Genomic DNA, 71,708 nt, shown 5'->3' on the forward strand with positions numbered 1-71,708 from the left:
ATCAACATTAGTAGACAGAAAGATGGCCAGCTTTAGTGCACCACACCCATTTGTAGATTAGATGCTACAGAGGTTAAGTTTAAAGATCAATGTTTCTCACAGTTTCTTTAAGTGATATCCAACGCGAGTAAGTTACTAAGAATTAATGCTCCTTCTGAGCTGATAGAAAGGTGTCCTAATTTCATCACATTAACTAGATTATAACTCATCAGTCAGATGTTGAAAACACCACACTACGATATGGAGAACCACTAAAGGACACATAACGACGGACAAATGTGTCCATGTTCACCCTAACTTACCTGTTATTTTTCACGAGTTAACGTTAGCCAAACTGCCGTGGTGTCTTCAGTGTTGCCGCATTCAAAGTCTCGCGCAGTCGCGCACGTTTACGCCCATAAGTTCAAAAGGACGCTGTCGGTTAGTTCGCCTTTTAGTCTGAGTTTAGGAATCACATTTATCTAATTAGCGTTTGTCTAACGTGCACTTTTTAGGTGACCAACAGGTCAGTTGTACATAAAATAGCCGTTGTAGAACATGCTGCTTTTATGTGCTGTCGGAAATTGTAGGATTCGAAGTTAGGCGCATACTAACGCATTAATCAGCTATTAGCTAGTTGCTTAAAAACACGAATGGAAATCACATCTACTCTTTTTGAGTCAAGCACGGCAATACAGATTTTTACATTTTTGTTTATTTTTTCCAACTGAAAGCATTTGTTTGTGCGGCAATTTACAATATAGCAGCTAGGCAGACATTGAAATGCAGTTATATTTTATAAAACAAACATCAAAAACAAAAATCAACATTATTAGACAGAAAGATGGCCAGCTTTAGTGCACCACACCCATTTGTAGATTAGATGCTACAGAGGTTACGTTTAAAGATCAATGTTTCTCACAGTTTCTTTAAGTGATATCCAACGCGAGTAAGTTACTAAGAATTAATGCTCCTTCTGAGCTGATAGAAAGGTGTCCTAATTTCATCACATTAACTAGATTATAACTCATCAGTCAGATGTTGAAAACACACTGCGACATGGAGAACCACTAAAGGACACATAAACAAATGTGGATTCCAACATATATATTTATTTACTTTAACATGATTACAATCAATGGAAATGTTTCTTTAGTCTTCTGCTGGTGTGACTATGATCTCTGGTGGGGACTGTGACTCTGCTTGGCGGCTCTGTGTTTTGAATCTCATGACGCGAGCCTGCACCACTGTGTGTGGCTGGGGAGGTGATGGTGCATGTAATGATGAAGATGAAGATGAAGAGAGGTGGTGCTTCCTGAGCAGGATCAGGTGAGGGTTCCTCAGTAAGGTATAAAACAACATCCAACGCCTCCTAGCCCGGCTGTTCACAGGAGATTCTGTCCAAAAGTAAAAAGTTAATAAACCCCAAATAAAAAACAAAATTATAATTGGAAAAAATGCACCAATAATAATCACAATAAAAAGATCAATTATACTCTGATAAAACAGATACATCTGTGCAGGATCGAACACAACTGCATTGAAGAAATATAGTGCATTTTGAGAGCTAATTTAAAAAGAAGATATTAGTTTGTGAATCTTAGTCAGCGGACAGGTGGAAGCAATAGTTATTTAGTGGGTGGTTGTTCATGTAAGAACTACAAACACACACACACACACACACACACACACACACACACACTACTGACCAGAGGGCATGTCGCTGAATGTGGAGTAAGCAGACGCAGTGTGTTTCTCCAGCGAGTTGGAGACCAGCAGCTGGCAGAAACACATCATGACTGGATTGCTATGATAGTGGTCAGCAAAAATCATCCCAATCCAGGTACTGTAGCCTGGGACATGCAAGAAATACTGTTAGAGCCACACACACATATATGGGAAATAAGACTGACCTTACAGTATTTTAAACATGTGTTAGGATGCTTTGTGAAATGCTGCCACCTCCTGGAAGAAAATGATCTTTAAGGATGAATGAAAGTCTTAATCTATAATATGACTCGAATGAGCCACACCACCATCAAATAATAATAATAATGATACGATTGTGTCTCTTATCTTCCACCATAGTATGAAAAACAGGTTTGACTGTGACATTGTATGCAGGTAAATATGGAGACAACTTCTTTAACACTGCTTAAACCAATACTTCCCTTCTTGTCTCACACACGTCTCGGTTGAAGTTCATCTTACCGGCATCCATGTTTTCATATCCTCTCTGCATAATGCTCCGGTCTATGCGGGACACCAGCCACGTTCCCACCACAATGCTGCACAGCAACCGCAATATGCAGTTGCTGATCCCCATCACCACGTTGTAGAAAAAGAAGAAGTAGTTGAAGCAGTGGAACGCTTTCCTGAAGAGGAGGAAGAGAAACTGTGATGTCACATCGCTTTGAGTTGTATCTAAAGTTTGTATTAAGGGGATTTTCCACACTGTAAAACCATGGGCAGCTTATGAGACAATGGAAAAGGTCCCACCACCTCTCCTAGGAGCAAGACACACAGACGTGATAGTTGTTTAGCCTCTTTTTGTTGTTGTATTGTGTCTCTTTGTGGTTGTTTTCCCCCATTTTGGTAGTTATTTGGGATCTCTTTGTGTTCTTTGAGGTCATTTTGAGTCTCTTCCAAATTGGTACGTGTCTCCTCTAGTGACAGTTTGTAGCTGAAGGCCAGTGGGCTGACACTTTGTGCCCCTTGGGCCCGTTCAGTAATCCATCCATGTGTAAAACACCATATTCTGTATTTGCTAGTCAATGAAGCTACTTTACACTATTGAGTCAGTGAGAAATGATGTCCTCAAACTGTCCACAGCTAATAATGTAAACCTATCTCTGTGTCACCAGCACTGCTTGTTTTAACAGTCAGTGTTTGCTGGCAAATGGAGAACCTGGGTTTTAGTGAGGCTGATGGTTCCTCTGATGGTTTTATCGTCAACACTTCTGAGATATCCATATTGAAATATGTACCCACCTGTTGTTGACAGCCAGAGGTTTGTGTTTATCAGTAGGGGACATTTTGTCCTGAAGGAAGAAGATCTGAACCAGAGCGATCTGGAGAACCACCAGGGCGATGACCAGACTGATGGTCAGACTGAGGAGACGCAGGGAAAATCTAACTGTCAATCTAACCGTCCATTCATATGCCATCGTATATGCACAAACACAGGGAAAGACGCCTTACAGTATAATCCCCAGGTTGGTGAGCATAGTCAGAGTTCTTCCATGCTGTACAGGAAGAACCAGCACATAGACCAACAACAGAGCAAACAGGAAGTGGACAAAGTGGACAATCAGGTAGCCTGAAGAGAAAATACAGAGGAGCTATAGGTCACTGAAAAGTAAGTTACTTCCTAAATCTCCCTCTTACTTCCTCTCATTCTCTTCCTCCAAGCTTCTGAAAGCGTCTCGCTTTGGACAAATTCTGGGTTGGGTCCCATAACGTATGTATACTGTGCTGATCTGCTCAGTGTGTGTATTTCAGGAGATGAACTGCTTACCCCACAATGTAAAGGCTATTTGCCAACCAGAGTATCTTGCAATGGAAGCCTGTGAAAATTGAAAGAGAAAGCTTGTTTTTATTGCATTAAATGAACGGGCCAAAATAAAATGAGATGCAAACGTTCACACGTGCTCTGCATATTTGAAACCGCCAAAGGCACGCTCACACATTGAAATATGAAAAATATGCAGATCATCCACTGTGACACGCACATCATGACCTGGAAACAGTTAAACTGGGGCCAATGTCACACTTGTGAATGTTGCTTTCAAGCATTTGGTGCCAAGCTGAAATCTGATTTGCCCTAGAGTCGTCTGCCATCTGCTGTGTGTGTGTGTGTGTGTGTGTGTGTGTGTGTGTGTGTGTGTGTGTGTGTGTGTGTGTGTGTGTGCATCTTACTTACTACGCTGACAGCAGAGCGAGGGTTGTGAAACTTCTCAGGAAGAAAACCCTTCTGTCCTTTCCACAGCCTCTTCAAGTGTTTTCTATAACGGCAGTACATCTATGTTTTTTTTTGTAATAACATTTCATCTAACATCCCATTATTATATCAATTTTGTTTGTTTTTGGGGACATTTATCATACAATTTCAATACATTTTGTGTATGATATGTTTAGGTCTCTTACCTGTAACATGCCAAGACATGGAAGCAGTAGGCTACAGAGTTGAGACTAGCAAAGATGGTGGTAGTTATCCAAGACTCTGCAATAACACAAATAACAACAACTTGACTGATTGACCAGGGCTTGGTGTATCTGTGCGGAGCTCATTTTTGGCCTATTTCTTATCGGAAATGTCCAGAATCAAGGAAGCAGCAGAAAGTTTGGTGTAAACTATGAGGGCGGAGCAAGACCAACTCACTTCTAGCCACGTCGATGAATTCTTCCAGCTGTGGTATCATGGCTTCCAGAGGTTCAGTCTGGTTACAAGACGTAACCAGCTGTTTCAGTGTATCCTTCCACCTGTCTACTTTGTCAAAAGCCACATTACTGAGACTGTAGTCTGCCAGGGTCATCTGGACAAATGACAAAAAGACAAATGAATACCTCCAGTAGATGCAAAGGTGAGGTGTTTTGGGTATCACGTTTCCAAAGCAAAGTGTATCTACATTTGATTTTTGTCTGGCTTTACCGTGTATAGGCCTATTAGCGAGACAATGGCGGTGCCGATGATCCTGTTGGGGAACTTGAAGTAAGGGTCCCACTCATACACTTTGCTCCGGAACCAGCTGCGGGGTTGACTGCAAGAAAGGAGGGTCAAAACCACTGTGTGTGTGTGTGTGTGTGTGTGTGTGTGTGTGTGTGTGTGTGTGTGTGTGTGTCACTTTATGTTGATGTCTTCAAATGCTGAATTCTGGTTCAAGTAACCATTCATCTTGTTTCAGCTGGGATCGTTATTGTGTTGAATGACATTAATCAAGATATCAATGCAGTCGCGAAGCTGGTGCTGAAGTCTACCAGCAGCACCTGAACTCACCAGACTGGACTTGAAGTCAGTACATTGAACTGCATTAACACACAACCTTGGACACATACTGGCTTAAATAGTTTAAACAGACAATCGTTTTCATATTTTAGTTCCACGAATGATACATAGTGGGTGACTGAAATGTAGTAAAAATCTATGTCATGTTGTGCTTTTGAAAACACTTAAGTGCTCTCCTTTTAGGTAAACTGGTTAAAACATTCAGCCATAGTGGATCCCTTTACAAGCAGCAGAAGTGGACATACCCACGTGCACACTTGACACTTGAAAGCAGCATTGGTGCACATGTCTTACCTGTGGGCAGGTGTTTTCCTCAGCAGTCTCTTAACGTGCTGCACCTGATGTTGCTCTATCAGCTCTTCAGGATCCTGGCAGCAGATTCAGCATGTTAACAGTCACACACAGTTTATTGTTTAGAAAATTCAGATTCAGATTATATATATTCACTGCAGAACCCCACAGGGACGGAGAGAGAAATGCAACAGAACGGTTGACATGATTCTCTTAATAAATGTGACATAAAATCTCACGTGGTCTTTAAATCGTTGGATTTCACCCACAGGGAAAATACACAGCAAGAACCATTTCAATGAGTTCATACATGCTGACCTCCTGTTCCACTTGCAGATGTATTCGAACAGCTTTCACCAGTATGTAGACAAATCGTCCCAAGAGGAAGATGAGGGAGAGGATGCAGGGCAACTGGATAATCAACTTCTGGTATTTACCAAGAATCTTTAAAACCACACAAACAAAGTCATTCATTCATTTATGCTTTTCATGAAAAGACGGGCAGCTCTTCATAACTGGATGTTTTGTAGAGCCTAAATTATTTAGGCGTAGGACGTGGCTGGTTCCTTGGTGGAAACCACACAGCCTCGGGCACATTTCCACGAGCTTTCACGATAGTTTAAGTACTCACCTACCTTACCATCGGGACAGGTGAATGTATCCCAGACTGTAACGATGATCCTAAAAAACAAGCATCGAGACATGTGATGTATTTTCTCAGTCTACTAAAACGTGATCATCCACATATCATCTGTCCATACGGCCGGACCTCTTATACATTTTAGTTTGTGTGAAGTAACCATCATATATATATATATGTTTCCGTTCCATTTCAAGACATTTACCAGGACAGAGAGTAGAGTATTCCCAGCACTGCCCCGGCCGCTCTGAAGGGTGTGGACAGACAGGCAAAGAAAGGGAAATAGACCAGGCCCACCTCTAACGCTCCAACCAGATACACTATAGCTGAGGACAACAAGAACAAAACACGTTAGTCCACCTGCTAATTACTTGTGTCTGCAAGGTAGAACCTGTGGGAGTACCTCTGGCCCAGGGCGGGACGGCGAAGGGGATGTATTGTTCAGAGAAGAGCAGCAGGACGCTGGAGGACACGGCACCAAATGCGAACCCATAGGACCAACGATTACTGAGGCTGCCGATGGTGTCCAAAGGCCTGGGACACGGTGACATCAGAAACACAAACAAAGCTTTTAAAGTAACCTAATATATATTCAGACTGTTGCCTAGAACAACCGCAGTACTGAATTTGAAATACTTTAGCTGCGATATTGAAACAGATATTGCTGTTATTTTATCTCTCTTGACATTTGAAGTTGTTGATGCTGCTGTTGACTTACACCACAATAGCAAAACGTCCCCCCAGGAAGGGCAATCTGTGGTCGATGGCCAGTCTCCGGGCTCTCTTCTGGAGGAACGAGAGCACCCCCACAATCAACAACTGGAAGACAAGACGTCAATGCATGAAACAAAACTTACTGGAAAAATCCTTTGTTTGCATTGCCGCAACTGTGTGAAAGTGTGAAATATGTTCGAGGCAGCAGGATGATCCATTGAACTGTGGGGTCGTCACCTGCCTCAGCGTCTTATGAACGTAGTTTTAATCAAGCTGCTGACCACAAACAAGTGACCACAAACAAAGGAAGTCATGGAATATTCATCTTCCGGGTTAAATATATGGACAACTTACTGCTGGTATGAGTGAAAGATGAAGGAACAGCTCCATAGAGATTCCACTCTGACAGTCCTGAACCTTCGCAACACTGGAGAAACAGGTTGTGACATTTGATTTAAAACGTTGTGAACTGTAGGGGCAGAAAAAAACAAACTAAACAGAAAAACTAAATCAATCAAAAAAGGTTAGAAATCATTTAAAAAAAAAGGTTTAATGTTGCTCTGTCTTGATTCAAAACAGCTACGATTAGGTTGAATAATCCTAAAGTCTGCATAACATTACCACAATGACTAACAGCTGCTAGTAACAAAGTCAAGTGCAGTGTCGTAAATGAGTATATGAAGTCTGTACTTACACATGTTCCACCTGGTTTCTTATCATCTTTGATAAGTCAGTTCACCGAAGTCAAGAAAGCGTTGTTCCTGCTCTACTGTAAAGACGAAGGAAGCCTCTGGATTGACACCACTTCATTGTTTCCTGGTTACAACCATGTGACTCACACATTTGACCTTTGGCCCCATGATACGATACTTTATTTCTCCGTTTTTTTTATGTCCTCTCTCCCAGTGCGTTGCTCTGTGCTTCTTTCGCCGAATCATTTGCTCATACTTTCACTGTTTGTCTTCATCACGCGCACACACACACGCGCACGCACACGCACACACACACACACAACACCATGGACCACTGTGTTACTCAGTATAAGGAGTGTAAACACTACGCTCTCCCAAAGAGATAACCAGCCGACCATTCACCTCCTGCCTCCTGCTCCAAGGAATGTTTTCAGAATATGTTACCATTTCTGTTCTTTTCCCTTGACCTTGTATCATTTCCATTGCAAAAAGAAAAGAAAAAAATCTTCCTCTTCTTGGTCGACTTTTATGGGATATGGATGTTATTGATAAAAAAATAAGAAAATAATAATAACAGAAGGTTAAATACTGCTGCTTGACATTTATTACTGATTGCAATGACACACACTTTTAGGAAATGTAATATCGCAGTTCCATGTTGGGTCGACAATCAGGTCCCGATTGGTCACTTTAGCGATGACATCATCCCCCGGCTGCACAGGTCAGCAGCTCTCCTCTTTGGCAATCAAAATGTCCACCCTGGTTGTTCTGCAGAGAGGAACGTGACAAGACACGTGCATGGGATTTGTGCTGTTTTGCTAACCTGAGATTTAGTTTAGGTGTAGCAATGTTTTTTTCTGGGAAATCACAACTCATATGAACTCATTGTGCCTGACAGTCTGGATAAAGTGTCCAAAGCCATCAATGAGGCTTTTTGAATACAGGAAATTGTGTGTTATAGTTTCTTTTTGAAAGACAGACATAGAAACAGAGACGGAGAGCACTTTCTAAAAAGACAACTAATGTGTGATGTGGAGAGGTTTTGAGATGACATCGACAACAGCTGTCCCATAGACAAAATAAATATTCAACTGGCTCTCTTCAAGCCATGCATTTGTATTTAATCAAAAACATCTGCAAAATCGTTGTGCTGTATTTGTTTTTTCACTCTGGAAAGCCACAAAGCAGAACCGTCTCTTGGCATGTTGGTCATCATTATCCTGTAGCAATGACCACTAGCTCATTTCCTGTAAAGGCTTCCAGTCATTTGAGTCAGCTGCTGCTGTCAGCCAATCAGGGTTCAGCATTGTGACTCTGCTTTTTAAATGAATCCACCACCAGAGGGCGACTCCAAGCACTCAGTCCTCCACCCGGTGGACTTGGAGGTAGCTGTGCTTCTTGTGTGAATGCGGGGAGACTGGAGCAGCTGTGTGTGTGTGTGTGTGTGTGTGTGTGTGTGTGTACTCACTGTCTCTGGACACACAGGGTGCACTCGTTGGCGTAGGTGTTTCCATCGCTGCCGCACACAGGAGCGAGGTTCAGAGGGCACGCCAAGATCTCGGCCGTTCCCGGACAGGACGGCTGCCAGGAGGGACACACACAGGATCGGGTGTGACTTTACCTTCAATGTTTACCCTCAGAAGAAAGCTCACTCACCATAATACATGTTTGGAATGGATTGAGTGAAATAGTTTATACTTCTTTACTTTTTTAAAAGTCTCTCTCTCGCTCTCTCTCTCTCTCTCTCACACACACACACACACACACACACCCCCACACACACCCCCCCCCCCCCACACACACACACACACACACACACACACACACACACACACACACACACAAACCTTCCTCAAGAGTCCAGAGTTCTCCTCAGCTTCTGTAAAAGAAAGCACATGACTTCGAAAACCATACATGTTGGCATGCAAAAAAATATATAATTAGCATGCAAAGCTACATCCAGATACGTAAACTACATTCATGATTGTTTAAGGTCAGTATCTGTGATACATTTTAATATAGTCCCTGTTATTGATAATTCTGATATATTATTGATACTAATACTAGAGTATATACTATGTAACATTGATAAACATGATTTTACATAATGTGGTATCTCTGGCTGAGTATATAATATACTGTAAAATGTCTATGAAAAGCATTCATACATGTATTTAGTATTTTATATTTCTCTCAATGTCATTGTCTGTTTTCACTTTGACCTAAATTCTTTTTTTTTAATAGTTGATCAGTGTCAAATACGCGTTGACGCAATGTTGTAAGGCAAGGTAACATATTAACTTCCAAAGTGTTTTATTAGACAGTGTGTGTTTCATTCTATGGCATCTACAATGAAATCCATCAAAATAGTTGTTGAGACATAAACTCTATAGTCTTTAAAATCTCTCAAACTAGAATGCAAAACGAACTCAGACAAAGAGTGTTTTTCTTTCATACCTGAAGCCACACAGATGAGCAGGAGTCCCAGAAAAACAACTCTCCCAATCATGATGTTGGTGGATGAATAACTGACAGAAACCTCTGAGCGTGCACGTTTTTACTGGCAACATAATCGTGTGTGTGGGAACACAGCAGGTGAAAATAGACACACAAGCACACTCTAGAAATTTATAGTCATCAGCACACACACACACACACACACACACACACACACACACACACACACACACACACACACACACACACACACACACACACACACACACACACACACACACACACACACACACACACACACATCTTTTGTTCAGTCACTATACTAACTTCCCTTTGACAACAAGCTTTGTTGTATCTACCACCCGACTAGACAAACAAAATGCAAAATAATCAACTCAGATGTTCTTTTTTTTTCCAAAAGGTATGATTTTTTTTATTTATTCATGTAAAGAGTAACTATACACAATGCGTAACAGACTCAAACAGCTGTTTAATACTTAAAAATGTAAACAAATAATAACAATACAGAGCACGAGAAGAGAAAAATCACCACCGTAATTCTGTCCTGCACGTCTCTCTTTATCTCACTACTGTCTCCGCCATATGTCTCAATCACGTGGAAGCCTTCCATCTCGAGTTCAAGTTTCAAACAGATGTTTTAATGCAGTGGTGTAGCTTCATTTTGTCTGAATTATACCTGTGTTCCAGTGCAGAGCATTGTTAAAATGTACCAAATCCCTACGAATACGTCTTTGACACAACAGGCTATGAAGTCTATAAAGTGCTCACATTGAGGGTTTTGGTGCGTTCCAAGATCCGATTGTGACACAGAGAACCCATAGTGACAATCCGTCCTCAGTTTAAACCCTGGATGCGGTTTCCTGGACTATAAAGCTTTACAAGCACAACTAATTCACGTGGTCCCTGTTTATGTGTCGTCTGGCTTGTCGACTTGTCCGTGAAACATAATTTAGTCCGAAGCGTCTCAACCCCACGTCTAAAAATGTGGGTGCAGTTAACGTCAGAGTGGCAGCTTATCGATGTGGACAGACGGAAAGATTAGAATTTGGCAACATGACTAGAAGATAAAACCAAAAAAAAAAACCTGATGGTGACTGAATGAGGGAGCACACATTTTGACACAATGTGTGCTTTTTTTTGTTTCGAGCTGCTGACTGCGGATGAAGGCCTGAAATGAAAGCACAACTTTACAAAAACGGTTTGCCTCCTCGACATTATGCTGGTGGATCAAAGATATATATTCAGCTCCATTTGGCACAGATACGGTTTGTTCATTCCACTGGTAACATTTCTTTTTTTCTTTTGTACATAATATCCACATCTGGCTCAGGTCTTGAACGCTCCCGTCGTGTATAAAAACACGCGTCACTGGAAAAGTCACCATCTTTAGAGCTACAGTTTTATCTGCAGGAGCATTTCCATCTGACTCATCTCACCGCCAAAAATCCCATTTTGATACAGATTTCTTTTTTTTTTCTTTTTTCAACAACATAATTTTGGATTTTAGACTCCACATATACACGATGTGCCAGTAATCCCACAATATTGAAGCACAACTCGAGCCCTTTTACAAGCTGATCTTACGGCATGCTTCGGCGCACGCACACACAGAAGTGCTGATAGTACAGGTGTGTTGGCCCGGTGGAAAGCATGCAAGTATATATTTCCAAGGAACTTTCAAAAACCGGTCCGAATTCTTTGTGCGACATTCAGCCTTCTCGTGAAGTCCCGACTGCCAGTTTGCGATGGTCATCCTTCCGTCCACTCTGACAAGCCTTCCGTTTAGAGAGAGCAGGGCGAGTAAAAAAAACAAGCCAGGACAGCAGTCTTGTACAGACATCAAGCAACCACAAGATTTTTTTTTTGTCGTTGTTTTGTTTTTTGACAATGAAGAACACAATTTAAAAAAAAAAAACAGTCACGTTTCATTCATCCTCTTCACAAAAAGCCCCTTTTTTTGTGCTTTGATGGTATCCGTCTTATACATTCCTGGGCCGCCTACATACATTGGTGTTGTTTTTAATGGAGTGCTCAGATTTCGCTCTGCACTTTGATACAGTATAGGCACTGTGCTGGACAATGTCAAGGACACGAAGAACAAAAATAAAAAAAAAGACAACTTGGTTATCAATCTTAATTATTACCCAAACAAAGAAAAGAAAAACTCCGTAGAGGTTACGTTTGTCTATTAGAAATAAATTACCGTAGAAAACCAATTAGTACAAATTATTATGTTGCATGATTGTGACTGAAATCAATTGGATTGTAAATGCTTTTTACCATCATTTGCATGATAAAAACAACTGCGCTTGGTAACAAAGAGAGAGGTTTGACCCTGAATAAAAAAAGTAGTCAGTCCGTCTTTTAGCAGTTGGCAGTGAATGATCTGGATTTTTCTTTTGTTTCGGTTTACGCTGTGGTGATTTCACGATACGGAGCAGCCCACGTACACAGTCCCACCGACTACTGCGAACTACTTTCAGGAACGGGCGGGGGGGGGGGGGGGGGATATTTCCTCCCATCATCCCCGATGCCGTGTCCATTGAGAGCCGAGCAGGGCCACAAACACCTTCCAGTCGAGCGCAGCGTTATAACCCCGCTGTTGCTTCAGTCTTTTCTTTCTTTCCGGCCGTCTAGTGAAGGAGAAGCACCAGTCTCCAACCCTCACAGGAATATCTTCTCATCTTAAATATATTCTGGTATATTTCTTGCATTGATTTGCATTGAGTTTTCATTGCGTCAGTGTCACAATACCCGCAGTCTCTGCCTTTTCAAGAGGCTGTGCGCTGAAGTGCAGGTCCACTGAGAAATGATAACAATTAAAAAAGACTAAAAAATAGAAATAAAAAAATGAACATAGTTCGTCTCCCCTTCGCTGGTTCGTGGTCCATGTTTTCTGGGTTGGGGGAGGGTTGGGTGAGGCGAAGCGACTCCCATGATGCCATGCTGTGGAATCAGACGCAGCTCTCCCTGGTCTTGTTGTCCGTGAGGAAAGAGTTATGCTTGGAAATGTTCACTACCACAGCGTCCCGTTTATTCAGATGGGCCTCTTTCAAATGGTCCTCATCACTTTGGTCCTTGGCGAAATTTACAAACACCTGCGGGGAGGGAAAGGAAGAGGAAAGGGAAATTAAGACTCAGCCCATACTGAAGTCACAGTCCAGTTATAGTCAAGAGCTTCGGGGTGCAATTGCTTACTTGGTCTAAAGTTGTCTGTGAGACGGAGTAGTCCTCTATGCTGAGGGCCTCCTTGTTCTTAGAGAGCAGGGAGAAGATGCGGGCGAGGGAGGTGAGGGAGGAGGGCAGCTGGTATTGCAGCATGTTGCGGTGTTTCTCCTTCAGTGTGCTGCCAGGCAGCTCCCGCTCGATGAACTCCATCACCGGCCGAAGGTCCGGGTCCGGGCCAGCCACCCGCAGGATGATGGTGTAGCCATCACCGAACCTGGTGAGAATGCAGCGAAGCACATTGTCATTCAACGGAACTTTCTAAAGAGCACAAAATGAATGATGAAAAGTGCGATTCTTTCATTTCTCATATGCTTGAAGTGCTATTTTGGCAAGTGTCCCCACCTGTTTTTGAGATGCTGCACACTGCCCAGACAGCGGAACCTGCCGTTGACCATGATGGCCATTCTGGTGCAAAGTGCTTCACACTCCTCCATGCTGAAAAAAGACAAAACACACGGGAATATGAGCTCAGTCATGTTGCGGTAACCACGTCAATTAACAACAAAAAATATATAGGCCCATTAATTGAGAAGGTGTAGCTCAGATGGCGAGTCTAACCTGTGAGAGGTCAGGACTACGGATCGTCCCTCTTTGATGATGCTCAGGATTGCGTTCCACAGGGCACGACGGGCTTTAGGATCCATGCCTGTTGTCGGTTCATCCTGTGAACAGGAAGCAACAGACACTCAGCTGCTGCTACAATGTACTTTCACACTGCTGCCCTGCTTTACGCAAAATAAAAGAAGAAAGAAGTATGTTGCGTATGTTCTACTGACCAGAAAGACTACAGGTGGTCCTCCTATGAGAGCGATGGCAGTAGACAGTTTCCTCATGTTTCCTCCGCTGTAGCTGCCCGCTGACTTGTCCACATACTTGACCAAACCCAGCTTCCGGATGCCCCACTCTGCCACCTAGTGGACAGGAAAAAGTCTTCACGTCAACCATTTTCTTTTTCTTTTGTACATGCATATTGACTGACATACAATAGAGTCCGTTTGTTTATTTGTATAGACCTTTATATCTCACTCAACTTAAGAGAAACAAGACTCCAAAAGTCGAGTTATTATATTATATTACATATAAAAGACCAATACAATAAGTTCAATACATTATGTCATAGCAAATCAAGTAGGCCCATGCATGTGTGTTCATGTGTTTGTTACTGACCTCACAGACTTCCTTCTCAGGCACTCCTCTCAGGATGGCGTAAAACTCCAGGTGCTCTCTGCCGGTCAGCAGGTCGTTGATGGCATCAAACTGAGGACAGTAGCCCATGTTCTGATGCACCTCATCGATCTCTGTCGTTACACTGAAGTGAGATAAACATAGGAGTGGAATTAAGTTCCATAGAAAACAAAAGTATGCAGTTTTAAAGAATTTGCTTATTATTGCAATATGTATTTGAAGTGCCTTTAAATTGCATCATTGATCCTAAGAACATATCATTGTGCCAGACGCCCCCTCGTTGAATAAACTAGAATAATATATTCATTCTAATACAGATGATTGGATGTATTGTATATTTGGAGGAGGTGTGTGTGTGTGTCTTACCTCTTGCCAGCCAGGTAAGCCTCTCCGCCGGTGACATCAGAGTCTCCTGTCAGCATTTTAAAGGTGCTGGTTTTGCCTGCCCCGTTCACCCCCAGCAAACCGAAGCACTGCAGGAGAAGAGAAACACCGTACGTTTATTTTCACATATAATAATATACACTTTCTTTCCTACATTCATTGTATCTGCTGTATCATCCTCTTACAAGACACATTTTTAAAGAAAACACAAACTTTTTTTATCTGTACTAAAGAAAGCCCCGTGTTTTCCTGGTTTAGAATCCCGTCTGTTGCATGCTGTCTGTATCGTACCTCTCCAGGGGGGATGCCAACACACAGTCGGTCCACTGCCGGCTTCTGTTTCCTCTTGTAGATCTTGGTGAGCTGTCTGAGCTCCAGGATGTCGGTCTTTCCTCCTCCGTTCAGGATCCTCTGTCGCTCTCTGGCCACGTCCTCATCTTCTTCCCCAATAGGCTTCAGGTGACTGGTGGAAGACCTGGAAGGTCACAGGCAGCAAAGGAAAGAGAGGTCACATAAAAAGGCTTGGTTGAAGCCTTCACCCAGAGGCGATTCAAAGCCAGATCTACTTGTTTTGAGTTGTAATGTTTTAGTTACGGATACTGCGTTATAAGGAAAACTCTGGAGGAATGATTTTTTTTTTTGTGTATTGAAGGTTTCACCCACCTGGCCTTGAAGAAGAAGTGGTACTGAATGAGGACAGTGATGATGAAGAAGACCAGGCCCTCTACGGCCATTGCAAACAGGTTCTTTCCCACCATGTCCCAGGCCAGAGGGGAGCGGAACCGGTTTTCACCTACAGAGACACGACCACAACCAGAGAACATTTAGAAAATGTATATCACGTCCCTTTGTCAAAACAAAATCGGGATACATTTGGGGCAGCTGGTAAAAGAGGTCTGCTGTAATTACCGAATCGCTCCAAAGCGTCTGACATTGCCTGATTCTTCACCATGTCAATCAGTCCTCTGCCCAGACAGAAGTGAGGGAAGATGAGGAACACGTTCTTCAGGATGTCGTTGATGCCACCGACTTCCTTAAAAAGGAACAAAGTGAACATATTAGTTAATATTCGTCGTGACTTAGAAATCATTAATTTCCAAGTTTGCATTCAAAAGCCTCTCTCTCTCTCTCTCTCTCTCTCTCTCTCTCTCTCTCTCTCTCTCTCTCTAAACACTCTTGAATCAACAAACAATCTATTCAAATCTATCAAAATCACTTATTTACATTGCTTCCAAACAGCTCCAGCACAAAAGTGGAGACGCTGCCGTTGATCCCGATGAGGATGTTAACGCTGGTCAGAACCACGTAGGCCGTGCTGGGGATCTTGAAGAAGAACGAGGCCGGGTACATCAGAGGGGTGATCGACCATCTGGAGGGAGCAACAAAGATCATTGTTGATTAGCAGAGGTTAGAGAATTAGAGAAAGTAAGAGCCAAAACAAACCGAGCGCGTGTCAAATGTACCCATAGAGCAGCAGCAGCAGCGCCAGCACGGGCAGATTGGTGGAGGAGACGTAGGCGTCTTGTTGGAAACACATGAAGATAATGATGACCAGTGTGGCTGGGACGATGTAGTTACACTGCAAGGGAGGAAGAGAAAGTGAACAATAGTATTACGCTCTATCAAGACAATAATGTTATATTTAGACTTTCATCATTAATATTTAATCTCAACTGAGGAGGAGACAATGGGGCTCAGGGTCCAGCTGGACTGAAATGTCTTACCATATCCCAGACAAAGTTGGCCAGCCAATAGAGTAAGGGCTGCACTCCGCTGATGAACTGCAAGTGTTTGGCCTTGTTCACTCTCTCCTGGATGAGGAAGACCACAAAACTGGCCGGGACAAAGGACATGGCGAAGATCACGCAGATGGAAACCAGCACATCTACCGACGTCGTCATCCTGAGAACAGAGCGAAGGGAGACGTGAGAATGACAGGCGACGTCTCCTCGAGAAGGCCAAAGAAATGTTGTCACTTTACAAGCGCACTCCCTCGAATACTCACAATGCGACCTGTGACAGCTGCTCCTTGGTGAGGTTGAGCGGGTGATTGGAGGCGGTGATGCCAAACTTCGTGGGGTCTTGGTCGTCCTGCAGGCTCGCCCGCAGGATGCCGTTGTTCATCACATTGAGGAAAGAACCGATGCTGTGCCAGCCTTTGTTGTTGAACCAGATCTGGAAATAGAGAGGCGTGTAAGTTTCTGTAACCTCAGAGGAAATACAAAGCAGCCTGGGAGTACATTTCTGTGATCAGCTGTAAAGTACCTCATACTCAAACTCTCTTCCCCATATATATGTTTCCCCTCTACTCTTTCTTCAGGGCTTCTTCATATTCATTTTCTGAACTCACAAAAGCACTCGGTTTTGATCTTTCCATTGTGTTTTCTATTTTTGTGGTGGAATTGAAGCTCATTTGAGCTCTTCTGCATAAAATGCCTAAAATGTGAAAATGTAATGTGCAAAATTAAGGTTTGTCATCAACATTGTTCTTAACAAAGACAAGATGATACAAATAAAGAGAAATACACAGTATGTGTAACTCATGAATAGGACACCCCCCCCCCCCATTAAAAAAGCAAGAATGGTATCAACAGTGTGGAGTTAAAGCTGTGCATCTTTAAATCAACCACAGAGCAGATATCAATTATTCAGCACACAATATGAATAGAGTGAATGAAGTATATTGTATCATAATTTGGTAAGGGAGGCTTGAGGTTAACCTAAAGAGTCTTGTGTTGTTGTATAACCAGTGCGTGTGTGTGTGTTTATTAACCTTGACATTATTCTTGGTGTCCAACCCTTGTACAAAAGTGGAGAGACTGTGAAAGAAACGATCCGCTGCAGTTCCCTGGAGGGTGAGAGAGGGAGAAAGTCTTCTTTAGCACATGGGTAAACGTTCACTGTTCAAACCAGAACTATAAGTCTAACCCCACTACAGTAGTAGTGGTTAGTATAAAAATGTCCCACATTATTGTTTTGCTGGTGCTGATTAGTTTAGTGCAGTGTGTAAAATAGTAACGCTTACTCTCTCCAGACGGAAACGCCTCCTCAGTTGAGCGATCGCCTCATCAACGTCGTCTGTGTGGGACATGAGCTGAGAACTCCTGGCGCCCAGCGAGAATCCACCGTATCTGTGTAGATCACAATTATTTTAATATCGGAGAAGGACACAGCAGAGAGGCACTCAGTTCAATGTTATCGACCGATTAGCTCAAGGTGGATCGGGTCTGATAGTGTACCTGAACTCGTTGACCCAAAGCTTGTTCTTCAGGCTGAAAGAGAAGGAAAAGGAAAAGAGATTAAACATAATGCAATGAATCAAGAATTTGAACTAATTCAAGTGTGCCAAAACAAATGGAAGTTGAGTGTTACCTCTTGCCAATGATCTGAGCGTAGGTTTTAACCAGATAGTCAGAGATGTTGCGGCCAGTCAAATTCTGAAGAGTGTCTGTCTCGCTGATTTTCATCTGTATACACAAAAAGAAAAAGAAAAACAATTAACATTTGGGTTTTTTTGTGTGTATTTAGGCTTTGTCTTTGTCATTTTAAATGGATAAACACTTTTAAATTGTTTGGTGTCGCCAACCTGAGGTGGTGGAAGTCCCCCAGCGCCAGCAGGACACTCGGGAAGCATCCTCTTGCGTCCTCCACAGCTGCACTCACACATGGGAGAGGGATTCTCCATGGACCAGTTGCCTTTGTCGAACATGTCCCTCACACTTTGAGAGACTTGCGTGACCGACCACTCATCCTCTGCAGCTGTGCAGGGAGTGTCCCTGGTGCACAGAGATAGAAGTCAGATCCTCCATTTGAATGTATAAACTACCACATTTGTGTTTTTGCTAAAACTGCAATCAGATCAACTGCAGATCTTAGTGTTTTTATTTCCCTTAATGAACGTTTTCGGTTTGTCTTAAAACTCACGGTATGGGTTGTCCTTCCATGCAGCGTGTTCCAAATCCTGGGTTTTCTGTCAGAGCTCCCAGTAGTTTGTTGACGTGAGGGTCCTCAGGTAAGTCGTTACTACAAACACACAGAGAACACATTGCCTTTAACATCACAAATCATCACACACAAATGATGTTTAACAATCAGTTGTCCAGCCATTGTGTTAAGACTGAAGACAGGTGCAATATATTCATAATAGATTGACATTTATAATAGTTTTATTATTCATTTCTGGCACCATAACTCTCTACGTGTATTTTTATGTCCACAGTTAAATACATTTTTTTAGAAGCTATGTTCAGCGCAGTTCTCAGCAGTCGCTGAGCTTAAAACACATCAGGTAGGTCACATGCCCAAGCCGTAGTGCAGTTAGTGCACCTTTTACAATTTTAATGAGTTGTGCACTTTGTAGATGGAAATAACTTTTCTTTGGACTAAAAAAAGAGAATGCTCAGATTCAGGTGAGTTGAAGATTAAAAAGTGCTTAAATGTAAAGAATGAGCAGAAACCTTTTTCATTTTCTGGAGACACATTGATGAAAAGGAGGACAATGCAATTTCTCCAGACATACAGAATGGTATCTCACCTGATGAAGGTAAACTGTTCCCCATACATGCTGTGATCCAGAGCCAGACTTGGGTACTTTCCAAACGGAGGGACGATCAGGCTGAACACCAGGGCAATGCACACAAACACCGCCGGAAGAACAATCTGAAAAATCACATCATGACGATTAATTACAACTGACACACCTCAGGAGTACTGCTTCCCTCTTACATTGACAACCTGTTTATTAACAGTATGTGCAATGAAAATAGCATCAGTATACCTGAGCAAAGAAGCCTTTCCTGGAGCGCCGAGCATAGAGGAATCGTTTCCAGAGTAGTGCAACAAACTGCTGTCTCTTCAGACTCCAGCCTTTGACCTGGTACGAGCCTTTGCCATCCGTTCCACTGAGCCAGTCGGTCTCTCGGGATTCTGGACACAGGCGACACAATACACATGAGCAAACTCATCTCGTCTGTGTCCTGATTCTGTAATATTGCTAATAGGTTGTCTGCAATTGCAATTTCACTGGCACAAAGCAACTGATTTGTATGCTTTGCAACATAAGTCTAGCTTTCTTCAAAGACAAACTGCACTTTTTCTCCATTAAAAGCTGGGATGTGATGGATGTTTCCTACATATTTTTGGTGAAATACACCTTCAGGTGCAAACAAAAGGTAAAAGCGATGATAGCAACAATACGGTTGCTATTATTGCACTGCATGCTGGGTAGTGCAGTTCTACCTGGGTCACCTTCAGAGTCGTTGAATTCAAAGTCGTCCTCAGTGAAGGGCTTCAGGCAGCTCTGGTGGTCTCCAAATGCATGATGGCGACGAGTCCTGGTCGGCACGACTCCATCTGCAGCCACACGAGGGTCAACGTGTTACTATTGAGGTTCAAGTCGTGTGTTTTGTATGAAAATAACCCCCACAATATTCCAGTAACCTAAAAGCAAGTACTGATGCTCCTAACAGATGTGAAGTGTTTAAGTGCTGTGAATCTTTAAAATGCAACATAAATCTCACCTGAGAGCTCAACAGCGTCTACTCCACTGTCCTCAGCCACTTTCAAGAAAATCTGCACAGTTGGAAGACGCACGCTTTAAACATTGGCAGAAGCATATACACATCCACAAAAAGTTTATTTTTACATCTGATTTTTGTCCGTTTCATTCTACTTTCGACAGCGTTTAATATGAAAGGCCCACTTAAGACCAGCTGCTCCTTACCTCCTCCAGGGTGGTATCAGATATTCCATAGCTGGATATTCCCAGGTCGGTAAGTCGGTCATCCAGCTCGTGGAAGAGCTCTACAAAGGCTCCGTCTTTAGCTGACTGGTAGGGCAAGACATAGGTGATTTCATGGCCAAGGTCCTCAACCAGGCGAGCCTCGTGGACATGCTTGAATATCAGGTTGGAGATGAGGGACACATCTGTAGTGAAGCAAGCATGAGAGATTGGTGAGAGGGAATAATAAAACATCAACATCTTATATGCCTTTCTAAGTTCATCTGACAGGAATAAACATGAGTGCCTTTAAAGTAGCCAACTGAATGTCTGTTCTCACCAATAGTGGTGGTTTCACTCTCTGGTTCGCTGCCCAGACCAGCATCTGAACTGCTCTGTGATACGCTGTCCTCCTGAACCAAAGACAAAGACGGTAAAACAGTTACTTTTTTAAGTTAAAAGCACTATAAAAAAAAAAAAAAGACAACTTCTCTTGTGTATTTTAAAAACCTGTATTCTCTGTAACGTCTTTCTAACCTTCTCGGCCTTCTTGATGTAGGACACAGTGCTGGCAGAATTCCTGCAGGACTGAAGTGTCAAGTCATAGTCTCTCTTGACCAGGGTCAGGTAGTAGCCCGTGCCCAGCTGGGTCTTCAGGAAGAGCGAGGAGCCCACGCAGCACAGCTTTCCGTGGGAAATGATGGCGATGCGGTCACCCAGGATGTCGGCCTCGTCCATGTGATGAGTGGACAGGATGATGGTGCGGCCTGATGAGGAACAGAGGGACACATTCGAATTACAAAACTACAGAATTACACATAAAGTTATGAAAAGTAATTTGTAACTGTTACCGACTATCAGTTGTATTTACCTTGTCTGTATTTAAGCAGCAGGTCCCAGATGCCCCTGCGTGCGTAGGGATCGACCCCGGCAGTAGGTTCATCCAGGATCACAACTTTTGAGCCCCCAACAAAAGCCAAGGCCACTGACAGTTTCCTCTGCATCCCTCCTACAAAGACAACATGGAGTCAAGACCGTTTTTCAACATGAAAATCTCCCTGTATAACAGGACTTGTGAAACAACTAAAAAGGTAAAGAAATGTAAAACAATCAAACTAACCGGAGAGCGTGTTGGTGCGGGAATGTCGTTTGTCAGGCAGTCCGACATCGTTCACAATTTGCTCCATCTCAGCCTTCACCTTCTCCTCCGACAGCCCCTTCAGACGGGCGTAGAACCAGATGTGTTCCTCCACCGTCAGCCTGGATTACAGCAAAGCAACAAATCAAACAGTTACCAAATGCACAAGAATGCTACAAGTGTGCAAAGAATTCAGTCTTTGTTGCTGCTGTATACGTACATGCTGAAAAGTACGTTGTGCTGGGGGCAGACACCCAGATTCTGCCGGATGGTGCTGAGTTCACTGCGGATGTCCTTGCCGTGGATGTAGGCTGTGCCAGATGTGGGTGGGAACAACCCCGTCAGGATTGACCTATGAGAGAGCAGGGAGGCACACAACAATCACCATTAATAGCTGTCCCGACTGAGTAGATTTTAATCTTTCAACTAGTTTCTAGATTAACTGCAGACAATGTGTGCATAATCTTACATGGTTGTGGTCTTGCCAGCTCCATTGTGGCCGAGGAAGGAGGTTATCTGTCCCTCATAGAACCTCAGGGACAGTCCGTCTACAGCCAGCTTTTTTCCATGGCTGTAGACCTTCACCAGATTCTCGATGTAAACACCTGGCTCGATGTGGCTCGGCTCCTCCTCAATACAAACAGCTGTGGGAAAAAAACCCAGCATTTAATAAAAGGAAAAAAGCTGAGGTTTCACTGGACACACAAAGGGAAGGATCATCCATCTGCATTTGAAACTTGAGACAATTTTCGCTGATGGTTTAAATCTGAAAATTCCTTCCAAAACAGAAAGACAAATAAATATCAATGAGTTTTTTTTGTACCGTCAGCGTTGCCCTTCTTTGACAGAGGGGTGGAGATGTTTGTGTTTTCTTTCTCTCCACACCAGTACGTCTTAGTGAAAGGGAAGTACCAAGGCCGGGGGATCCCATACTGACCTGGAATAGAGTGACATTTTTCAGTACTGTCCATCAAAACAACCCTGACTATTTAACCGCACATCATCGATTTAAGCACTTTACGGAACAAATACCACAATCTTAAACCACATCCACGACTCACCAGGGAACACAGATTCGATGTACCAGGTCATCATTCCGTAGAGCACAGCGTCAAACAGCATGAGGGAGATAGAGGTGGTCAGGTTGTAGCTGTCCTCCTCCAAAGGGCTGGCCAGCAGGTTCGACCACTGGATACCCACCCCTTGCTCCTCAAACAGGGCAAAGTACTCACAGCCAAAACCAAACGCCACAGGAGACAGCAGACTCTGTGAGAAGAACAAAGAAGCCGGAGTTTAGCGGAGACAGAAAAGCAACTGGATGCAACGCTCAACACATGCTGTATGTGTTCAAATGTGCATTATTGAATTTCTTCCACACACACACCACAGTAAGTTTTGCTCCGAAGCCAATGTAGTCTTGCCAGGCGACACACAGCACGTAGGGCAGGTAGAGAGTGAAGTATATGATGCCACCGCAGGCAGCTGCCAAGTTGGCACGAGAGAACAGAGTGCTGATAAGGAAACACTGCATGATGGTTACAACGCCGAAGGATGCCAGGAAAAGAAACACCACGCCTGGGTCACTGTAAGGCAGCAGGTTTCCCATCTGAAGAGGAAAAAAAAAAGAGCAAAAATGAAATACTTTCCCGGTTATGATGTCACTTGTTTTCCACAATTTGTGACATTTCTAGACGATGAAGTCATTATCAAGTTAAAATGTGTAAACATCAGCCCGGATCAGTGTGAGTATGTTTACTTGTTTTTCTACAATTTTCTGACATTCCTGCAGGATGACAAAGAGTGTTCCCGTGTGTATGTTCTGTGGCAACACCAACCTTCAATAGTATCACCAACAAGCCGGCGCTGATCAGGAGCGGGATCAAGCTGCTGATGAACCAGCTGAGCCACAGGGTGCCGTTGTTCAGCCCCATGATCCTCATGGTCTCTTTGAGCCGCGCCTCCTTCTCGTACACCACGCCCTTGATGATGATGGCTACCGAGTACATCCACGCCAGGGTCATGAAGAGAGGCATGGACCGACTCATCACTCGCAGGAAACTGGAGAAAAAAAGAAGAAGTGAATATTGGTTATGCATGTTTTAAACTAACTTGACGGTGTACGTTGCAATTATACTTGCACATTGGTCACTTACACGTCGTCAACATAGCAGGGGTAGGGCATCTGCTGAATGTAGACGCCTGTCTTCTCCTTGGTGCCAGTGATGGCTCGGATGATTCCGTGCTCGATGACGTCCTGCAGGTAAGAAAATCCGCCCCAGATGTACCGAAGGTCCTCGAAGGGGTCTGCCCTGGGACCGGGGTCCCAATAGCTGCAAAGCAAAATGACCATCAGTTAGCTCATGAAAAGCAAAAGATTTGCAAAGGGTCTGTAATTCAACAATAGCTAGGGCGCAGCTTCTCACCCGTCTTTAATCTTGTTTGTCCTCTCCACGTTATCAATGTCCATGCGGATCTTATAGTTGACGTTGGGAGGCAAGTCGGTGCTGTTGCTATGGGTGATGTCAGGAAACACGATTCCAGCCCAGAACTTCTGGTTGTTCAGGAGACCCATGGACTTGTTGACCAGCCTCTCCTCATTAGCTACTGGCTCCAGCTTGTCCAGGTTTACACACTGAAAGGGAGAGAGAGAGAGGGGGGGGGGGTTACGACATGTTTTACTCTAATAGTCAGACTAGGAATGAAGTCATTGTGGGGTCTAAATGATGCATGAAGGTCTTTGTCACACAGTTAAAGAAGGGTGGAAAAAGAACACATGTAATGACTTCTTTCCCAAGAGAGAAAGAAGTAAATTAGTCTGAAGCTTTATCTCCACGACAGCTGAATGTCCTAATTGTGTTTTGTTTAAGTTGCTCTGAATAAGAGAATCTCTTGAGTAGCAAACCCCTTTGGGTGTCCGACTTTTAATAGGTCGCAACAAAAAAAAAAATCATTAAATCATCCTGCTCACACAATCAAATGCTCTCCTCGCAAATACTGCTCAGTAGCCGATAACAACAATGAGCTCTTAACCCGGTTACACAAACTCACCGAGTAACCACAACGGAGTTGTTTAGCTGATTTGTTGAGACCTCGTACAGATTAGCCTCTCACACAGCTGACATAAGCTGACTTACACGTCTTGGCCTCATACCGTGTGAGAAGCCAACGAGTTCAGAAAGCATGATGACAAATACAGCATGAGCACACTTTATCCTGCAGGTATGACAGACTGTTATGGTCTCCATAAGGGGTAAGAGCAGGTCAGTGGGGTGTCTGCAGTGTTGTTAAACAGAAATGACACAAGTTAAATAATTAGTGTGACACCTAATTGACCTCAAGTTATGGTTTAAAATTCCCTCTTTTTAATTAATTGTCTGTGTCGTCGGTCTTTGGACTGAAAACCATCACCACTGATTCAGCAAATCTGATCATTATAGATCACATCATTACATCTCAGAGGAACACCACACAGCTGTTAGTCCGCATTGACCACTGAACCGTGATGTTTATTTTATAGGACTCTCAATGAAGACATTAGATACATAGAAGTCAACAACTCACTGGGGGATAAACATTGATGAACATTTGGCAGGGGTTTAGGGGGTGGTTGTTGCTCGCTTAAGGCTTGGCTCTGGCATACTGACCCAGAAGGCATGACACAGGGAGCAGTGACAAACTCGGCATGACAATGATTTGATTTGGTGAGGGAAGGAAGGGGAAAGAACATTTGATTTCAAGGCTTTTAATAGTTGCGCCGAGTTCTAAATGTAGTTCAAAGTGAATAAAGAAAACAACGGAATAATGGAAGATTTTGTAATGCGACGACCTATTTGGGCAATTAGCGTTTAACCTATTTCCCCACTAGGTTTTGACCTAAATGGAAGATATTGGGCAACAGCTACTTTACAGACACAACTTAAGACCCATACAAGTATGGAAAACAAGGACGGCTACGCTGTAATATAGACTGAACTCGTCATGTGAAAACATCACAACACGCTCTACTATCCGTTTCTTCTGAAGTCAAGCTTTCCTGTAAAAACAGACTCGCCATCATTGCACACACACCGCTTTAGCAGAACATGTCAGTGGTGTGCGTTGGTGTGATGCATCCCGCACTAACACACTAACCTCCATGAAGCGGGAGATGGTCTGGATGGCCTGGTCGGTTTCGTTGAAGACGTCTCTCCAGGTGTAATTGGATCCTGCGGGTCTTTGGTCCTCTGAGAGCTTCATCAGGAAGGCCGACACATCTGACACACGCCACTCAGTCTCGCTGAGCTGGGCATTAAAGAACGCAGCACTGGCGTTATTCTGGAGCATCGTCTGCAAAGAGGAAGGTTTGTATTGTTTATTATAGAGAGTCAACGTACAATTACTTGTAAGCAACGATAAAGAAAAGCTAAAATATTCAAGAGGATGCAGATAAACATCTACAGGTGCGCCCTGTCATAAGACGTCCCTTATTAACCTACTTAAACAATAGTCACTTGCCTTAAGGCTTGTGGCCTTTATTACTGCTGTGTGTTTGTGTTTTACTGTCGTTAGATGTTCTGTGATCTGCGCTCCAGGCTTCTCTCAAATTCATTATATATATTACCAACAACCATTTTCCTGCTTCCCTGAAAGAGAAAACTATTTCATGACAGACACAGGCAGAGACAGCCGTCTAATCAAATAATCTAAAAAACCTGATTCCCTAAACAACAAAGCAGAACAAAATAGAACTCAGCTTTAATTGTATAAAACAAATGAATGGTGTTCTAATTGTTATTTAGAGGTCTGGGGCTCTTTATATACAGTTAATGGTCTCAGCAAAAATCTTATTTGTGAAGGTCTTTTACAGTATCACCTTTCGCCACTAGGTGGAGGTGGTACTTATGTAATTTATGTAGGACACATGGAGTTGTGGCAAAAAAAGCTGTGAAGAAAAAAACCAGACACATTTCCAGCCAGGAGCAGCCATGTTATGAACTCCATGCCATCTGATACAGACTTGTTAAATGGCTCATTCTATTAGAGCGACTGTAATTTTATACCCGTAGGTCTATTTGTAGATCAAGCAGTCCTGTGTACAAGAAATCAACACTTGTCCCTGCGTGATGTGACCGACAGATTGTTTAAATGAGGACAACCCGGGTTTGCTTTATAGTTTCACACCGGTGCCAGAGCCATATTTTAATATCACGCTGAAAAATCCCTCCATGCTTTGTTTTAAGTACTCAAGTTTCATGGTTGACCTGAACCTGTTGGCCCTTTCGGGTGAATTGTCTGTCTGCACTCTCTTGCTAGTCCCACTTTTACATTTACCCAAAAGACACCAGTTAGTATGAAAAGTAGATTACTCTTGGCCTCGGTCCTCTTTCTCCACAAAGTACTTTTATCAACCCGTGAAGAACCCACAAGAGGATAATATCTGACATAAAAGGTCAGATGTTTGTTAATATAGTCATAACATGGCCTCATACTCCAGCAGCCTGGTTGGTGCAATCTACAGAAGCTTCAGTAGGGTCCTTCTTATCAGACACATACTTATATTGAAGTCACAGAGGTGCACAGATTACCGTCTTAAACCCCCTCATGTAAACAGGAAGAGGACTGAGAACACAGCTCTGATATGCGTGTGTGTGTGTGTGTGTGTTGGCATTGCGTCCCACTCACCCTGAGCATGTCCATTTCCTCGCCATTCTCCATGAAGTTCCAGACTTTGGGCCTCATCTCCTCCCACATCCCTCCAAGGTCCCTCAGCACGCCGAACTCCTGGAAGGTCTTATTAACCTGCAAAAGACACAAACACGCACAGCCTTAGTCAATGGGGGGGGTTCACTCGTGATTCTGACGGGGGGGGGTTCACGGAGATGAGAGGGGCCTTTTTGTACCTCGTGGATGATTCTCTGTGTGGCCGGAGTATCTGGGGTGTACAGGATCTTCCCCATGAGCAGAGGCTTCAGAGCCCTCCAGATCATCCTGGAAATGGGGCTGGACTCCAGGCTCCGCATCATGTTGTTACAATAGGGAGCTGGAAAATAAACACACAAACATTTTGAGTCTTGGACATTGTCTGTTCTATGTAAACGATAAATTGGCAGGGACTCTGGGAAAGATACATCTGATGAACAAATACTTCTGATGAAAGCACGAAACGGGGTCATTTCTGTTTGGACGCTTACTGGAAGAGTTGTCGTAAGCTGCGAGGGGATCACTGTCGCTGGCGTTGCCATGGTTTCCGAACAGGGCCTTGTAGTTGTTGTCCTCGTACCAGTTGAGAGACTTGATTTTGAGGCCGCCTCCCTCGGGGTGTCCGCAGACGATACGTGACACGGCCTGGTACATCTGGTTTGGGGAGCCTGTGGCATTTTCAGTTAGATACTGGATCTCATTACGCATGTCCTTCCAACTCTTCATACCGACAAGCTGGAGGGAGAGACACAAACAGAAACGTTAGCATGATGAAGATCATTCCAAGTCCAAACTTTAATATAGGCTGGGGGAGACAAATACACACAGACGCATCTTCCAGACCCATGAAGCACATATTGCCTTTAATAAACATCATACAATATAATATAATATTCATTAATACTCTCATTCTGTAGGTGTCTTTTACTGTCACACTTTAAGGTGATTTTATAAGTACATGGATTATATAAAGTTGTATTTTTGAACAAAGGAGAACTTTGCAGATAATGATTTTGGTGAAATTAGTCCGAGACGACATCAGAACCAGGTCTCTCTGTACCGGTCATGAGGTCACTGAATATACTGCGTGCCTGTCATATCTGTGTACATGCTTCAGGGTATCTCATGTGTCTCATGTACTGTAGCTCAGCATGAGAAGTGTTAATAATATGACTATCACCTGTCATAACAGAGGCAGCTTATATGCACCCTGTGTGTGTGTGTGTGTGTGTGTGTGTGTGATGCTGTGTGTGTTTGAAGTCATTCAAGGTTATCACATGCACACTATGAGTGGTATTCATGAGAGTCAAGTGGAGAAACTTAGTCGTCTGCCTGACTAAGATAAATTTAACTGCAGTACCCAGTCCTATCTTTCTCCTCCTGTGTGTGTGCGTGTGTGTGTGTGTGTATATTTCTCTCTAGAGGAGATGTTATCACACCCTTTCTAATATGCAAAGTGACTGCTCATGTATGGTCATTAAATGTCTTAAAGTGTATTTATATTGTCCTGTACTCACTGGTGTCATTAGGTTTTACGTCTCCACTCTGCAGCTGTTTCTTTATCACACAATTTCTCAAAGCTGGAGGCCTGGGGGCCGGGCAGAACTCTGGCCTTGTTATCACAATGCAGCCACTAAAACAGTCCTGTTATACTCCAATAGATTTGGGTTTTTTCCCTTGTGGCAAACATTGTGGTTATGTTCCCAATAACTACAAAACATACTCCTCTGGCCTCAGGTGAAGCTGTCCTTGATAGACTATCAACATCAGCGTTACGTCAGGCTGAAGGGAGCTCACACAGGGGTTACTACAGGTCAAGACAAGTTGCCACAAGTTCCCCGTCTCCAAACTGGTCAACTGCACAAGCAATTATGTCACCCATCTTGTGGTTGGGAAGGAGTGAAAGGAGGGGTTTTGTGTTTTTCCGTGCAAGTAAAACAAAGAAAAGGGCGAAAGAAGAGGGGGAGCTTTTGTTGCCTAAGCGTGAACCGCGGGAGGGCTTACGAGTAGCTCAAGCTCTGAAGTGTGAAGGACGGAGGCTGAGAATATCACACCTTTTCCTTAAGGTGCATATGGGAGGAGGTCAGAGATAGATGACAGAAGCTGAGAGACAAAGAAAGAAGGGAAGATCATGGGAGACTGCAGCAAAGCAGGAGGTGGAAATGAGTGCTGAAGGCGCGAGAACAAAGAGAGGTTACTATCGGTCGTTCTCCTAATAGGCAAACCTCCGCAGGCGCCATAAGTAGAGCGCTATTATACAGACAAGTGTTGCTGTGTACACACTCGCCACACAAACACATTCATGGTCGGACACGTTTCAGGACAAATAACACTGTTTTCTCTGTCGACTTTGTTATTTAAAAATAAGCTGTCCAGTCTGTAGCGTGCAACCGTTATACTGCCTGTCAACAAGATATTTAACACTGTTTTCCGTCAAAGCAAAAGTGAGACTTGGAGAACTGTTGCGTCTCAGATCACTGACACACACACACACAGACACACACACACACACACACAGACACACACACACTCTCTGAGATCGTTCTGTATGCGGTTGCTTTGCAGCCACATCAAACCGCCTCCTTCCTGCTCTTTCACATGCAAAGAACTGGGTGCAATAATGTGTGTGTTGTGTTGGACTGGGTGCATATCCGATTCTTTCTGTAGTCGGTGTTCATGTGAGGCTGCCTGTGTTTGTTAATGCATTGAAAAGGTCTTGGGGTGCGCACTTGTTACATTATGGTCTCGTAAGTACGTGTCTTCACCTCTTCATTGCAAGAGGCTGACAGAAACCTCAGCCACCATTTTCTTTCTCCTGTTCTCCTGTGTGTGTGTGCGTATGTGCAACCGACTGTGCAACAGCCTGTGCTGAAAACGATTTTGTGTGACTGAATATGTGTGTCCTTCAGGATGATTCCCATGTTAACTTGGGTGTCTAGGTGAGAAATACACACACACACACACACACACACACACACACACACACACACACACACACACACACACACACACGCACACACGCACGCAGACACGCAGAAGAGGATTGTCCCAGAGTAACCTGCTAGCAGAGGCTGTATGAGGTTACTGAAGTTCAAATTTCCATTCCAGCACACAGCTATTTAGACCAGAGCAGCTCTGGGGACCATCATATGTAAAATTGTTAACATGAAGTGATACATTTGAACTTCATGTTGTGACCTGAATATTCTAAGACTTTAGAGTTTGTTTTCGTCCACTCCTGCTCAATCGAACAACGGTAACCCACTCAATGTAGAGCAGTAAAAAGGCAAAACGGACGTTAAATTACCTAGCTTTGTATTCTGACCATATAAAGAGAGTCAACTGAATTTAGAGATTTTGATCAAACTTGCGTCCAGATATAAAGTGGTAGATTTCTACGTGATGACAGCGGTCAGGGTTACTAGAGTTTATTCACACTCTCTGTACCGCTTCGCTAAGCAACCTCTTAAGCTACTTAGGGCAAACAATGCAAAGAAGATCAATGTCACTAATGTTTCCGAGAAGCATGTCGATTAAATCAGTATGCGTTTTTTTCGGCTTGTAAGGGGAAGAAATAAATTCCATTTTTTATTTCACGACCACTCATAATGAAGAATTGAGTATAAGATAATGTAATAGTTCGGGAATGAGTGGGAAGCCAGCTTATTAGAAGTTCAAATCTCCGCACTTAGCTAAACAAAATAATCTACTTACAAACAGAGGAAAGGGTTAAGGAGAATAACGCAACTAATTAAGGTTTAGCAACAATACATTTAAGAGCATGGATGGCAGTTGAGCAATCTTGATGAGGAAAAGATGGAAGATCTGCCACTTTTTCAAGTGAAACTAAACTTGTTTCAGATGCAGATGATAACTCGTGAGGAGGTAGAGGTTCAACTTCCCGTTACTCGCGGAAAAAAGAGGAAACATAAGTGCATTTCTCCATTCTGCCAAACGCTTACCTAATACACCAATGCACGCCAGGAAAACCAATACAACCTGCTTCAAAACTAAATAACACACACTGAGGAGGAATGATAATCAGTGATTAAATAGATGCCACTCTGTGTTAACATGTTCTACCTGAAGTACCAGCAGCGTAAAATAAGCACAGAGTCTCCACAGGAGTGTAAAAGATCAACAATAGCCGGTTTAGGTACAAACCAAAAACATGGAGAAACCCGGGAGGAAGCTGTTCACGAGGGATTTGGGGGTAACATTCTTCATGAGTTCATGTTCATGTGATGGACAGAGGATAAAAAGGATCGGTGAAGGCTGCGACAGAAGAAAAGAAAAGCTCACTGATGTTCTTACAGCTGCTTAGGCAGGAAGCGCTATCACACCGGCAAACACACACACACACACACACACCCAGCTGGGTCTATGTTTTGCCAACTCAGCAGAGCTGGAGCCTGAGAGAAAGGGGGTTGTGTGTGTTGTGCGCGTGTGTTTGCACCAGCGACTGCAGCCCCTCTCCTCTCGTTCTACATTCCAGCACCCCCGACTCGGCTACATTGGCTTAAGTCTGGCATGCGAGTGCGTGAGCGCATGTACATGTGTGCTCTCGACACCACTATTTCAAACCGCTCGTTCTTATTTAAGCTTGAGAAAGATTTTTTCTCTCTCTCGCCTCAAACTAGAATTACCGCCTCGCGGTTATATGCCTGCGCCCACCGGTCAAGTTGCAGTCTGAACAAAATGGCATCACTTCAACATTGTATCCTCTTAGACGTTGGTGTGAAATTGTCATAACTAGCATATGAATTCTTGAGTTATGACCAAAAAAAGCATTTCGTGGGATCACAGTGACCTTTGAACATCATGAACATCTTATCAGTTCATCCCTGAGGACGTTTGGGCCAATTTCTAAGAAATTCCCTCTCGGCGTATCCTGAGATATCATGTTCAAGAAAATGGGAAGAACAACAACCCGAAAACATAATGCCTGCTGTCCCAAAGGCCTAAAAAAAGGGGAATGTGATCCAGAGAAAATCCAAGCCCACGGTGGTTTGAACAAAGCCTCTATTAACATGGCTGGATGTTGAAATGACTCATGTGAACATAATGGCCGGCTGACCTTGAGGAAGGATCCACCTTTCTCCTTTTCTTTGAAAAGATTCACTTTTACATGAGGATTACCTGCTTTGCTCCTTGCTCCTGTTAAACCCATGCAGCACTTCCCCCTTTGTATGAAATTCCATGAATCGACGTGTGCAGGCGTATGTGTGTTTATATTGCCAATATGGCCGTGACCAAACTGGCCCAAACTTGTACAACTACATGAGACCGGTGTGTAAATAAATGACTTCACGGAGACCTCATTCTAGGTAAGGATTGATTTCAAACATTGGTACTGGAGGCTGAACTTTGGAAGTAAATATTTCAGTAATCCTGTTTGTAAATGTTATAAAGTGAGTAGGTTGTGTGTGTGTGTGTGTGTGTGTGTGTATCTACCTCCACGGCCAGTGCTCCCAGGCTCTCCAGAAGAGTGTTGGTTGCAGCTGAGACTTCCTGAATGTCTTTGGGGTCCGACTTCACATCCTTCTGTTAGACAGAAAAGGCCATGTTTAGTATGCAGCTGAGATTTTTACACTGTAATGTTGGTTCCTGTGCACAATTAATACATCCTGAAAAAACTACACACAATGAAACAGAAAATGGAACTAAATATATGTTGATTGTCCATTAATTGCTTGCCATTTAGCTTATTTCAAATGATCTTAATACATTACTGTACTAGCAGCTGTACTATCTTCCATGTTTTATCAATTTATACACTTTAGAATTAAAGATGAAGGGGAGAAGGGGAGAAGGGGAGGTAAAGGACAAATGGGAGAGAAAGAAGAACAACATTGGGTTGAAAGGTGAATGGAGAGGCGAGCAGAGAAAGAACAACAGGTCAGCGTAGCTTTGACCTCCTATGTTCCCGTCTGTCAAACTCTTGTGTGTGTGTGTGTGTGTGTGTGTGTGTGTGTGTGTGTGTGTGTGTGTGTGTGTGTGTGTGTGTGTGTGTGTGTGTGTGTGTGTGTGTGTGTGTGTGTGTGTGTGTGTGTGTGTGTGTGTGTGTTCTCGTCTATCACGCTAAGCTGTCAGCTGCTGGAATGCCTGGCGCCCCGATAAAGCACAGGCGTCGCTGAAGACGGAACCGCCATCTTGGAAAAGAAAAAAGTTCTCTCTCTCTCTCTCTCTCATTTGCTCAGTCTTGTTTTCTGTTTACTTAACGATTTCTATCCGTAATGGGAGAGCGTTGAGTTCTGCAAGAGTTCTCTCCCACACTCTTTTGCACAATTTTGTTACTTTGGAAAGGAACTTCCTTTCTTGCATCAACATGTGGAGACGGAGTTCTGATAATAAAGAGGAAGAGTGTGTTTTGGGGCTGAATCGGGTCCTCTGTGAGGCAGGAAATGATTTCATTCTCATGTCTTGAGTGAGCAGCTTTCCTAATCTCTTCAACAGCACAGCAAACACAGCAAGGCTACAGGTTATTGAGAATTGCTGAGTTGATAATGACACTCTTCCTGTGTCTGTTTGTTTCTCCCTCTAAAGAGAAGTAGGCCGACTAGCAGTAGACCGCAGAGTTTTTTTTCCCCCACCTCTGGCCACTTCACCATCGTGACCCAAGTGTGAGTCACGGGTTTTATGGGAAGAGGGCAGGCAGAGGAGAGGTGACGCTGGACAGGGAGGAGGCGGAGGGACAACGAGTAAAGAAAAACAAGGGAATCCAGAAAGCACAAAGTTTCACAGTAGGCACAAAGGATGAGGGATCAGGGATTTACGTACGATGGTTGAATACGGGGGTCTATCTTTTGCCCGATACAAACAGTGAACCGCCTTGTCGCATCATATTAGTGTCACAGTCAGCGGATTACAATAAGTGTATGACCAGACCAACCGTGTGAGACTGTGCACTTGTTCATGATGTAGTTTTAGTTGCAGGGCTTTGCTTTTTATGTTAAAATTGTGGTTGAATGTGTTTCGAATCAACAGGTAAACTCACCCGAATGGGTTTGAAAAAGTCCAAGTTGGACAGGAAGTGGCTCTGGGCCTTGTTCAGCCAATCGCTGGAGGACTTGCAAATGATGTCTTGAACCAGACGGGACACGTTGCGGTCGGCAATGTGGACAAACTCCTCCAGGGGCGTGGTGTTACAGAGGTCCCGGAGATGGAAGCCGAAACCTTTGGTCAGCACCTGGACAGAGAGAGAGAGAAAAAAAAAAAAAAGAGCAACGAGGTTCAGAAAGGGTAGAGATTATGAAATCACATGTGGACGAGATACTTTGGGAGGACAGAGGTGGAGATAAATAAATCCATAAAACATAAGCAGTATATCTGATTTAGTTTGGGACAAATGTTAATGGGACAACAAAAGGGGCACAAGGAATTCAATAAACAATAACAAGCAGAGGCTCCTCCCAACAAATAATTAGAGGTGATCCAGTCAATCATTCAGATTTCCCTTCCACAAGCATAAAAAACAACAACTCTACAGATCGTCATTCATCAGTCCAGAACGGTTATGTTTCTCAAACTTGTGTACAAAACAATGACGTCACAGGACGATATCGCTGAGCAACCATGAGGGAAAGAAATGTTCTGAATGTCAATGCGGGGGCTTGCCAAGGATTCTTTGACAAGAAATGTAAACTTAAAATGATTTAACACATTACTCGTAAGAGGAAGCAGAGCTGCGCACGTGCAGGCGGAGAAACAGAATGTTCTTTTATTCTGGGACATCAGAGCGTTCACGGACTGGACAGAGGCTCTGTCTTCTCTAACAGAGTCAAGATGTTTAGATTGAGTGTGTGTGTGTGTGTGTGTGTGTGTGAGTGAGTGAGACACAGAGAACAGCGTGAGAGGGGAGCACACTGACTTATCATCTAGATGTCCTTGACTAGTCAGTGTTATTCCATCATGTCTATCATACTACAAACTGTACACACACACACACACACACACACACACACGGCTGGTAATCTTTTCATTGGAAAAACATCAGGGCCTACAGCAGTAAGTTTGGAGGAGTGGCAATCATACTAATCGCCTCATAGAGAACTGAAAAAATATATTTTCCCAAAGAGATTATGATGATCATGTATTTATGCGTTTGCTCTCATGCGTCTCAAACAATAACAGGGGCACAGCGATAATAAGCTTTCATTCCCTTTCACTCGCCCTCCTTAAACAATGCTCCTAATGGCCGTCACAGACTAATGGATAGCCATCTTTGATCAATAGATGTCGGGGAGAACGGGATGGGTAGAAGAGAAGCTGATGGTGTAACGTGAGTTTGTTTTTGAGCCTCTGTCTCTGCACGTGAGGAGAAATAGAGGAGGGGGAGGGTAAAAGTGGAGAAGAGCAATCATGTGACACCAGCCCGCCAATTACAAAGCAGGGATGATGTGGTGGAGCTGGTTGGGCGCTGTTGTCGAGGTGGTCCTACAGCAGGAAGCTGAATCTGTCAATGCGTGTGCGTGATAGATTTATGATATATACAACTAGATTTGAAAGGGAGGTGTGTGTGTGTGTGTGTTGACATGTGCATGGGGCTGTTGTGAAGTAGATCATCGTGTCAGCTAGAAAAACGAAATATGCGAAGAGAGGAATAAAACTAAGAGTCAAAAAGATGACAATTACTCAGAAAGAGGAGACTTGAGAGAGAAATATGGGACGCAGGAAAAAAAAAAAGAGGAAATTTGAAAGGGACTAGAAAAATGATTCATCTTATAGACTGATATCCAAAAAAGAATGAGATTTTTCTTTTGGGGGACAAAAGTTTAAAGAAGAGAGAGAGACAGAAAAGCGAGGGGCTTTTGGGTGCCCCACAGCCTCTTCACCCCCCCCCCCCCCCCCCCCCCCACACACACACACACACACAGTGATTGGTGGGTATTAAGGGCTTAGCTGTGCCACGATAGAGTCCTGTGGCCCAACAGATGCTGTCGAGCCAAGGTCATTGGATTTCTGCATGTGCACTGTGGCCAGAGGAGCGTGATTCTCTCACGTGAAAGGGACGAACACAAAAAGGCCGCACACAACACATTTACCGTTTTGTTGTCTGCTATCGGCATTCAACATTGTGCCATCTCAAAGCAATACCATCATCGACTGAAGGGTAAACGTTGAAGGACGGGAGAGGAGGGTTTCAATGGGGTCAAACATTTGAAATGGTAATGTTTCTACCTTCTCCAGATTGACGTCCGCCTCCACTATCTGTTTCAGCGCGTGATGAGGAAGAGAGGCGTTGTGGTGCAGGAAGTGGGAAAGGGTCTCGTTGTCTTGCAGAAAGTCCTTCAGCTTGAAACCTAGAAAAAAAACACATAGATAGAAGCAGTGAGTCAATAAAGCCAACTACGACACAAAACTCTCTTTGATAAATATGATATAGATATATATATATATATATATATATATATATATATATATATATGATCGCTGATCGACCAGCACAGAACCACACTGTCATCTGACTGCACTCAGAGTTCAGAGTTTTTTTGTACTTTTGCTGCATTCCAGAGAAGTCAACGCATTTCTGAAACTGGCATGGTTGTGGGCACACTCTCACACACACACACACTGCTCTCTTCTCCTCAGCTTTGAGTTTTGCCCACCGGGGTTACTACAGGTCGTTCAACTTTGGTCCAGATGCCGGAGCCCCAATCTTCACGTCTCTCTCTCCAACTCTCTTCCTTCGTAGATGTTCACCTTTCACCTACTTATCTCTACCCAGAGCCGATCCTTACCCGCTTCCTCTCCAGCCTCTCCTCTCCACCAATAAGTGGTGTCAGAACATGCCCAAAACTATGAGTAACACTACTTAAGAGGAGTCATGCGGAGACAACAGCAATAGCTCTTGCAGCCTGCGGGCACTTATTTTCGGTTTAACAGCACTGTCTCCAGCACTTTATCTGTTGTGTAACTGCACACTAGCCTGTGAGCGTGGCTTGATGAATCAAACTTGAAAAGTGATTAATTCTCACTCTAAAGAAGCTCACGCATTCTTTTACTGCACTGGGTTATCGAGAGGCATGCTTATTACAAAGAATGAAAGAGTACTGCTCTGCTCTGCTCTTCTCTAGTCTGTTCACTCTTTTAAAAAATGCTGATTGCTTATTTCAAAACATCTTCCTTCTCCCTCCCCTCCCTCTTGGTTGCCCATCCTCTGATCTCCAGTAAATCTTTCTTTTAAAGCCATCATATGACCCACACACGCACACAAACAGGAAACACTCTGCTTCTACTGACCTGAACTTCCCCTGGGAGGAAGTAAAAGAGAACAGTGTGTTCCTGTGAGTTCAGGGGGCCACATATGTGGGGGGGAGGGGGGCACTCCCGTACTCCCTCCATGGCAGTGCACCAGAGTGTGCTTTTTTGAGTTTGGAGGTGTGAGGTGTGATCCTTACCGTCCCCGCTCTCCGTGTGCATGTGTGTGTAATTGTGCACCTGTGCAACTCTCAGGGGTGAACGACCAGGGAGCGCTAATACGGTCTAATCAGAGTCCCAGTGGGAAGTCCCAGCTCCCATGGTGCAATGCATGCAAAAGGCCCTCGAGGACGGAACAGACCGGATGGAAAGTCGAGCAGTACTTTGCGCAGTCAGCAACGGTGCGTGTTTATGTTCTGTTTCCGTGCATTGCCTTATCTGTGTGCGTGTGTTTGTACTGCCCCGAGTGGTTTAAATACCCGGAGTTATCAAGAACAGGGCGCTTTTCTGAAGTAGAACAACAGAAGAAGGAACAAACACGGTTTAATTTTCCTATGTCGGAGTCATCTGTATACAAGGGCGAGCCCCACATCGACGCTTGTCTGTGCTTGCTCCTGACAGTGCCTCATCTGGTTCATATTTGACAAAAAAAACACTTAGCAAAGCAGTGACTTCACTCGTCGAACTGATCCATAAACAGGCTGCGATCTCCGTGGAACCACATGTTATCCCAAATCTACCCCAGCTTGGCTAACAAGCACAGAGTAGCATTCCTCAATCTGATCAAGGAAAACAAGTAACGGATGGAATTCTGACAGCAGTGGAATCATCCCATAAAATGCGTGGGCTGTTAAGCGCTGCTTTGAGACAGTTGGAGGAGCAATAGCTTGCTGGGTTGCATCCGAGCATGTCTGAGCATGTGCGTGAATCAGAGCCTAAATGAGGAAATGTCGTACTTCCACAAGGTGCTATTTAAGTGGGAGACTGGTCAGTTTGGAGAAATGAGGTCAAACTAAATGTTTGAGCGCGACATTTTGGGCTGAAGTTTATGGTTAAGGTGATGAGGAATGAATCCAATGAATGTATTCATACATTCAAGAAAGAAAAAAAAAAAGGGTAGCACCGTCTCCATTTTAAAAGATTAGGCTCAGACACAATGAGCCTTTGGATCAAATGGAGTCCTTTAAAGAAGGAGCCAGCCAGAAATGAGAGATGTTTTCCTCTATTATGCAAATCAGGGTTCAGGCTCCCTTTTGAGAAGGCAGGTGGTAAGATAAGAAAGAGATATGTGGCATACGAAAAGCTCAGCATTGACAGTCAGACTCAACTTTATCTCTCAAATCATTTATCTATTTGGTATCAAGAACGCCATTCCAATGTCCAAAATGCTGCACGATGTTGATTTTCTTCCTCTCATCTATCTGCCATGTCATCCTGTACTGTCCCATAAAGCAGGACTGCATTAGACCTCGTCAAAAGAGTATGTGCGGTGTGATTTATCTAGGTATCCTATGGAGGGGGGGGGGCTCATCCCTCTCCCTTCAGTGTAAATCTCATTCTCTGACCCCGCCAGAGGCTGAATTATTAAGCGACACGTGAGGGGGTCTCTGTTCTCGGCTCTTTGATCCCTGCCGTTGTTCCCGTAGTGTCCCCTCCGCAGCTTTCTCCTGCATCACACACACACGACTGTCCCAGCGCTACGTCGGCGCATTGCCTCACGTGGGTTCAAGAGGGGAACATGGGATTGAGCATGACGCTGTGCATTTATAAAATCAATTGTGATGGAGTGCACAGACGTGCTGTTAAAATAATGAAAGAGTCAGAGTAGATAACATGACGATATATTACTGTCAGGAGTACATCCCACGCCACACAATCAAACTGAGGAACGTGTGGAAAGCATTTTTTACAATTAAAAGTGAATAGAAATGATTTTCTTTTCTTTTGCTCTGATGTGTGATCTCTCTCCTTTTTCCCGGCCATGCTATACTATGCTATGCTATACTATGCTATGCTATGCTATGCTATGCTATTGCATAACGTAGTGCAGCTCAGGACTAGTAAAGCAGACTGAAGCCCAAACAACAAGAACCTTGATGGTTTTGCTTCGTTGCATAATTTCTGGTCAATTTAAACTTACATTTGGGTCTGATGTGGAACCAAGCTAATACCCCTTTATTTATGGGAACTAACTGATATTGCTGTAGCAACAATAATGGAACGAACCGGTCTAATAGACTGACTCATTTCCCTTATTCAGCTGTTTATTGTTTGTGCACTCTGTCTTGTAAAGCCCTTTGTTGTGTTATTAGCCTCACTTTTATACAGCTAATGGGTTTTCAGTACATGTTTTTCATTTTAGTCCTGGTCGCCTTTGTACACATGGTCGGCTGAAAAACAGAGATTGCTCCCAGCGTGCCTCCCGTTAATGTGTTTGTGTGAAGTAAAATAAGTGCAGTTTCAACACAGCCCCCTTTCCTACTTTCAGGTTGCTTTGCTGGAGTCACCAACAACACGCTATTTTAGAAAGACGGCCTTTCTCTGCTCCCAAAAAGCCAAGGTCATGGTTATAAATACCTCCCTCCTTCTTTTTCAAAAGCTTCTTCTACAAAACCCCGAGCACTGAAACGCGAGGTCGTGATTAAATGCGTCGGTAAAACTGACAGCAGACACACGTCTCTGACCGCTTCCTCGTTGACAGGAAGCGGCGACATTCTAGTGCAGAGCAACTCCACCTTTCCTACCAGATCTGTGCTCTGATTGTGTAATGGCTGTCTGGGTGGTGCACAATTTTCGGCCTTTCCTGTTCTTGCACCAGAACGGAGAAGTGAAACACCCACTGGCTTCTGGGAGAGGGGCCCGCCACCGGCTGGCAGGCAGTGATAAGGAAGTGAAGCGTTAGAGCTCTGAACACTTGTCTGAAGACTTTTGAGCTAGCATCAGCTAGTATCAGCTGCTACGCTGTGAAAGTGGCCTTGACAAGTCGCTTTATCTAGTTTTAACATGTCGCTAATACGTTTTTAGGGCAATTTATTAATGTGCAGTGATTCAAGCTGCATTCACTTTGTACTAATTGAGTTGCATGCCTCACTCTCTCTTTTAAATCTGAACACTGAAAAGTTACAGTGACGTTGGAAGAAAATATCTTCCACTGAACAAACTACAATCTTCTTTGTCTTTACTAAAGGTTTAAAAATACAATCATTGAAGATTAAAGATCCTGACAAAAGCTACTTCTTGCTTCTTTAGGAAACAAAAAAATATCTTTTCATGAATGTAAGTATTTCCCCGAGCTGAAGCTCAGAGGCAATGTGTGAATTAACTGGAGGTGTGAGTCACTCACTCAGTGAAATCCTATCTGCATGTGCAGTTGTGTGGGAGTGTTCCCTTCTGTTTCAATGGGTGGTCAACGTGAATGGGCGGGTTGACTGAAGATCACCAGTTGTGTCATTCAAAAACTATAATAATAAAAAAAAAAATGAAAAAGGCGTGTCCTTACGAGCAGTGTTCTTCTGCAGATTCCCGAGGGCCCTCAGCAGTCCCTTGTAGCCCTCATAGCTTTTATCATTCTGCGTGTAGAGCAGGATCTTCTTGGCGTCCGTGAAGAGACGGGAGATTCTGGAGATGTTCCAAGAGAGAGGCAGAAATCAGACACACTGTTTCACATCTCTCGAGAATGCCAGGCCTTCTAAAAGAACACATCTTCTGACTGATTTAGAACTATTGTTCTAATAATGATAATATGAATACAAAGTGACACAAAACGATTTTTCCTTTGAATACTTTGTATCAGTCAAAGCATAACTATGAATCAGCAAGCGGGCCATGTTACTCACATAGAATCGTTGAAATTCCCCACCACCCCGGGACTCTCGCCTGGGGTAGGGTTACGGAAACAGGGGTTGTTGGCGTTGCAGATGATGCCTTGTACCCAGGGCAGGGCCCCCGCTGAGGGCATGGCCTTGTTAGGGAAATGGCCTGAGAAGGAAAAGGGTGAGCATACAATTTATACGATTAGTTTTATATCTGGACTTCAATATCAATAAAACAGAAACTGGTCAAAATGGAATTGTTTTGAACTCTTTCAGATCCGGTGAATGCTTCCACGTTAAGTGTCTCAGTAACTTTATATTTATACTTGAAAAAGTAGTTTATTATTTAATAGTTGTCAAATCACAATAACAGGATTTCCAACTCATTATAACCAAGGCAAGCTATGACATGTAGGCCGTCGCTACCACTGCCTTTACTGCACAGACATTATCTTAACAATTGTTTGTATCAGCTCTTATCAGCTACGTTTATGGCCACTGCTACGATTTGCTGAGGTTAACTAGCTACTATACTGAAGAGATAAGGGCAGATGGCGAGAAGGAGGTCTGGAGTTGGAGTTTACTGGGTTAACTGGGTTCAAGCTGACGTGATACATTTGATATCAATGATTTTGTTAGGAATAGGGGAAACGGTTCGGTGGACGACGATCCACATGCAAGCTCATAGTGATTACATAACTATGTACAGACTGAAGACCGTCAAACCCATCTGAAGAAATGAACTACACATAACGATAGCTGTGGGACTGCAATAAATATCTCTTGGGGGAAAACTGTTGCAGGAAACTTCCCAAAATTGAAGAAAAAACTCATCTGAAATGCGGACTGGATTTCTTTGTTTGTGCTTTTGACCAGCTTATTGAGTTGAAAGTTGGAACTAAAGGTCCTATTACTTCTTTACACAGTGCAAACAAACGTTGGCAAATCCAACCGATCTTTATGTGACAATAACATGGAAACCTTGGATGACTAACATGTTGATCTAACCGGGAGGCAACAAATAAATAATGGCTAAAAATAGAAAATATCAGAACAGTTGAATAACAGACTAATACTCATCAGAAGCAGTTACAAAAAACATACTCTGAAAATCACAACAACAAAAAAGCAATGAAGCTGAATTCTTGTGTTAGATGTGAATACGTGGCAAAAATAAATCTGTCAAGTAACTCCCTTCCTCTCTGCCTGTCTGCTTACATTCATGTTGCTCGTAGGGAGGATAATGTATCCGGACTGAGATCAGGATGAGGAAGATGAACAGGGGCCAGATGATCTCAATCAGCAGCTGGATCTAAGAGAGGAAGGCAAAAAGGATGAGGACAAACGTTTATCAGGGAAATAAGAGAAGGCTTGGGAAACAAAAACTTGTGAATCAAATGCGTTAATCACCCCCGAAAATAGTGACAAGTTGTCCTTTGTGCTTTGCAGTTTTTGTGTATTTTCAGTTCATCTCTGCTGCTTTAAAAGAAGTGTGTGTGTGTGTGTGTGTGTGTGTGTGTGTGTGTGTGTGTGTGTGTGTGTGTGTGTGTGTGTGTGTGTGTGTGTGTGTGTGTGTGTGTGTGTGTGTGTGTGTGTGTGGAGGGGGCTGTCAGCTGTTGTCCTTTGTAAACAGTAATCCACCATGGGTCTGGGTAAAGTATATGGGTTAATAAGGGGAGACAGAGCGAGAGGTCTGCAGGGTTTAGAGGACTATGTCCATCTGTTCCATGTGGCCCCTCTACTTCAGCTGCCTGTTTCTCAGCCTCAACCAGCATGGCGAGAATAAAGACACCGTCTTAGAAAGCGCACTGTATCCCTTTGTTGGAAACAATTGGACTCAACGTCGAGCAGCCACATCAGTCACTTTGAAGAGGAGTTTCTGCTCGATGGTCGACTGGCTCAATTGTATGCGAAATGAGCTTCCTCACATATAAAGGGGCGTCTATGCCACAGCCTGGAAGTGAACTTTGATTTACATAACTTTGAGTTGTCAACCAGCACAAGACTATTGACTGGACAATGCATCGGACATGTGATGAGATGTGTCATCTCCACATCTTTGACTTGACTCACTGTCGTCAGTAAACTGTAATGCTTTTCAGCCCAAGTGACTCGGAGGAGAATTACATCACTTCCATTGTTGTGGGCTGCGTACCAATCGGAACATGCATATTTATGAGGAAAGACTCAGGCCTCTACTGGAGAAATCATCACTGATCTAAAGTCGATCCGTTAAAAATGCGACCGAGACGAAGCATTCAGGGGAAATCAGACGAAAGATTAGATGCCCCTCCGTGGTGCTTTTTCTTATTTTGGGAGAATACGTAATAATGTGTGTGATGTTGAGACTTTTGAAAGGAAAATTTAAGAGTAAAATGTTCATGTTTTCTTTTTGGATCTTTAATCAAATGGAATAAACAAAAAAAACATAGCATGGATGAGAGAAAAACTGTGTTTTAGGAAATAATCTTAAGGAATAGAAAGATATAATATATATATATATATATCATTATATAAACCAATAGATAAGACAAATGATCAATTAATGGACTGTGTCCTTTGTACTCATCCAGTCCATTGACTATGATAAGTCAGTCATTTGAAGCACTCCTACTTACAGTCTGTCTCCGTCGGTAAGTGAAGTTCTTCCAAAGCAGTAAACCCAGTTGAGTGGAGAACGACATGTTGACGTCTTCCCAACCTCACTGAGCACGCTCCAGCTCCTCACTGGGAACCCCAAAAAAAGACAAAAAGAGAGAGAGAGGGTCAACCGCTGCAAACGTATACATGTACTACAGGCAATACCTGCGCTCACAGATTAAACACAGTCAGCGAGCTAACACTCTGTAGTTCAGCTTTGTTCCTTTGGAAGAAAGACATGGTTAATCCCACATCCATTGATGCACAGAGCTGATGTGAAAGCAGAACAGAAAGTCCTTACGTTAACAAACCGTAACCACATGCACGCAACTGCCCCAAATATGTCTGTGACGTCCTGTTGATCGTGTCACAATAACGCACGAAAAACAAGTCATTTCATAAAATAAATGTAACAAAAATCATGATGGAAAAAAAGAGCAACCAGGAACACAGCACACATTAACCAGCTGCTGCTTCTTCTTCTTCTTCTTATATTCTAAAAACCTGCTACGACTAAAAAAAAACAGTGAATTGCCGTCAGAACCAAAGAATCGCTGCGGACAGAAAAACAAGCATGATAACGGATTCACCTATTGAACAGATGTGTTCTGAAACGCAGACCAGCCAGAAATGCAGCAACACTCAGCAAATGAAGCCGCCCGATGACTGAGGACGGCCGTTTAGCCTCCGCACATTCAGGTCCCCTTGATGTGGACTCATCTGTCCAAAGGTCAAGCTACAGCTCAGCACGGAGGACGAGTGGGTGGTGGTGGGCAGTTTGTAAATCTGGTGAAAGTTAACGGTAATCCTTTTGTCGTCACAATCTTCAACGGGTTAACTCCTCAGTGCATTTTGATGTAATTTTTTTTTTTTTTAACAAGAAAACGTCCCTGCCTCCCATTGTTCAAACAACACCCTGATTAAACAGCCTCAGTGGGTTTACTCAAAGTAATGGAATTAGAAGACACATAGCTACACAACTAAATAGCACACCATTCCTCCCAATCACCTTTTCATGAGGAATTGTTTATTCTATTTGCAGATTCAGAAGTCCTTGGATTTGTGCTCAGACTGGTTTTGACTCCAGAATGAAGACCAAAATACACTAAATGTGTTTTGCGCCTTGGTGTGTTTTTTTTTTTTGCTCAGAGAATAATTACTTTGTTCTCTCGTTGGCAAGTCAAAACCAGAGGCCCCACAAATGGAGTTATCAGGAGTTCAATTTGTAATCCTGTTTTCTGAGACAGACACTTGTCCACCAAGAGCTGCAATCAGGTCAGCCACTCAAGACGGAGACCCGTAACTCCTTTATTAAGGTCACCAAGCTTTACAGCACATGAGGAAAATATAGCATCGGTCTTAAATGATTATGTCATCTAAATAAGAGAATTTCATGCAATATATTTCAAGCTTCATGGCTAGCTTGGGAGGAGCAGTTGGAAGTCTTCAGAACAAAAAGGATCACAGGGATTTTGTGTGTTCTTCTGAATGCCCTTTATACAGAATGAAGCTGATTGGTCGACACAGAGTGGAACGACAGCACACCAATGTCAAGGACACACTGATGTTCAAACACGATGCCCTCCGCTGATCATTTGCTTGTGGGTTGAAATCCTGCCCCAATCAAATCACTGATCCAGAAGTCTCTGGTTTTACACCCCGTCTTCTCTAATGCAATCATGACATCCAACCCCGTCCCCAGCAGACTTCACTTGCAGCGTGAAAACTCATTTCTAACATCACTGTCAGAACGTGTGCCGGCTAGCATTAATAAGTAACTGCCACAAAGACAAAGCGGTGGGTATCAAATCAAAATACAACACAAATGTCAACAATATTTTTTAAACCGGTAACTCGACTGTATATTGCAAAAGAAATCTACCATTAGTATGTAATCGGCTGTATTCGGTGAATTCACTGGAATGCACGACATGTCGTAATAAAAGACAACAGGACCTTTGGGATGAACAAACAACACAGCGACCCACGCACGATATCTACTAGGACATCTGTTTCCTCTGTGAGTCACCTGATTCAATGGTACAGCCGTCAAACAGTGTAAAATACCTGCTGTAGACACCCTAAAGGACATCATGTAAGACAAACAAGTACAACACTGACCATTTGAAGCAGGTGATTTACTAAGGGCACAATATTAAACTTAAAACTACCTTAGAAAAAAAAAAAAAACATTGCTGTGGGCTTAAAAGACACAAACAAACAGCACAAGCTTGTGCCGAGTCACAAATTGAACATTTTCTTTGCTTTTAGAGGAGAAGTGGACATTGTCTTTGACTGTAGGCTATTCCAATACACTACTGCACAAATCCCATGAAATTAATGATGGGGAAAAAAGAACACCACATTGTGGTCTGCCATGTTGCTGTATGTGTGGGTGGAAAACAACAATTTGCACCTTCGTCACATTTGACACGCAGTGAATGCTCTCTTCCTCGCCTTTCCTCCTGATTGTATCCCAATTTTTTTCCCCTTTTGACTTTTGACTACTGAAAGAAAATTGTGTCTCTACATTCTCCCACCTTCATTTTGGGGGATTGACCTCCTAACATAACATCGTGTTTACATGTGATTTACCCATTAAGAGAGCCGATTTCCATCGAGCTTTGGATCAGCTTGATTCTACTGGTGCTTTCTGTGGCACACTATCCGGGAAGCATGAGCCGACTTTTTTGACGACTCTGCCCTCCGCGAATCGTCTGATTTGTGGACAACACTGTGGTGAAAACACGTCGCATGCAGAGATAACACGGACTCCGCGGAGGGTCGAGCAGCACGAATGGTGCAGAGCCCGCGCGCCTCTAGCGGCACACGTACGAATCTTCACTTGTATACTTGTTTACCATCACTTCTCGCTCACGTGTCGTATCGCACTCACACAGGATGTTTTTTTTTCTTCTCATCTCCATCATCTTTTAAAATACTTGACAGAGTATTGAAAATGGAAAAAATAATTAAATGAAGACGACGAAAGAAGCATTTTTTTTTTTGCTGAATGAAAACAAAGCAAATGTTCGTCGACGTTGCACCAACACTGCAGCATGCACATGAATACAAACACTGAAAACAACAATCTTAAAAAAAGGGGCATAAAACATGAAACATACATGAAAAACAAGCTCCTGTTAAAATTGTCGCTGTCATTAAGGGGCATCGTTGCTGCGACCCGATGTCAACATTATGACAGAATATGTAAATGTTGCGTCTGACTGACTGATTTATAATCTATACTTTTGTTAAAATACTTGTGTTTCATTGTTCCGTTGTAATGAGGTTACTGTCGGTCATTCAGTTTCGCGATGCTGACCCAAAGCAACGTCAAGTCTTCCAAATTCAGACGACGTGTCAGGTGAATGTGCTTTCAGTAATATGCTGCAACAAATGTGACTTGATCAAACTTGCCATTTAGTGCTTCTGATATGTCCTTCTGCACCCGTACAGCATAATTGGGGCTTTACATTGAAGAGCATTGAGATAGAATATGAAAGCTTGCATTCTACTTCTCACTCTAGCCTTTATTATAAATATGTTTTATCAAATAAAGACGTTGCCACGAAGAGGCTTTTATTTTCTAAAACCCTGACCGGAAGCCCTGTGTTTGACCGTCGCGAGCTTGCCGCTGGTCCTAATCTCACAGTCGAACTCGAAGAGCCGACTGATTTAAGGATAAAAAGAGCAAAAACCAGCAAAGAAAACACTTGTCATTTTACTCACACAGCGGCATTGCCTTGAACGTTTAACGTCCACTGAGCCCATTATAGTTGTTGTTGAACTTTGCGACGTTAAAACGACAGAAAAACAAAGAATTCCACTAATAAATATCAGCAATTAACGCAGCATTCAACACCAACGTCTTGTTTATGACGTTTAATCACTCAAAGCCAAACACAGAACATTGAGCTGACAACATATGAAGGAATTGTGATATGAAAATTGACTATATTTTAACTGTAAAACGATGGCACACATTGTTGAGCCAACAAAGAACCCCCCCCCCCCCCCCCCGAGATAAAACAAAAAAACTCCAAACTCACCAACCTCGATCCTGAACGGTGTTAAAATCCACTCTCTCTCTTTTCGTAAATTGAATTTCTTCGTCAAGAACAACTTATAAAGGGTGAGTTACGTGAAACCCACTCCTCTACTGTTATGGTCCTCCGCTGCTCTGTGTCTGACAAAACTGTGTTTTTTTCCTCCGCCAGGGTTTTATAGCGCCGCTCGATGCGGAGCAGAGCGGAGCGGCAGCTAGAGGTAACTAACGGTCACCGTTTGATGCTGCTCCCATATAAGGCAAGCACGTGCCCAGTCAAAACATTTCTTAAAGAGCCAGCCACACCTCACCCATTCAAGTACTGTGAAGCTCAAGACGGTTGATGGGAAATATTAATTTACTAACTACTTTAAGGCTGGACCAGAACTACTACTACTTATTCTACTACAGCAATTATCATATTTTATCAGTATGGACCTATAACAACTTAATTGCATTTAACCAACCCTGCAACAAAACATATGTTACCATATGTTTATATTTTTGTAAAATAGTTTGGTAGTTAGGTTTGGCCATTTTCGGATCAATAAAGTTGATTTATTTATCTAAATAAATATTCACCAAAATGGTATATAGGCTAGTTGAACGGATTTATGTGTTAAAGAATATATTATATATATTTCAATATATAATAATATACACGGAACAATACTAATCCAACACTATGGATATTGCTAAAAAAAGAATACACAAGTAATTGTAAATATAATATATTGTACAGTGGCACTTAGAATTGTGTAAACAAGAGAGCACTGTACCATCAAGTTTAATGGATATACTTATATCCTGTACGTTGAGATGTTTGTTCGGAGCTTTGTATCTACAAGCCAATTATCATAGCTTCAAAATCCTGTGCTGGTTTAACTGGTGTAACTTAGTGCAAATTGTGAAATAGACCTAAAGTATGTGACTCACAGAATGTATGGTCTCTGTTTAAATACTAACATATGGTTCAAACTGTAACAGTCTATTGGTCTTCAGTCTCAGGCCTCCATGCAACCCTCCCTGGAATAATATGTCACCTCACTGACATCCTTCTCTTTCTTCTTCCTAAAAAAGCATTCCCCTAGGCCAGCGTGAATGTGGTTGTCTGTGTGTATGTGTGTGTTAATTCTTTGACAGACTGGCAACCTCGGTGCACCCTGCCTCTCACCCAGTGTCTGCTGGGATACGCTCCAGCCCTGCCTGACCCTGAACAGGCTAAGCGGCTTAAAAAATGGACGTGGATGTTAACTTGCCATTGCTTCATTTGCACTTGCTGCTTCAAACCTGGACTCAGATCACAGCAGGGCAAGAACAGCCGGACACTGATGCAGCAAAGCAAAATATACCAGCAGTATTTTATCTTTTTTAAGTTTCTGCAATACAACACTGTTTATGATTTTATGATGTTGTTTCTGTTCTCTGCAAAAGGAGATAAAATGTCCCACTTCACATCTCTCAAGTTTTCTTACCAAGTTTAAAAAGTGATTTATACAAATCTAGGTTTTTTGATCTTAGTTTTCCTCAATATTTTTTAGAGTAAGTAAATAAACCCCAAAAGATTGATCTCATTTTTGTTGACACTGATTCACACCACTGTAAAACTGTCTTTACAGGTAAGAAGCAGTGTGAGAGTAAAACTGAAACGTGTGACTAAAACTAGCAGATTTATTTTAACTGTAACTCTCAGTGCTTCATGTTGCACCTTGTCTTTGCTGCTCGTCGCTGTATTGCTCCCTGCTGTTGATTGATTAAACAATTAATTTACCCTTGGGAACATTGACTATACTTCAAATAATTCTAACTTGGACAGTAAAACTTTTTGAAGCCAATTAAAGTCAAATAAAAGTAGCTCTTATTTTCTCAGAAACCAATGAGAAAGTAAGTAAATTGCAGAGAGTTGTGACTGGTTTTGAGCCTACAGAAGACATATGGCCTTTTTTTATTTGTTATTAATGTATATTCTCATTGCTATTTTACATTATGCAAGAGATGTATGGATGTAAAGACATGCAAACTAAATGTACTAAGTGTAGCCTCTCATGTTTGAATGCTTGTGTTTATGTGAAACCCGAATATTCACAGCAACATTTCCATTAATCAAGAAGAATTCATGCAACCAGCATTGCAACACAGCGCAAGTGTATTTTTCTACATCAAGTAAAAATGAACTTTGTTCTCCACCGTTCAGTGAGTGTGGCCAAACAATGACAGACTGTGCTGGACACGGCCACTGGGTAACTTGACCACTCTATGATCCAACAGCATTCTGTTCAGGGGCAACTGTAAACACCTCACATCTCATCAGACACCAGCAGTACCGGGCTGGTTTATGTTTGTGGGACTGCATGGCCGCCCGCCAGCCACGCCAGACTAAAACACATCTCATAGGTGGGAGAGAGGAAGGAACAACTGCTCAACTATCATTTCTCGTGTTACACATTAACAATGCCTGTTGATTATCATCACACATGCTTGAGGACAAAACAACTCAGTAGTGCATGAAACAGAACAGTAGGATGTACGAAGGAGAAACACAATTAAAAAGCAATAATTCAACTCACACCACCACCATCATACACTTTCTGACTCCCCTGTTGACAAATCCTCAGAATAAAGCAGTATTTTCCTTGAACACTAATCCTATTTGTTTGCTGCTTAGCTGTTGTTAATGTGTAGGAGTCTGATGTACAGTCAAGGCTAACTAATGTACAAAGAACATGGTGACCATCTGGCAGTGATTATCTGGCCTACAGTGGGCCTCCGCTGTCTTTTATTCTGTTCCCTCTGCTTAAGGGTGCAATTAGTTTAAATAGAACCAATATGGGATATGCTGTAAAGACAGCAGGTGCTTGAAAATAATGTCAATTTAAACATCATCCTACCAGGTTTACTAAAATAAATATGTGTGTCTTAAAAGGGACATGTTTGAAGTTTGTATTTTGTATTTCCTCAGGATTGTTTGTTGTTGTTGCCTCAATTAAATGTGTTCAGACTTTCCTAAAATTACCCAACGTTTCTGTAAAGCACCATTGAGCGCATGTCATTTGACATATTGCCACAAGTGTTGATAGAATAAACTGCAGAATCTCTCGTTATCCTTTAATCTTTCAAGATTCAGCGGATTTAGTTTGAGAAAATAAGTGAACATGAGAACCTCCGCCACTGCTGTGCTTGGTACAGTGAGCTCTGCCTGGCTCCGGCAGCTCAAACAAGATGAAACAAAGTGTAGGAAAAAGGTATAGGCGTGGGTCGTTGTAGAGACCATTTCCCCTCCACTTGTGGATGGGGTACAGCGAGGTCTCCCAGTAGGGGGTCTCATTAAAACAGGAATCCTCAATCAGAGTGATTAGTCATCTAATCCATCAAAGAAGCTCTAGAACTGTCTGCATGGATGGAGATGGATGATAATCATTCACGATGACGATAGCTCATTTTCTATCTGAAGGATTCAGGGTGATTGAGGAAAATTGAAGCCGGTGTCATTTTCAAAGCATTGAGTCGTTCTCATTACCCACTGAAAATAACAAGTTTCAATAGATTACTGATGTGTAAAGTGGCTGCATATTACAGAGGGTGACTTTTAAATGAATTCTAAGACCAAAGACTCACAAAGTGGTTAAAGTATGAGTTGAGGTAGGGATTCTAAATAACAATATATAATAAATAATAATTTTTTTATTGTTTATTGAGGGCCAGGCTGTTTTTTTATTATGAAGCCTGTTGTTTTTTAGTGGTTCATTTATAAAGAAATACATTTGCTCTTAAATGATATGTTTCAAAAGAGTGTAAAAAGTGATGCAATCATCATTAAATGTGCCATTTAATGTGTTTCTTTCATAACTTTGTATTTACATGATGAATAAATGAATACATTTAAAATTAATTAAAGGACAGAAAAATCAGAACAATGAAATAATTAATTCCTGGAGAGGTAAAATAGCTTTTTTGACACCTCCTGTCCTTTCAAAGGGTCAGAGGTCACTGTTAGCAAGCAGGCAATCATTGTCATGTTCCAGGACATTTGAGGACAGTAAATTACAAGAATGACGCCAAAAATGACATGACGGATTCCAAATATCGTGCACAAGTACAAGGTGTTCCCTTCTGCCCAGACCAGTAGTTGGCAACAACAGTCGAGTTTCATCAAATTATACTGGAGGAAGTGAGAAAACATGTGGCTATAGAGCCAGTTGTGCTGAAATGGACAAAAAATTATCTTTTTTTATAACGAGTTTAGTCATTCTCTTTTCTTGTGATTATGTGTAGAAAACGGTCAGTGCAGTTTTTCCCACTGACTTGAGAACAATGGTTTGTTATGGCTGGCACAGTGGGAGGTAGCTTCCACACTCAGGACCGATGGCATCACTGGACTGTAGCCAATGTCGGATGTTGAAACGCTCTCTGGAAGTCTTGGAGTTGTGGCCGCAAAAAGGTATGACAATCAGTTCGTTATTGTAAGCCGCTTTTGGTTAAAAGCGCCAGCTAAAATAATGTAGCGTAAGAAGAAATCTTGACTTTTGTACCCGCACACAAAGTTAGAACATGTTCAATGAAGTGAGCAACTGAATGTCTTACAGAGAGACAGAAACGCGTTTGTACACATAGAGACACCATGGAAAATGTAGAAAATTAAGATTGTGGCTGCCTTCAGAAGGATTTGTTCAGTACATAGTGTTATAGTATCAGCCATTATTGTCCTTCACCAACAAAACAGTCCATTCATCTTATGCATCAGTCTAAGAATAAGTTCACAAGACTTATCGAGGGATCAACTCAATTGTAATCACATTTAAAGGTTAAAAAGAAAATACTTTGATGTGTAAATACGCAGATCGCTGATAGAATGTGTGCCAATCATCAAGACATCTTCAACCATCAAACAGCGTCACAATCTTGAGATAACAAATTACAATTGTGTTGTGCACATTTTAACTTTATCACAAGAAAAAAAAAAATCTAATCATCGTTGCCATGTGATGATGCTGTCCTTTTGAGAGCTTGAATATTGTGTTCTTGTGAGCCAAAGATGGACTGTGTGGGACAAGAAAGATTGTCCCTACAACAAAAGGGGACAATTTCAAGTGACAAGTCAGATAAACCTGAAAGAGTCAGTTGACCATCAGATTTTAGATTGAAAAGTATCCAGAATGCAACATTTTAGTTCACTAAAACAAACGTCTATCTCCACATTATGAACTGAAGTGTGATTGCACTTGTTTAAAAAAATAATGATAGCTTCTGCAGAAAACCATGCCGCTCAAAAGATACAAACCACTCATTAAATGTGTGTGACCGAAGGGCAGATTGCAGCGTTGGGAGTCTGTTGCCTTCATTTTAAGTTTGACTGAGTCAAAAACGTCTAACAAAAATATAATGCAGAGTTGGTCTATGACGTGAATAGTTGCCATGCAACAACAGTGCCACTTCGCTTTGTCTTCTACCTGACACACTTTATATTAGAACTTAACTATCCTGACGTTTTCATGAAAGCGGTAACAATAAAGGTAACGGATGCACATTCCTTTTGCCAGAGGATCCATTAGAACCAGTTCCAGGAACCCTTGTGAATCACTGACTCATGCTTTTTAAACTGATCAGACTTGTACGATCAGGAGAAAATGGAGCCCAGAGGGACTCCTACGTCAAGGTTTAAGCAGAGAGGATAAGGTGAAGAAGCTGTAATCACTTTCTAAGACACTGGGCTTCTATCTTAAGATGACTGGATCTTTGGTTATGGACAACACAGTGAATATTTTGGGTTGGGCTCAGAGAAACACAGCTGTTTTGTACTAAAATGCTCCAGCCTGTCGATTCACTTGGCTTATTCAGTTGAAATAAATGTATAATGATCACTCCATCCTGTATTTGTGGGTGAAGCATTTACTGCGACTTGAATTCTTTTCCCCATTTTAATCAACATGGGAGCACCGACGGAAAACGTGTGTCAGCTTCCTCATTTTCACTTTGAACGATAGTAACCCGAGACAGACCTGCAGCTGTGAAAATCTACCGGTGTTCTTTAACGGAATGAATTCAAATGCAACATGTCTCCGTTCCTCCCTTGTGATCCCGTTCGTCGAGCCGAAAACACAGACAGAAAGCGGTGTGCTGCATCGATATATCACCCTTCAGCTATACATAAATAAAACAAAATAAACAGGCATGCGGGCATGATACGGGTTCAGACCAGAATGATGAGAGGAAGAGGAGGAGGAGAAGGAGGATGCGGAGGATGGAAGGTTTGTCCGACAGTAACCCCGGCACAGAGAATGAAGGAGCAGGGGAGGTTTGTCCGATAGTAACCCCAGCATGAGGATGGGAAGCGGTACAGGAGGGGGATGGTGTACTGACTGCCTGTATATATGTCTCCGCACTGCACAAATGTGTCACATCTGCTTGTTTTACTGGGAGGAAAAATGACTGATTGTCTTAAGAATGCATCTGTTTCAATGCAACATCCGCATTTCAGCCGAAGTCGTATGCGGAAAGAACCATGCAATACTCGGTTTAATAAAAAAAAAAAAACGTTTATTAATGTTGCAGCATTACAGCATCGAATGAAGTGAATAAACGGTGGGAAACATTTCTCGAAACTGCCACACATTGATACACGATGCGCGCAGAAAAATACCTCCGCTGTAGGAATACTGTGTGTTACATAAACATTGTTTTGGGTTTCTCCTGCTTGCAACGTCGGCACTTATGTGGCCTTCACGTGCTGTAGGAAATATTCAAGTTGCAAATGAACGACCATTGATCAACACAACTGTAAATGAATGAGCCAGGTATTCACCGGGTTTCACCTATATACAGTCTGTGGTTTCACCATACACAGGTCCTCATCACGATAGCATCATGTGATACTATCGAATGTTTTATGTATCTGAAACAGCATGTCTGTTGATCTTCAACGGCGTTAAAGGGTGCATTGTACCAGTTTTAAAGTAACAGCATATACATCTCCCATAGCATCACATTTCAAACACTGAGATGTTTGCTGCGAATTACGGTAATTATGACTTCATAATGAAAAGGATTTATTGAGCTCACTGGCTCACTTTTTGTGTTGTTACATGATCGTCATTGAGGATTTTGAATGTGATCAGTTGCAGTGTTATTCTTTTCAAGAAATATAGTGCAATCAAATTCAATTCAATTACTTGCTTGTTGCATCTCCTTCTTTGTAGTTGAAGGGCGAAGGCACAAGCTTATTTCTTTCAGGTTGTTTTCCTTTTTTATTTTTGTAGAGTTAGCATAAACTAGCCTACTCTTTTCTGCTCATTCACGTGCACGAATTGAAAGATAAGAAATACAGACTTTGTCTAGGCATTAACTACTTGTTAATAGCGTTTGTAGTTGCACATGTAAGTCAGTGTAGTCACTGATTCATCACAGCCCAATTCACCAAAGACTCACTGTGTGACTTTTTTTGTGTGCAATAAACCGCCACCCACTAATAATTAGTCACGTGTCAGCTGTTTTTATTACTATTCCGACCACAAGCAATCCAATTCCCTTTGAAAGACCACCCCCCCCCCCCCCCGAAATATTGAAAGTACGAGCTTTGGAAGGGACCATGAATGCATCGTGGTTTGACTGCCTGTTACCTCGTGCTGCAGCCGTCAGAGAACTGGGTGAAAGGGGAATGATGTCACTCCCCGACTGAGGCCGACCGAGGAGAACAATGAAGTCTCCGGAGCTGCTGGAAGTGGTTACTAGGCAAAAATAGAGCAGCGAAGAAGCTGATTATCGTGTGTTTATTCCCGAAGGGAATGTTTTATGTATCTGAAACAGCATGTCTGTTGATCTTCAACGACGTTAAAGGGTGCATTGTACCAGTTTTAAAGTAACAGCATATACATCTCCCATAGCATCACATTTCAAACACTGAGATGTTTGCTGCGAATTACGGTAATTGTGACTTCATAATGAAAAGGATTTATTATACAGATCCATCTCTATATGGTATATTTACAGATCATTCTATAATAAAGAGTAGACAGACACATCTCTGTATCTGTATTACAGGGTCTATACTGTAGGTCTAAACTGACAAGAATAATTCAAACATCATCAGTCTAGCTTAAAATAAATCTGTAGGATTAGAAAACAACAACATTTAATGAGACAAATCTCATTGGCCTCTGTGCTTTGGCTGAGTCTAATTCCTGACCTCTGCTGTCCAGGACTTTCCCTCTGTCATGCATTCTTCATTTCACTGGTGTCTTTGAAGATAATACCTAGCAGATCACATTTCACAGGCCTCCATATGTAAAACAAGCTCGTTTCAGCATGTCATCAGGGAAAACGTCTTCAATTTTGTACAGTCACCCTGAACCTGACATTTGATTAAATTCAATAAATGCATCAGTTCTGTTCCTGAATCTGTTTTGATGTTACATATTGTTTCCCTAAACATTTCACTGGGTGCATTTAGTTGATCGTCATCCCTAACAAGGTGAATGCCCAAAGGACACAAAGAACCATCGAGAATATGTAACCGCTGTGCCGTTCCTTGCCACCCACCAGCTTCCCAAAGCACTCTACCGATGACATCGTCACCCCGGAGCAGCAGTTCAGTGTGACATTTGAGCACTTCGAAGAGATATTGCTGTGTTTTGTTCAGCAATTTGTTTCATATTCATGTTGACGCAGAGCACAACATTAACACTCTCTTCCTCAAACACACACTCGCAAGTCTCTCTTTAGCTTGGCTTCATCCGGCAGCAGGTGACTCATGAGTGTGTGTGCGTGTGTTTGCATTTTGTGCTAGTTTAAAGAGTCTCCAAGATGTTGACCGCGGGCTGTGTTGAAATCAGCAAACATCCTCTGTCTTCCAACGATATGTGTCAAAGTGCAAAGTCTCCTGACAGTCATTTGGTGAGGGTTAATGCTAAATTACCCGAGTAAGCACAAGGCTTCAACAGCTATAGATTAATTGATTTCTTAAAGGAATAGATGTTTTCATTTCAGTATCGACAGTCACATCACTTGTGCCTTTATAGATTTTCTTTAAAATAGTATGAACTCAAAGGATGAGCCTTTGAAGGAACAGTGTGTGGCATTTAGGGCGATCTATTGGCAGAAATGGAATATATTATTATATAAGTGTGTTGGATTTAGTGAGTAATCACCTGAAAATCAGACTCGTGTTTTTGTTACCTTAGAATGAGCTGTTTATATCTACATGCGCATGTATATCTACGTCCTCTTCACGGAGCCGGCCACCATGTTTCTACCGTAGCCTAGAAAGGACAAACCAAACACTGGCTCTAGATAGGGCCATTTGCGTTTTCACGTTGGCCACCGTAGCTCTCCTGCACCCTTGGCACAAAGGAGAAGTTTCAGTTGGTTGCAAACTAACTTCACCGCTAGATTTCGCCAAAACCTACAAACTTGCCTTTGAGTTTCAAGGTACAAATATCAAAGATGTGTAACTGTAGGTTCCCGGATTAGTTAAAAAATTAACAGACCATTTTAAAAGCAATTGTCAGCAAAAAAGGCCAGGTGGATCTAATGTCATTAACAAAGGCTCTGTTCCTTTTGTGCCCCATTTAAGCCTTACCAGTGAGTCATCATGCACACTAGCAGAGTCCTGAATCTGGAAAGACTAAATGGGATGCAGCCCTTGTTAATGTTAATCATTTTTATTTAACTTTTCCTGCTCTGACACGTGAAGAAAATCTGCTGAGTGAAAGGTTGTTAATCCCTGCAGGGTTTACGGGGTCACTGAATGTCAATGCATTACAGAGCAAAGAAATTTGGATTTTAGATAAGAATAGATGGTTTTTTAACGTAATGCAACTGACAATTAGGAATATTAAGGACAAAATATGTCGGTCGAACAGAACAAGATATTTGAAACGTGTGAATTTAAGGCACATGAAAATGAATGCATGATGATATATTCACTCTAAAGAAGTGAGACAATAAAAAGCTGTATGAATTAGTCCCTAAGTCCCTTTCATTTTGAATACGTTTAAATCTACCTAGCAAGGTGAAAGGATTTTAGTATTTATTCCAATATTCTTTGAGGGATTATTTAGACATGTCTCATTGTCGTATAACATTTGTACGCGGCTCCATTCTGCTTATTAATTGCCGTATACCCAATTATCCTCTCTAGTCTTAAAAAGCTTTTTTGAAGGTGGGCTGAAGAGTCAGTGTAGCTGAATTTTCAATAAAGTAATCACATCTTGGATTGGTTTAGTATGTCCCTTTGTCAGATGGGAAAGGGTGCTTCACATTTTCAGATTACCAGGAAACAAAGTTGAAAACATGAATGATGGACGGATGGGTGAAAGAACTAACATACCACAGCAGTATAGACTGTGTTTGCTCCGGCCAGCTGAAAGTGAAGCCGGCTAGTGCCAACAAGCCATCATAACACACTCAGCAAAACCCTTCCCTGGATTTACGAAGCTTTCAAAAGAAACATAATAGGTTGTGTAATTAATCAAGATGGAAATATCGTGTGTGTGTCATATTAATGAATAACACAACCCAGTATACTCACGTGTTTAGCTCCAGAGATAAACATTACCCATGTGAGCTACGGTTGACCTCGAGATGTTTTAGTTTGAAAACCCCATTTAATAGACACATAAAGAGACTCAAGGGAAGCGTGTAAGTGTTGCTTATGATGCAGAGTTTAGTGCCGGTGAAAGTTGTTTGTTGAATACAGTGTGTTGCAAAATGCATTCATATCGTGCTGTCAGTGGGCGGCTATCAGCAACTTACAACTCACCCGACCACTGTGTGTGTGTGTGTGTGTGTGTGTGTGTGTGTGTACACGGGGCATCTGTTGGTGTTTGTATCAGAGTGCAATTTAAGGTTGAGTGCGTTTGCATCAACTCACATCTTTGTTTGTATGTGTGAGTTGGAGTTTCAGAGTGTCTGATTAAATCAGCTGTGTGTTTAGAGGTGAAGCAAGCATGCTTTCTTTTTTCAATATCCTTCTCATCTGTCTTTGCTGATGAGGGCTTTTTATTTTTTTTGGAGGGTCAAATGTTCAGGGTCCAGTGTTGTGTGTGCATGGGTAAATCTGAATCTAAAAAAAACAACCATCAGATTGTTTCACTTTTTTGGTCATGTGAGTGTTGCCTCTGGCCTTTCTAAACTGTACTCTGTGTGTGTGTGTGTGTATCAGTGTGCTGACTAGCCATCTGCTGCCCTCTGTTCTGTATAGTGGTCTATTCATCCCAACAGCTGGTGGCCACACTGACCTCTGTCTATTCTCTCTCTATCTGTCTGTCTGCTGTTCACGTCTCAGTCTGAGTATTCAGGGCTCCCACTGCATGTGGAATCCCTGGACCATCACAAACATCTAATAAAGTGTTTTGCAGATTATAGATTCTTTTGGGGATTTCAGTCCAACTGTAAGGTTGGCGTTCACCTTTCTGTCACGTTGCTGAATCACTGAAAAATAAATTATGTTTACAGGTCAGTAGTGACCATTTTTGACAGAAACTCACACTTAAAAACTCAAATTTTGTTTATTTCAGTTCCCACATATAAAGTGTGCTGTGATGATCATTTTATATTAAAAGTCCAATTTTTATTTTTTATTGAACGTTTATTTATCCAGGATTTTCCCATTGAGATTTAAAATGTATTTTACAAGAGCGTTGTGACCAAATAACAGACTTTTACACAAAAGCCCAAATAACTGAACTAAAAACAACATGAGAGATATCACATAAAATAAACAAGTAACAGACTTGAAACAAAATACAATGTCCAGTGTTGTTTGGGAACATGTACATGTACATGCAGTGTTCAAAAAGAATGAAAGAATCCAGTTCATATCGTTTCTGTTGCTCACACCAAGTTGAGGGTCCAAAACTTTAAAAGCGCTTTTCACCAAAAACATTTCGGGTTCAAAGAATAATATACCTTATTTGTCCGCATGACCGAAATTTACAGCTACTGGTACTTTTTGCCATCAGTAGAGAACAAAGATGAAGAGGCCGTTTGTGTAATATGTCCTTGTACAGAACAAAACATATCAATGTTTCATCCGAAGGTTGTATAAGGAGAAACAAACCAACTTATTCAAATAAACAGCAGAAACCCAAATCAGAGACATCTCATAATGCAGCATGGTACACTGTATCATTTTCAAAGATATATAGATATCACCATAATCAATTGCTGATTAAAGCGTCACTTGAATTACTTTTGTCCTTGCAGAAGAAGAAAACCGCATTTGTTTCCATGACAGAAACCGAACTTCACCCTCAATGTGATGCCAAAAAGACAGATTGTCTTTCAGGGAAAGCTCACAAGTTTTATTTTCTGTGTCAAAACTAATCTATGTGACACAAATATACAAAAGTATGTTGGCTGTGCAGAGCTCGACACACCGTAAATAGACAAAACACAAGCTATTTGAGAAAAGAGCATTCACCAATTTGACAACACACAACTGCAAACAGAGAAAACGCAGGAAAATACAAAAACATGCAATAGGGTCATAGTGGTTTCTGGTAAGCCAAATTTAGGTGAACATGAGTATTAATAACTCACATATCTCCTCAATCTGCTGTGTCTCTGTGTTTTACACGTTTTGTATCCAGCTGAAGGACAAGAGAAGCTGCATTACACCAGAGGGGAGCAATGGACCGATGAATGTTTGCTACATCGGTGGTGTCCTTGAAGCAAGAATGAGGGGAGGATGATGGAAATGTTTCATGGTGCAACAAAACAATGAATTGAAACTAACCCAAACAACAAACCAACCCAAATGTTCTTGGGAGAGTCGAAGAGACCGGCTGACTGACACCAGCTCATACAATGTAGCAGGTGAACCAAATTCTGCAGAGAGAGACTGAGGAAGGGTGGAGGCCTGTGGAAAGAGGGGTCATTACATTGTAATACAATGTGTGTGTGTGTGTGTGTGTGTGTGTGTGTGTGTGTGTGTGCATACAAGGCCTTAGTTTAAACAGCTTCACATTTGAACCATACACTGTTATTGCTGCATTCATTTTGGAACAAATCTGATCCCCCAAAAATTTGACCTGAACATAAAATTGGTGTAAACAAACCACGAGAGCCCAATGTTTTAGAAGTTCAGTGAGGAGCGTCTTCATCTCTCTTTCTCAGGTCATTTGTTGCTTTTACTCTCCGTCTGTTCCTCTGTATTTGTGTCTCTCTCTGTCTCCCGTACTTTGCATCTGTCTCTCGCATAATTAATCTGTAATCTGCGTGTGCACTTTTAGCCGTTTGAGGAATAGGGTCTATGTTTGGAGAGAGTAAGACTGTGTTGTGTTTGTGCATTTACTCTCTCTCTCTCTTTCTTTCTCTCTCTCTCTCTTTCCCTTTTCTGCCTCTCTCGGCCCACCATCTGGAATAGTTGTCCCATATTTTTCTTTCTCTCTTTCTGCTGCGGTGGTTGTTTTCTCCGGTTTGTGCCTCTGTCTGACTCTGCTGATTAAGCAACATTTTTTCTTGCCCCATGCAAGTTATTCCCGTAAACACACACACACACACACACACACACACACACACACACACACACACACACACACACACACACACACACACACACACACACACACACACACACACACACACACACTCTATTATAGTTGAGTTACTTGGCTCTAAAATATGTAAAAAAACTTCTACAAAATACCAGAAAATTATGATTCAATTATTTTGAAAGAAATTAGTGAAAGAAAATAGTAAAAAAAAAAAAATTGTGTTCGAACTTATTTTTAATAATTAACAAAAACAATATTTTGAAAAAACGGTCTAAAAAATGTTGACAACTATCTGACAAATATAAGAAAATTATTAGTAGAATTTGTAAACAATTAGCTTAACAGAATGTGAAAATCAGGTTAACAGAGAGGACCAAGATGGAGATGAGTTCACCTTCTGTTCATCTTAAAACAAACATTTTAGCGACTTAAAGTAGTTTGAAAATGATATGTGAACCCAGTGGCAGAGGGAGTGCAGCTGTTCCAACTATGAATATGATATTTGACCAAAATAACCACAAGATTAAGAATAGTTAAAATACATGACATCAATGTAAGTTAGTGACAGAATGTTTTTCATTTTCAATGACAACAAAATATGAACATCAGTTTAAACAAGTCTGTATGTTCTCTGTAACCCAGTTGACTTGAAGAGGACTTCACACCGTGTGATCGCTCGGTTTTAAATCTCATGACATCATGAAAATATCCTCAGAGCACCGAGTTACCAGACGATTGGACCAGTAAATACCTGCTGCACATACTGTAAACCCTAAAAGCATACTCTGCTTTATGGTCTATTTGACTCTAAATGGAGCATCATTTACTAAATGAACATCATGCTGTATTGAAGAAGACTTGAAACTAGAGATTGAGACCATAAACTCATGTTTACTGAAGTAATAAATCAAGTAGAGTCTTTTTCTAATAGACCAGAGGAGTCGCCCCCTGATGGACACTAGAGCGGCTTTACCACAAGAAGCATCGACTTCACTTTGCAGAAGGTTAACGCCTGGTTTGAACATGTAATATCATGTTTAATAAGTGTGCGTGTGTGCAGCTCCCGGCCCGCCCCCCCCCGAGGCCAGTGTTAACATCCACCAAGTGCTGAAGGTAACAGAAACAAAACATCACTGATGTTTTGTTCAGGCTGATGTTTCTGTTGTTGCTAAGAAACTTTGTCTGGGTTCAGTCCCGCCCTGCGTTCACCCATCATAATTATGTTGTCTATATTATGTAAATCTTTGTTTACTTAACTTCTTAATTAAATGATAAAATACTCTTTACTTTTCATTTGTCAAGTATTTAATTCACACAAGAGCAAACTAAATCATGTATATTTACCTCTGAGATATTAGGACAGTAAAAAGTACAATACTTACTTCTGAGATGTATTGGAGTAGCAGTATAAAGTAACAGAGAGAATATAAATAAAGTACATGCAGTGGTGGAATGTAACAAAGTACTGTACTTTGATGAAATACTTCTAATCCACTATATTCATCTGAGATCTTAATTGATCTTAAAACTAAAATGATGTTTAACTCCACTTAGACTGACTACAACGTTACTACTTAATAAATACTAATGTTATAGTAATACTAATCAGATAATGTAGTAAATAACACGGTAGAATTACAGTGATGGGGTCATTCTGCTTTTACTTTTGATGCTTTGAGTAGTTTTTGTTGCTAGTACTTTAATAATGAAGTGACATTTTGGATGCAGTACTTTTATTTGTCACAGAGTTGTTTTCCAGTGCGGTATTGCTGCTTTTACCTGAGTACAATATCTAAATACTTCTTCCTCTGTCGAGTACAAGTACTTCAAAGTGGAGTATCTGTGTAAAAGTACTTTCATACACAAGATCTAAAGTTGAGTTTGTTCAATGCGTCGAAGCTCCGACGCTGTTTTACTAAAAATACCACAGTGATATTGATGTTGAGAGATTTGACCAAAAACAGTACTGCCAACACACACACACACACACACGCACACACACACACACACACACACACACACACACACACACACACACACACACACAAACACACACACAGATAATGACAGCAAAGCTCTGCTGTAGGTCCCAAAGGAGATCCTACGGCTATTTTCGGCAGTGTTGAGGACTTAATACTCAGTGAGAGAGAGTTTAGACGGGATTGAATAACATAGGCGATCCTCTCTCAACTGAAGGAGAGTCAGGATTATTGCTGGTATGCTCATTGGTACGATGACATGGCAAGTCAAACCTGAATTTTAAAGGAATAGCTTAACATCTCCAGAAATTTGTTTATTCATTATTTTTGCAAAGAGTTTGATGGGAAAATCAATACCACTCATGTCTGTTTACACGTGTACCTTCAGCCTGCAGCTGATTGGCTTAGAGATTGGAAGTGCAAGGAAACAGTTGGTCCGACTCTGTCCTAAAGTAAATAGGATTCAACCAAAACCAGTTCAATCATATACGTTGTTTGTATAACATGCACAAAAGTGTAAAATGAAAATAAACAAACAAGATTTAACATCTAGACACAAAAGTGGTATCGATCTGCTCAACAAACTCTCCTTAACAAAGCAAATTAATATATTTTCCAAAATATATTCAAATAAAAAATTGTCCATCTATTCCTTTAAAGCTCGATGAGATTATATTACAAAGCAGTGCTTTACTCATGAATAATTTGTGTAGTTTAATAGTCCAAAGTCTTCTTCACAGTTTCCAGTTGTCTTAAGATATCCTGTGGGACACGGAGATAGTGTCCCACTGTCAGCACCACAGAATTCTGTTTTATTGTAGCCTGTACAAAAAGGGCTTTACTTTCATCCAGAGGCACACCATACTGCTGGATCTATTATTGGACAGTGGATAAGATTGGAACCATTTACATCCGAGATGAAAGGAAGGTCTGGCAATGAGAGCACTGCAGGGCCATTGAAATGGACGCACAAAGCCGAAAGGTGTGTGAGCTTCCTTCCTGCCAGTGGCCTTGATGCAACTCAAAAAAGCAGGAAGATGAAAAGAAGACAAGACAAAGAAAAATTCTGAAGAACAGCAGATTAAAAGAGGAGGAGACTTTCAGCGAAGGGAGATCGCGAAAAAGTAAAAAAAAAACGAGGTCAAAAAAAGAGCAACACAGGGGAGAAAAGCGTGGACAAATGAGGAGAGGCGAGAGCGGAGGTGTGCAGGTGAGACGGGAGGAAACAGAGAGGGGAGAGCGAAGCAGCACAGCTGCCCCGCTAAGAAACAGATGAGCCTCTTATTCGTCTCCCCCTCATGCTGCTCTCGCCGCATCCACGTGAGAGAGGAGGGGGGGGGAGGCAGGGAAGTTGGGAGGAGAAAAGAGAAGAAGATCCGAACTGAGGAACACTGCTGTTTGGCAATCCTGCTCCATCCATTGGCCAAACAATCCCCCCTTCACCAGTTGTTTGGTTGAATATTTAGTTGTGGAAAAATCTTTTGGAGAGAAGAAGGGGATGAATTGGTAATTAGGAGTAGTAGTGGTATTAACCACAATTTAACCACAATGTAGAATACACACACAAAAACTTTTAATAAGACAAGAGAAAAATGCAAGACAACAAGTCAATACCATCAAGAAATGTGGACCAACAATTTAAAAATGGTCTTTCATCAAATTTAAAATTCCACCAGTATTGAGAAAGTTAGTCTGTCTTGCTTCTTGAACTATACTTTGCCTCCAAAGAACAAGTGAATATGATTAAATATTTAGGAGATTTGTGCAGGGAAATGTCACAGTAAAGACGGTTGCAGATGTACACATGAACATACACACAAACATACGTGCTGGACTCAGAGTAAGCTGGTTCGGTGATTTTCTGGTTTGATGAGTTGGGGATAGAAATAAATCTCTTTTGTTCGGGGGAATGGGGAAATCGACTTTAGTATTCCATCATCATTTAGTCAGCCATGTTCGGACTAAAAAAAAAAAAAAGCTCTAGGGAAAACTCATCCTTGTGCGTTCACATCATGTATTTTATACTCAAAGGGGATTTAAATGGGTAAAATATATCAAATGTTGTCTAGAACAAAAGGAAACATTTTGCTTATAACTTCTCATGTTCTCTGGAAATAAAGTGGGAAGTCACAACCTCAGCAGTTGCACAAGCACCTATTTTGTGGGAGAAGGGCCTTTGCTTTAAGGAAGTGGTCAATGTGTCATTTTGAAACCAGCCTCAAAGGAGGCCTCTTTCTGAAAATGTAAGAAATCCGAGTAATTCACAAATACAGGCTCAGTTTGGCTGCGAGCCCCGACGTGAATCAGCAAGTGTCGGGTAATCACGGATACTTCTTCGAAGGAAACATGTGTTATTCTCAGCTGCTTGTCCCTGCATGCGTGAGAGGGTCATAACTCGGGACGTTTCTCCGTCTGTATATCTTTGCTCACTCATGTATAAACCCCCTGCCATCATTAGCAGGGACCATCATCTCTTTTATAAACTGAAACAAAACCAACCCCCTACCCTGCAGTGTGAACAGTCTTGCTATGTGCAAGGAATAAAAGAAAGAGAACAAACTGCAACCAGTTCAACAGCCTCATTTCAGAGGACGTTATCCTTGAATTTCACATTTTTCACACTGCTTTGAATTATATGTTTTGACAATCTTAATGTATCCTTGTTTGACAGAGCACATTTTTAATTGCATCTGACTGGCCTTGTTCACCGCACACATGTTGGAGCACAGGTGCTACTAATTACATGAACTATGGCCCTGTTCTATTCAATTGTCCCTGTAAACATGGCAGCGTGACAGTGGGGCGTCAGGAACGATACCAGGACTCTGACACTGCAGCAGCTAAATGGAATTCAGCCAATTTATCTAATGCAAATCAACTTGTTTCAAGAAACCTCTTGAATTATCTCGACATAATGTGTCTATTCTGTAGGATATTTAATTAAGAAATTGACTCAAGTGAAACTTCATTGCAACTCAACTATGACTCAGTCTTATTTGAATACAGGACAATCTTAATAGTGTCTCTTTCTTCTTCTCTCCTCTTGTACCTCACCTGTTTTACTTCTCTCTCTCTTTATAGCTACACTGCTCATTTTAACAGCGTCTCATTCCCGGTAATGTGGCGCTGGCAGCCTCTCTCATAATTGCTGTGAAGGCCCCAGTATCTTCGTCTGGTCTGGTTCGTCTGAGCCATTTCAGCTTCACAGGGCCATTATGCCCTCTGTCTGTGACGGACAATGTCACAGTGCATAATACCTCGCATGTGGTTTCGTGTGTGTTTTTCCATGTGAACCAGTGTTCTGTGTGTGTCTTTTCTTTTATCTGTGGATGTACCCAATATGCGTGTGTTCATGAGTTTGCCAGTGTTTGTTATATAATCACGTTTCTTCCAAAGTCACCCGCCGGTCTGAACCTGTGGAGTGACTCATTCTCTCCTCCTTGGCCAGCAGCAGCGGAAAAGATGGACTCCAGTGCCATCTACTGTACTGCCTGTGGAAAAGCACTTCTGTGGGACAGAAAAAACTCTGTTTATTTGTGTGTGTGTGTGTGTTTTCTGGGCATTTTATCTATTACTTGTTTATTGACTAATATGTTTCAAATATTTACTATTTTTATGTTGTACTACTTTTTCTGCATCTCCCTATATATCAAGGGTACTGGATATACAGTCTATAAATATAGTAAACACCATCAATCCATCACTTGCAGGGGACTGTCAATGATCAACAGCTCTGGTTGTAAAGGCTGGTTCAGAGTTGTTAGTACATTGATTTTGTTAAGAGTAAGGACATATTGACTACATTTTCCACGGCAGGTTCTTTTTTGCCCCCCATATAGGCTTCAGGGGTGCAGCAGTGAAACCAACAGCCTGACAAAAGAGGAGTCACCTTTACCACCAGATAGCAGTAATGATCTAACTGGCAGGCAGATATAGTCGTTTGGATTTGTTTGTATAGCCTGGCACCACTGTAAAACACGCCATCTATGCTGTGACGTTACAACGGCTTTTAAGGGTTATAATTCTGCTTGTGTGAAGAGGGAGAGAAGGAGTAAAAAAGAAAGAAGTTCTTTCTTGAAAAGGTTTTTTCTTTTAAATTATACTGCGTTCATAATAAAAGGTGCAGGTTCTGGATTGTGTTCACCACATTTGTAAAAACTAATTCTATCTATCTCTCAAGGTTTCAGCATGATGACCCAGTCAACTCATATTTCTACTGGTTTTTATGCCTCAGCGTAGAAAATAGATTGTACTGCCAACTTACCTGTCATCCTCCAGCTATTGTGTTATATGGAACCCTTCTGTTATATTTTTGCCTTTATGCATTAACTACAAGGGGGAACTGTGAGAATCTTGATTTAGAATCTTCTATTTATCCAGATTTACTGTCTTGTTGTCTGTCAAAGCTCAACATTTGTATGAACTCATTTAGAAAAGAAGCAACTTGTCTCTTTTTTTTACAATATTACATTTTGCAGTACTGGTGACTAATTAGCACTTCAGTCTCTTTGTTTTTCAACACAATGTAATTTCCTGTCTTGGAAACATCAGTTTAAAAGCGGTGATTGTCAGAGATCTATTTAGGCAGATACACACTTTTAATTGATATTCAAAATAGTTTCAAAGAGCAGGTTGCAAAGTGAATTCAACATCGTACATCAGCAATGAGCCATGTTCAGGGGCAAGCAAACAATGGTATCCTTGTGTGAAAACCCTGGATGACGTTTGAAGAGTCCTGTTTAAAGTGAGTTCTGGTAAAGTGCAAAAAAGTGTGAAAAAAATATGAATAAGAGGATTACACTTATAATATCTCACCTCGTAGATCATTTTCTAGGTGCCACTGGTCGGACTGTAAGAGGTCTGAAAATGCAGCTCTGCACTGGATGATATTGACACCTGTGTGTAGTTGTGAATCTCAGCCAGACTACAATATACATTAAGATAAGTAATATAGCTACACTTTTTTTTATTTCAGGCCATAAAAACAGGTGTGGTAACATGCTGCAAAGGTGAATAAATATAGTGAAAAGCTGAAAACACCACTCTCAAATGCATTCAGCTCTTGTGTCTCTTGTATCTTCATCACCAGTTAATGATATTCCTCACATGTCCCCACAGCTTAGTGACCCACAGGTTAGCGCCCAGGTCTGTCAAATATTGAATTTCTTGGGTTAACATCTTTCGACACAACTCCTGATGTGCTTTGTTTACGTTTTTGTTCAAATTGTATCCTTCTATAGACTTCTCCCCGATGGGCTGCCACGGCAGCATGGCCTCCTCGTGAACACTTCCAGCCTCGACGGAGTGACCTCCCTCAATGCAGATCTCCGCCAATTCTGCGTTCCTCCTCTTTAGTTCCGCGACCTCCTCTGCCATACGTTGTCGTCCGAAAACCTCCACCTTCTCCCAAAAGGTCACGTTAAAATGTTTGTACAGCTTCCAGTCGATGGCGTTCCACTGCAGGGCCTTCGCCCTGAGCTCAGGAGTCAGTTTAGATACGGCGGATTCCTTACGGGAGTTGAGCTTGAAGAAGACGATGTCGTCCGTCTCCCAACAGAGAGCATCCCGAAGCAGGATGAGGGATTCCTCAAAGTGCTCCATTAGCATGACTAAGTGAAAACGCTCAGCGCTGACCCTGATGCCCCCCTCAACACGCGGGTCGTCTGGATCCAGAGTGTTGTCCTGCCCAAAGTCAAAGAACAGCAGGTTCTTCAGGTAGAAAGAGTTAAATCCATCTGGGCTGAAGTACTGTTTAGGGTCACCCAGGAACTCAGCCATCTTATCCTCACCTGGTATCCTCCAGGTCAGAGGAACGGCGTGACCAAAGTAATGAAAGGCTGACTCAAAGAGCTCTGCTGGGTCTCGCAATATTGTGCTGTAGAAAGTGTCTCGGGGCAGCACTCTGGCCACCTCGGTGGCGTTGAATCGCATGTGGTTACACATGATGTTAAAACACATTCCAGATTCGTAGCCTTGAACGTACGCGCGCTGAAAAGGGGAGGGGTAGAAGAAGTCGTTCCGGCTGTTAGGGAAGGCAAATCTGAGTTTGTGCTTCTCTCCAAAGCGGAACAGGATATTGAGGAAGGTGCTGCTGGCCGTTTTATGGGTCTTCATAAACATGACGTCTACTTTAGGAACACAGATGTTTTTGTCTCGCTGTGAGATGTTCGTGGTTGGCCGCGTGCTGTGCTGGTCTGGTGGGGGAGCACAGGAGCGAGGCACTGGGAGCCTGTAGGAAGCCAGCACGGGGAAATGATTGAGTGTCACCATAGTTAATCACAGCATATTTACAGTTACGCACTGAAAACTGTGTACGATCAGAAGATACAGCGTTTAATACTTCTTTCTATCAGATTATTTCTTATTTTATGTCAATAGTTCTCAATGTGTTGTGAAAGCTTGAAGCCATACAGCACAAGCATAGTATCACTGTACTATAATTAAAATCCACAGATTGATCTGTCGCTCTTGTTCTGCAGCACATCAAATGTCACTACAATATTAAACACATGCTGCCCTTAAACATAATTGAGACAATTGTAATTGAGAATGTCTCAAAAGTGATGAACACATTGCTGAATGTGAAATATTAAAATGCCAAGACATATTGTTTTCACTGCTGATTGTCTTTTAGGTGCCAACACTACACAGTATACTACACAACACGTTGTAGTCAGTAAATTAACATAATATTTATACAGTCAAATATTCTTCTCTTTATTTGCATTTGCAGAATGAGTGATTACTTTATAATTGGTGCCAATAACTAAATGATTAGTTTAAAAAAGGTTAACAAAATACCCAGTACAAAGAAGTGCTATTGGATTTATATCCCAAAGTTGATCATTTAAAACATATTTCTGTCATGTTTATTGTTCCAGAAAACGCTAAAATGGAGCTGCACCAGCCAACTCAATGTGTTTGATGTTGGCAAATGAAATTCAGTAGAAATTAAAACATGAGTTGATGATGCTAAAATGAATTGACATGAATGGGGGTACTGTACAATACTGTCTATAGATAACCAGTTTACCAACGATAAAAAGGCACATACATCTTAGGCACATACATTGAATTCTATTTTAATATTCTATACAATAATTGAAGAACCGACTCTTTCAGTTGAACACGTCATCACCAGGAACCAGATTTCTGTTCTACATTGAGGCCTGTCTTATCTCTAGATAAAGACACCTGTAAATGGTCATAAATGAGTACATAAACAGGTTGTACGGTGCTAAAGTTAGATAATAAAGGCTACAGTTGGTAGATAAAGGGTAAAAAAAGTCAATGTTAATGAGCAAAACAATGATTTGTGTGTTTTTTCTTATGTTTTTTTTACCTTTGCAGCCATTCTGCATCTGCCAACTGACTAGAAATAAAATGTCCTATTTTATGCCTGTCTTATCAATATGCTGTGTTTTTATAGCACTCTCAGCGGTTTCTATGAGACTGTTTATTTGCCCCTTTGTCTAAAAGCCTTACTCTGGTGGAGTGAAGTTGATCTGTACTGTCGAAAGAGTGTAGAGCAGAGTTATACTGATGAGGAGACAACCCACAGTGACACGTTGGATCTGGAGCTTCCACCACTGCCTCTCTTGTTTTTGGAACATGATTACAGGGAACTGAAAAAAAAGACGAAGAACAAAAATATCAGGCGAAGCGCAAACATTATTTGAGTCACACTTTGTTTGACACAAATAACACGCTTCGACTTTTGTATTTAATAATAGAAAGAATTCCAGTAGATCAATCAATCAGTCAAGCATAACAGGTGCATGTTTGACTTTCTCATTGCAACTTCAACTGAAAGAAGGAATGTGCTGAAAGGTGCCACCAGAGCAACAAATACAGAACACAAACAAGTTATTTGTATAATTACAAAGACAAAAATGTGTGGTTGATCTGTATCAAAACTTTTCTATTGATTGTAGAAGTGATTTCTACTTTTCGCAGAATTCCAAGAAGTAAATCGCTCCTAATCTTAGAATCAAGTCATAAAGATTATCTTTGAACTTAAAACCAGAGAGCAAAGTCTAATAATTCTATAACTGATCCGGAATGCAGACTGGCCAAATGTAATACTCCTATTAGAAGCACTTGCAAGTTAAATTAGATTCAATTTACTCTAATCAATCATCAGTTTTCACATTGTGAAAACTGAGAGTGCTTTAAATAGATAGTCATCATATTTAACTGTGTTTAAATAATGCATGCAAAACACTCATAACAAATGGTATTATTCATTTTCCATTTAAAATGCTGTATAATCAGCAGACATCTGTTGAACAGCAGACTACGAAGGCTTACTTCCATCATTGAGATGTTTTCTCTACATTTTCTTTTATTTCTTTGTTCAGCATTTAGATATTCAAAAAGCATCACCAGTCTACTTTCCAACCAAAAG

General features: G+C 42.0%; 4 protein-coding genes across 5 annotated transcripts; all 4 read right to left on the bottom strand.

Annotated features, from left to right (window-relative positions):
* Window positions 1–1,131: 1,131 nt before the first annotated feature.
* Window positions 1,132–7,434, bottom strand: stra6l (STRA6-like; the record flags this gene model as incomplete). Its single annotated transcript, XM_079158849.1, has 18 exons — window positions 7,324–7,434; window positions 6,984–7,056; window positions 6,634–6,734; window positions 6,319–6,449; window positions 6,121–6,241; window positions 5,911–5,956; window positions 5,606–5,719; window positions 5,279–5,352; window positions 4,631–4,739; window positions 4,361–4,514; window positions 4,126–4,201; window positions 3,902–3,983; window positions 3,497–3,545; window positions 3,181–3,298; window positions 2,971–3,090; window positions 2,191–2,354; window positions 1,689–1,832; window positions 1,132–1,376 (listed from the first exon to the last, which is right to left on the bottom strand). Exons 1-18 carry the CDS (start codon window positions 7,347–7,349, stop codon window positions 1,132–1,134), a joined length of 1,947 nt encoding a protein of 648 aa, XP_079014975.1. The 5' UTR covers window positions 7,350–7,434.
* A 473-nt stretch (window positions 7,435–7,907) lies between these two features.
* On the bottom strand, window positions 7,908–9,902 carry spink4 (serine peptidase inhibitor, Kazal type 4). Its single transcript, XM_079160312.1, has 4 exons — window positions 9,779–9,902; window positions 9,169–9,200; window positions 8,790–8,902; window positions 7,908–8,089 (listed from the first exon to the last, which is right to left on the bottom strand). Exons 1-4 carry the CDS (start codon window positions 9,828–9,830, stop codon window positions 8,044–8,046), a joined length of 243 nt encoding a protein of 80 aa, XP_079016438.1. The 5' UTR covers window positions 9,831–9,902; the 3' UTR covers window positions 7,908–8,043.
* A 289-nt stretch (window positions 9,903–10,191) lies between these two features.
* On the bottom strand, window positions 10,192–47,949 carry LOC306695807 (phospholipid-transporting ATPase ABCA1-like). Of its 2 annotated transcripts, none has more exons than XM_079159171.1 (49): window positions 47,837–47,949; window positions 43,763–43,871; window positions 42,363–42,456; window positions 41,169–41,310; window positions 40,832–40,950; window positions 36,313–36,434; window positions 34,130–34,321; window positions 32,587–32,676; window positions 27,624–27,867; window positions 27,333–27,472; window positions 27,115–27,231; window positions 25,585–25,779; window positions 23,877–24,085; window positions 23,607–23,783; window positions 23,289–23,511; window positions 22,838–23,059; window positions 22,515–22,719; window positions 22,277–22,390; window positions 21,923–22,097; window positions 21,674–21,805; window positions 21,436–21,575; window positions 21,187–21,324; window positions 20,853–21,082; window positions 20,656–20,728; window positions 20,319–20,521; window positions 20,116–20,167; window positions 19,844–19,948; window positions 19,374–19,522; window positions 19,131–19,255; window positions 18,521–18,619; window positions 18,183–18,372; window positions 17,969–18,063; window positions 17,836–17,868; window positions 17,622–17,727; window positions 17,370–17,444; window positions 16,602–16,771; window positions 16,321–16,498; window positions 16,060–16,175; window positions 15,821–15,965; window positions 15,506–15,629; window positions 15,260–15,389; window positions 14,888–15,071; window positions 14,579–14,685; window positions 14,195–14,336; window positions 13,804–13,938; window positions 13,586–13,689; window positions 13,370–13,462; window positions 12,998–13,241; window positions 10,192–12,897 (listed from the first exon to the last, which is right to left on the bottom strand). In XM_079159171.1, exons 2-49 carry the CDS (start codon window positions 43,826–43,828, stop codon window positions 12,754–12,756), a joined length of 6,807 nt encoding a protein of 2,268 aa, XP_079015297.1. In that variant the 5' UTR covers window positions 43,829–43,871; window positions 47,837–47,949; the 3' UTR covers window positions 10,192–12,753. The 2 variants fall into 2 exon arrangements, with proteins under 2 accessions (XP_079015297.1, XP_079015296.1); XM_079159170.1 differs by having other exon boundaries at window positions 19,835–19,948.
* A 20,317-nt stretch (window positions 47,950–68,266) lies between these two features.
* Window positions 68,267–70,914, bottom strand: LOC306695645 (galactosylceramide sulfotransferase-like; the record flags this gene model as incomplete). Its single annotated transcript, XM_079158945.1, has 2 exons — window positions 68,267–69,530; window positions 70,787–70,914. 2 exons carry the CDS (start codon window positions 70,912–70,914, stop codon window positions 68,384–68,386), a joined length of 1,275 nt encoding a protein of 424 aa, XP_079015071.1. The 3' UTR covers window positions 68,267–68,383.
* Between the last annotated feature and the right edge of the window lie 794 nt (window positions 70,915–71,708).

This window comes from Pholis gunnellus (genome assembly GCF_910591455.1).
Source record: "Pholis gunnellus genome assembly, chromosome: 5".
Lineage (NCBI taxonomy): Eukaryota > Metazoa > Chordata > Actinopteri > Perciformes > Pholidae > Pholis > Pholis gunnellus.

Coding starts and splice junctions, on each gene's coding strand:
- LOC306695807 (XM_079159170.1), bottom strand. CDS start 43,828: ATGTCGTTCTCCACTCAACTGGGTTTACTGCTTTGGAAGAACTTCACT. Junction 18,373..18,520: donor ATGGAAGGACAACCCATACC/GTGAGTTTTAAG, acceptor TCTGTGCACCAG/GGACACTCCCTGCACAGCTG. Junction 13,242..13,369: donor GTGCAGCATCTCAAAAACAG/GTGGGGACACTT, acceptor CATTCTCACCAG/GTTCGGTGATGGCTACACCA.
- spink4 (XM_079160312.1), bottom strand. CDS start 9,830: ATGATTGGGAGAGTTGTTTTTCTGGGACTCCTGCTCATCTGTGTGGCT. Junction 9,201..9,778: donor GCTCATCTGTGTGGCTTCAG/GTATGAAAGAAA, acceptor TTTCTTTTACAG/AAGCTGAGGAGAACTCTGGA. Junction 8,090..8,789: donor ACCCTGTGTGTCCAGAGACA/GTGAGTACACAC, acceptor TCCTCTCTGCAG/AACAACCAGGGTGGACATTT.